The sequence below is a fragment of the Carassius auratus genome, chromosome 20, assembly GCF_003368295.1.
Source record: "Carassius auratus strain Wakin chromosome 20, ASM336829v1, whole genome shotgun sequence".
Classification (NCBI taxonomy): domain Eukaryota; kingdom Metazoa; phylum Chordata; class Actinopteri; order Cypriniformes; family Cyprinidae; genus Carassius; species Carassius auratus.
Window position 1 is genome coordinate 1,632,349 of NC_039262.1, and position 60,948 is coordinate 1,693,296.

General features: G+C 36.5%; 1 protein-coding gene across 2 annotated transcripts; it reads left to right on the top strand.

The window, feature by feature from the left end:
* Positions 1-13,177: 13,177 nt before the first annotated feature.
* On the top strand, positions 13,178-57,513 carry LOC113120485 (runt-related transcription factor 2). 2 transcript variants are annotated; one of them, XM_026290315.1, is made up of 8 exons: positions 13,178-13,908; positions 14,099-14,205; positions 29,446-29,693; positions 30,888-31,044; positions 33,890-33,994; positions 46,411-46,584; positions 49,365-49,554; positions 54,639-54,820. In XM_026290315.1, exons 2-8 carry the CDS (start codon positions 14,148-14,150, stop codon positions 54,673-54,675), a joined length of 969 nt encoding a protein of 322 aa, XP_026146100.1. In that variant the 5' UTR covers positions 13,178-13,908; positions 14,099-14,147; the 3' UTR covers positions 54,676-54,820. The 2 variants fall into 2 exon arrangements, with proteins under 2 accessions (XP_026146100.1, XP_026146099.1); XM_026290314.1 differs by having other exon boundaries at positions 13,180-13,908; positions 49,365-49,526; positions 54,639-57,513.
* The last annotated feature ends 3,435 nt before the right edge of the window (positions 57,514-60,948 follow it).

Genomic DNA, 60,948 nt, shown 5'->3' on the forward strand with positions numbered 1-60,948 from the left:
CATGTCCGTTAATATTAAAAACAGACATCAGCGCTGGACAGCATGCTGTTTTTCTTTGGCATGCCTGCGAATGAGGAGAAAAAACAGCAAAAGATGTATTTAAAATTCCTTTTGAAAATGTAAACGGCTTGATTTGTATTTTACACCGTACTTGAAGTTCAAGAGGCCTTGGATATGAGCTGCAGAGATAAAAAAAATAGTTGAAAACCCAACTCTTGAGTAAAGCCCACCCCAAAATAGAATGGTACATTCCAAACCAATATAACAGTGGTAATACACCATCACACGACCACAGTAAATGGTAAAATTATTGTGCGTCCATTCTAAGGCACGCCTAAAAAAGCCCACTGTGTCCACACACACTACCACAAGCATCAGATAGCACTTAAAAAATCCCTCTTCCTAATGTATGACTAAACATGCATTGCCAGTTCCAGCAGGACAGCATGTAGCATGTGAGTTTACTCTGTCACAATGCAGCAGAGCTGCCGTCCCTTCAATAACAGGATATGGTCATGGTTTGCAATGCATAAAATGCACTTAAATGGCATTTTAATGTTTTTCTGCCCACTTCCAATGGCATTTTGGAATTTGAACTTCGTTTACTGTTTCGCCAAGCAAGCGATGCCAGTCCATTCAGCAGAACTCAGATGTGATTAAAAAAGGAAGAGGTTCTTATTACAAGCGATGAGAAAACTCAATTAATACCGCCATTAGATTACTTCCAAGCAAGAGGAAAAGGACCGACCTCAATAGGTCGTGGTTTAATGCTGTTAATCGTCTGCTCTATAGCACGGCCTTGATCTGCATACTTCTGCTGAGGTTCTTGGGAGTGTCTAACCCACAGCAAAACCAGAAATATATCTGCACCACAGTTGGTCTTCGAACCACCCACTTAAAACTTCTTCTAAGGACAAAGAGAACCCAAATGACATACACAAACCAAGCAGAAACGCACACGAATTTTGTGCCAGTACTTCGAGTCATTTTTGTTTTGTTTGTTTGTTTTTGTCTTCTCTCCAGCATTGTCATCTTATAATTATTATTATTATTTTAATTGGGGCATGCATTTGTGAATATGTATAAGCACAGCTATGATTATGGTAGTTGTTATTTTTATTCTTTATTTTCTGACTTATTTTTCTTGTTTCTATCTGTCTATATATCTGTCTCTCTCTCTCTCTCTCTCTCTCTCTCTCTCTCTCTCTCTCTCTGTGTGTGTGTGTGTGTGTGTGTGTATGTAAACATGCCATATTAAAAAATAAAATAAAATACACTTATATGTTTACAAAGATATTTTACTCGATGGCTTCGGTGTAGTTCATGGGTAAATGAATAGATAAAATCTTTTTCCAGTGAATATTCCCTTTCACTCAAGAAAGTTAAAAGTTAAATATGTTGTGAATGCTGTTTTATGTTGTTTTCAAAACCTAATTTAAACAACTGTCAAAGTCTTTTAACCTGGTTTACGCTTTTGGCACACGGAGATGGCACTGCCTTTATGGCTGCCAGTGTGGCCAACACACAAAACAAACAAGAACTCCAGACTGTTTTTGTTACAGCTACCCCTGATCTGGCTGACATAGTAGAATCTTTTGTATTCACAGTTACAGTTTGGAAGTTCTGTTATGTTTGTATTCAAACTCATTTGTACACAAAAATGTACACAGCCATTTTTCTTTTTTCACAAATGCTTAACATTTTGCTCATTGAGTATGTATGTGTATATACAGTATACATGTGTGTGATTTATATTTTTTTTATTTTGCTCAAATAACAATTTATTCCCGTGATGCGTGGCAAATTTTTTAGCATCTATACTCCATCCTTCAGTGTAACATTATCTTTCAGAAATCATTCTGATATGCTGCTCAACAAATGTATTATTACTGTTATAAATGTTAAAAACAGTTGTGCTGCCTAATATTTTTTGTGGAAACTATGGTATATTTTTCAGGCTTCTTTAAGAAAATAGAATGAAAATGGTGTAGAAACTGTTTTTACTCATTTATATACACACATTTATTAACAAAAATTTACAGAAACTACAGTAAGTTACAGAATGAATTAATGAAACGTTTGACGTAGAAAGACTGAAATTGTATTTTCTTGTAAAAAGTCAAAAAAATGTATGCACTCTAACAGTTGATTCACTAATTTTGCAGAACAGTTATTACATTTTTTTAAATAAGTATAATTTCTTGTCATTTGTGGAGGATGCAACCGATATACACTCTGGTGTACGTTAGAGAGAATTTACAGCAGCTGAGTTCACTCCACTGCACGAATGGTAGAATAAAATATGCTTTCCATACGTAACTTTATATATGAAAATAACTTTTGGTGTAATTCTCATCTAGCAGTCACATCTCTTTCTCTAGCAGAAGCAAAACCCTAGTGAGCATGTGTACCGTGTGTGTCATCAGTCAAGCTGATTTCTGATTGGAGTAATTGTGTGTATTTCATTCACTCCTGTCTCCCCAACACCCATTACAGAGTCAAGCGAGCGGTAAGCCAGCAGTCGATGTACTCATAAAACAAAGCTGCAGCAGATTTATTTCATAGACGTGATTAACTGCACAGGAAAACTGAGACTAAATGTTGAAATGAGCATTTTCGAGACTCTGAAGTGAAGAATTGGGCCATAGAGTATTATCGTCACTGTATTTCATAGTAAAAATGTGCTCCATTCAGCAATTCTTCATTAGACTCATGCCAACATTAATTATACCGTCTGTATTTAACTTGAGTAATGTATTATTAGTCTGTGCCATTAAACACACATCCGTAAATTACGGCCAATGATGGTGAGACCATCTTTGAGGTACGGTCTGAAGCCGTGTAGAGGATGTATCAGGAGTCGCCTGCTCCTGATTACTCAGATTTACCAATGACTTAGTGGGTTTACTGAGATACCAGCATCTCTCATCAGCTCTCAGTTCACTTCTGAATACAGCATTCAAACCATATGTGAGGTGAAGATGTAGACAGGGTGTCACTGACTGAGGAATCACCAGTGTTGCTCGAGCATTAGAAGGTAGTCTCTCAGAATAAGACAGTATAAAGCCATGCTTATTTGACCAAGTACCATCCGCTTAGACAGGATGAGATTGTTCGACTGACATGTAAAGTTTCCAGCAGCGATATTTAGGGAAAAGTGAATCTGAAATTGAAAAATATGCTGGTGTGCATTGGGAAAGTGATTGAAATAAATCTTGGTATATTTATTGAGCAAGTAAACAGCTTTGGTTCCCTGCAGGTTAACGGACAGTCACAACAATCCCAATTGGTGTTTTTGCATCCTAGAAGGCCACAAGGACTAAAATAACTGTTTTCTATTTAAATACATTTAAAATTTCATTTATTCAGTGTCACATGATCCTTCAGAAATCATTCTGATGTGCTGTTTTGCTGCTCAAGAATAATTACCTAATGTTGAAAACTGATGTGCTTTTACGAATAGAAAGTTCAAAACTAAATTAGTTTAAACTACTTTTGCAACATTATACATGTTTTTACTTTCTCTTTTGATTAATTTAAAACATTCTTCAGGAATAAGAGTAGAACAGGGTCCATAATTAATTTCATGCAAACAAACAAAAAAGGCTGTGAGAGATAAAAGTACAGTCTGTATCATATCTGTAATTTGTATATGTACCTGGGTGTTGATTTTTACACTCTCAGTTGATGCATTTTAAATGTTCTGCCAGTTTTTTCCTCAATTATCTGCTGTACATCATATTAGAAGGACTGTACTTCCATCACATACTTCATGTACAGAATGTCAAATTAATTGTGCCATCTTTCCTGACTAAAGTCTAGTCTGCTTTGCTTGTTTGTTTGTATGGAGGATATCAGGTTGTGTAAGCCTTTTGAGTTGAGTAACTTGACAGCGACTAGAGCTGGAAAGACAGCATCATATATATCAATCAGAGACTGAAACAAGCTTCCTCCTTCCAGTTTCCTTTCAATCTCTCCATCTCTGTAATTCAGTCTTAGCAACCGCATTACCCGGAGTGTTTACTGATCAATTCGAGATTTGATTTACCACAAAACCAACAAATCTGTACATTCACGTAAATGTTATTAGTGCCACTCAAGTTTGCAGTGAGAGTCTCGTTCGCTTTTATTCGTCCTCGATTAGATTTGGCAATGAGCTAGCTGCGCTAGTCCATTAGCACTGCGTAAACAAAACAAGCACTTCATAGTGTGAGTGCAGCTCTTTCCCAGAAAATAAGCCTGAATTATACAAGTCTTATTGTGGAAGTTTTATTATTTATTTATTTTTTAGATTTTGTGGATGTGGGGGGGGGGGGGGGGGGGGGAGAAATTATAAAAATAAATGAGTGTTTCTTTAACTTGGGTTGATTTTTGTGCAGTTTATAAACTTTTTCTTTTTTTTACATTTAAATATAGATTTTAATTATTTGTGTACAGTAGATTCTATTGTTTGGACACCTTTCAAAAATATGAAAATTCTAATAATATTTTATATATATTAGTATAAAACTAATAATTATAACATTAAAAGTACTATAAACATCTAACAATATTAAACCATTTCCAGATGTATTGTATGAAACTATATAATTGTATGAATTAATGTTTATTAATTGCTTAATTTTTTGTTTATTTTTATTTATTTATTGTTCATTCAGCTGGTTTTATTTTTAGTAAAAGCACAGATAAGTTGTGTAAGGGTCCCCATGACCCAAAAGTTTTACCTTTAATAAAAGTGTAATACAATTTTTTTTTTCGCGCTATACATAATTTCCAATATATTATTTTGTCATGAATAATGTTTAATTGTATTTAAAATAAAATAAAAACATTTTAGCTGTTACACTAGACTTAGCTAGAGAAAACAATTAGCCATTTTATTCCATAAATGTTTAAAATGTCACATAATGCTAGTAAACAAAATACTTCATTTGAAATGTGGTGAAAATGTTTTTTGAATTTTCGTGTACCGTACGTTAAGTATATACAGACCATTGGACATTAATGAACTAGTGAGAATGTGAAATGTTTAACAAGAGTATTTTCTGAAAGGGCCAAAATTGCTCATATATTAAAAGAAACACCCAAAAATGGCACAATTTCCAGCGTTAAACAGATTACGTTAACAAATAAGGTTTTCAAGATATTGCCAAGTACCAATCCAATGAAGTGCATGAAGAATTTATAGCAGAACAGTACAAGTGTTACTGCTCCCTTAACATTTCTACAAACGTCTGTTGAGTATGACCAATTGACTGAGACATGTAATACAATCATGGGGGAAATGAGTATTCTCCAGACTACTGAAGGAGAAATTAAACCAAAAAGAAAACCTGAAGTAATAAATTGTCATGCAAACTGACTATTTTAAAAAGTCAAATGGACCTCATTATGACCACCCAAGAACTAGGTGTCATTTCGTCTTGCTATGGGCCTTACTGAAGATTTTCACAGAAGCGTACGAGTTCTGCCTTATTGACCACACACGTAAGTGTAATCGTAAAACAGGGAAGATATTAAAAGGAGTAAAATAACACATTTCCTTGAAAGGTTAGCAATAATGGACGGTTCTTTTGAAATGGACACTGTATCCGGAGTCTGCAGCCCTCCAAGGTTTGCCCTCGCACTTCCAAAGCAAGCAATCCAAGAATATCAGATCCCAGCTCAAATCTTTCCCAACAAAGAAAGAACCATTTCAACGACATTAAATGTGACATGAGCACAAACTTTAGGGAAAGAAGGAAAGGTGTCCAGGTTCAGGAGTGTTATCTTAATCTCTATCTTAATCTCTTAAGGTCTTACGTAGATTTTTGCTGTTTCTGGTGAGATCCTTCAGCGATAACTCATCTGCATTGTAAAAAATATAGTGAAAAGGTTGTGATATCCATCCATCCATCCATCCATCCATCCATCCTGATAATGTGGCCTGGTAGTATGGTGTGGTTTTTTACTGTGCTTTTTACCATCTTACACAGTATTATCCAGATTACATTTACAGTAGATCACCTTAATACAGTGTTCTACAATCATTGCACTTTGTTTTGGATGAAAGTGTCTGTCAAGTACATAAATGTAAATATATTTTTTAATTTATAATTAGAAGATCATTTAAAAAAAAGTTTTATTTTTACATTTTTTTGTCGACTGGATTTCTAACCAAAATGTAACGTTGTGAAAACATTGAAGGGCTTTAATGAACTGAGACGTAAAGTGTGAAGAAGAAAAAAAAACCTAAAGAGAAATCAGACTTTATGGCACATTTATAATATATCATAATATATCATAATGTTAATATACTATTTTAATTTTACAGTAGATAACGTTTGTAAACATTGGAAATCAGAATGTAATGTTGTGAAATTTTGAAGAGGTTGAAACTAACTATGATGGGTGAAGAGAAATCAGACTAAATATGTCTTTTTAATTCTAATATCGTAAATGCATAATTTTTCTTTTGCAGGCGTGGATTGTAGAACACTTTTAAAACATTGTGCAGAAACAGTACTGGATTGAAACCTAAATGCAATGTTCTTAAAACATTGTGTGCTTGCTGGGACACTGCTGTCTAAATTTGGAAAACGTCCTTCACCCATTGTTTCCCTACCAGTGAAGCCTAGTAATACTAACAGAAAGGTGTAAATTATGCGTGAAACTGTGAACTCTTGAAAAGCTGGGTTTTATTGCAGGAACTATAATATTTTGTGAGACATGAGATGGTCAGATTCAGCATCTTACTTGAGGTAAAGGCAGAAGCTAACCAAACCAAGAAATTCCCCTGAGCTTATTTTTAGCGGAGCTTGGTACGTTTTGCATGCCTAAATAAAAACACAGGCTTTTTTTTCCCTCATCATGCTTTTCTAAATGTCAGGATGAGGAAAAATGCTTGTATTTGAAGTTAAAATTAAGTCTGGGTTAAAGGAAGACATTTGAGGCAAAGGAGAAAAACTCCCAAGGTGTTTAAACTGTCTTGCATGTGGTCATTTGCACAGGGTCAGTTGTTTGAGGATGGTCAGCAAACAGTCGCGCAAATATATATGTTGGATCCAGCCTTAAAGCTTTCACTTCGGAGCCAAATGAGCATCTTATTAAATTTGTGACAGGTTCATAACAAAATAGCCCGAATCCCTAATCCATTTTCTTAAAAGTCACACATTAATATAATACACCATAATGGAATCGAAGCTAATTAACGTTCCAATGAATTCCAGTACTTAAAATCCCAAATCAAGTCATCTGCGATTATCATCAGGTCTTACTCTGCCTTCCTTTTACCCACAGTCCAACACTAGCTGAAGTTGTGTCAGGGTTACAGTTGAATCATGATCTCTCAGGGCGATAAAACCGTCCGTTAGTATCTGAACTCTGAGGATTGAACAGACCACCAGAATAGAGGATTGTTGGCACCGAGGCAGACTCTTTGGTGAGCCCGTTAAATCATCTTTGCCTGGTTCCATCTCAATATAGCAGCAGAGTAAATATTTGAGTAATACTTACTGAAGGTACAGCTCTGGGTTCGGGCCAAAATCACCACTAAGGGCAAAATGACTGAATAGGGAGCATTCAGTATAGCCACCGATCATCACAGAATTCAGCATGTCTGCGTCCCAGGTGTAAACCGAAATAAAATGACGCTGGTCCTGCTTTGGGACCTGAGGGTAACAAACCAATCAGGCAAAGGCTATTCTTTGAGGGTAGCGAGGTGAAGATGGGTGGTGTTCCTCTTACCCTAGATCAATAGTGCTAAAGCTTTCATTTCACACTTTGGCCAATAAATATTATTTGAAACGCTTGATGAAAACTGTAAAAAATGTATTCACCTCAGTGGAAGTTTTTTTTTTTTTTTCTGTGAGTTCTCATTCATTAGCCACTATAAGTAAATAACTAGAAGAATAACAAAAGTGCAGTAGAGGGTAAGAGCCAGATTTACTAAGAGTTTGTGTCTTTTGACATTAAAATAGTAGTGTCAGGATTTACTAAAGACGTGTAGTGCAGAATTAGAACTAAAGACACGGACAGTTATTTTTGTGTCCTGATACTAATTAAATATGCATTTGTAGGAGTTTCTTTAAAGACACAACATTTATGGGAGGAGAATATTAAAATTAATCACGCAACATGATTTACTATCTTTTTCCATGGTCAAATTACTGGTATTTGCTTCATTATTTAAAACCCAAAACCAGGTGGTAGATTGCGTTGGCCTTCAGACCTCATCTAAATTCTGGCACAATGTTTTTTAATTGTTATTTAAAGAGCACGTAAGTAATATTCGCCTATAAGCAGGCGCGCGATCAATTTGTTTATTACACACACAGGGCCATACAGCAACACACAAACATTTTTTTAAATAAAAAATTACATTCCACCATGTAAATAGCGCAACTGGCCTTAAAGGGGATGGGAGATAAGACTCTGATTGGTTAATGGCACGTTACACCCAAAAAACACCCATCAGCCATTTAGACCATGCACCCGGGTGCGCCGACCGTTTATCCGTCATAAAATAGCAAAAGTGGATTCGGACACACCCCGAGTAAACCTGCGCCATGTGCTTTAGACCATGTGCTTAGATCATTAAAATAGGGCCCACAATCTTTTAAATGTTCTGTTTATGTGACATACAGTAGTAAACTTTTAAGTTGTGTGGCAGTAACCCTGTTGTTTTTAGTAGTTCATATCTCCTAAATCTGACTTTATGACTTAAAATTCTGAGAAAAAAAGAAAGTCAGACTTCAAACAAACTCAGGATTGCGAGTTAGAAAGTGCAAGATATAAATTCGTAAATCTGACTTTTTTTCTCATTAATATCTCTCAGTTCTGAGAAAAAAGTCTGAATTGTGAGAAGTCGCAATTACCTTGTTTTATTTTTTATTCAGTGGCAGAAACTGGCTTCCAATTTTTTTTTTTTTTTTTTTTTTTTTTTTGTGTAGCACAATAATTAATTTGTATTTTTTTTTTTACTTTTAGTTTAATGATATCACCTTCACTGAGATTTATTATTTTACATTTTCTATTTATTTATTTTTGGTCCAATATATGCATAACTCATTATTGAAATATTTTAGCAATGGAGGTTAAGCAAAATGTTTACTCATGTACACAAGAATGTTGAATAAGCAAGTTTTGCCCCAGACCACCTCAAACTATTCATTTCATCAACATGTTTCATGACAGATGTGTCTGAACTTCAGCGTCTAATGTCTGCTAATTTTAGGCGCAGAATGTTCATAGCTTTGCAGTTCTGGCATGCATTGCAGCGTAGCATAGTACACTTTTATGAGAGGAATTTTTAGACATATCTATATCAATGTTTACATTTTCTTGATTTGAGACGATGCTTTTTTCATTTTAATAATCTCTGTTGTCAGACTTTGATTCTTGATTTCAGTTCAGGATTTAGAATTGAAATCGACCAAGAGTAAAAGCAGTTTAAAAATATGCAACCAAACACAAAGATCAATACAAAACAGAGATTAGAAAGGCGGCTTGACCCAGCAACTCTGACTCACTACTGAGTCAGACAGAACCAGCTCAAAACATTAAAGCTGAGGATAGAGAGCTTCAGTCAGATTATGGGACTCATTGTTTTACTCCAATCTTAAATGCAGTTCTCATGTGAAGAGGCTGAGCTCTGTCATCCAGTCTCTTTGAGCACACAGAGATGTTGTTGTTCACATTGTTTACTGCACAGTGTAGATCACAGTGACATAAGGCTGATTTCTTTGTCAAAGTGAGCATTTTCAATTATTCAAATTATCTATCTATCTTTCTATATATCTATCTGGCAACTAGAGATAGATTGACTGTAGGTTAATTATTTTTTTATATCAAAATACACAATATATTGACTTCTAAAAGCAAAATAAGTATCTTAAACTTTTCATTTAGAGTTTTATTTTAATAATAATAAATGTTTATTATATTTATGCATCACAGAAATAAAATTGTAATATTTTAAAATTAAGTTATTTGTAATAATAATGAAAAAACAAATGAAATTGTAATAATAATTCACAATATTACTGATTTTAAAGTTAAAAAAGCTGATGTGTGTAAATTGTGCCCCATTAGAAACATTTAAAAATAATAATAATTGTTTTCAGACAGGTTTCCCCAAGCATTATATTGTCTTTTTAAGCCTTTTCATAATAATTACACTCTTGAATGTAAAGGTGCTTGAACGGTTCTTCACAGCGATCTCTTTCTTACCTTTTTATAATTTAAAGATACTTCTTTAGCCACAATTAACCTTTGATGAAACAGAAATGTTAAAGGTTCTTTATGGAACCATTTAGACAAAAAGGTTCTTCTATGGCATCGTGAAGCATCTTTATATTTAAGAGTGTAATTCGCAATTATCTGTATGTTTCATAACATTTTGACTTATTTTGTGATTCTTATGCTTAGAAAGTTCTGTAAATGTCTTTATGCCTTCAGTGGACATGTAAAGCCATTCATAAATCACGAAGAAGGAAAACTGATGTATGTCCATGTACATAGGTAGCTCTTAATGCTCTCCAACAAGTAATTAGACTTGCGAAGGAAACTTTGGAAATCATCTGAAGTTCCCCAGAGACTCTGGCGTTTTGAACTGCTGTGTAGGTAGACTCGTGTTTATCCTGGACGGGATTCTTGATTAAAATGGCAGAGAGTAAGAAATTGCCTGAGTTTGCAGTGGTTAGGCCACCAAACTAAAATATCTTCTTTAGCAGAATAATGTTGTTTCGCTGTTTCTTACTCTTTCGTTCAACAATTTTGATTTAATTTCAGTTCTAGGAGTTATTTTTAATGCATGTTGTACTTGTGAGTGTGCCATTCGATATTAAACATCCCCCTCTGCCCATCCTACGCTGAGGGCGATTTTTATTTTCCTTCCAAGCTGCAACTCCAAAAACAGTCGACCAGACACCACAAGAAAGGCCTTCTAGGTCACTGGAAGATGTAGACTCACGATTGGACAGCAAAAGAAAAATATCTACTTTCATTCAAATTATACCTTACAGACCATACTGAACAATTCACATCAAATATAAACATCCTTTTGGAAATATTACTTCGCATATTGAGTTTCTCTCTCATGGCTGTGCCATGGACTTTCTAGAGGCCGAACAGTATTTCACAAGTCCGTCTCTTCTGAAATATGGCGGATCGTCTTAATATAGTAGATCTGCACCTTCAACGATGCTCATTATTTGTATTTGTAGCTCCTGCCAACAGGAACTGCTTGCAAGTGGTGTTTGTTTCCTATAAAAGCATGTTAATTCAGAGGCGGCCACAGTGTAAACTAGCCTGGCGTTTTACAGATGTAGCCTGTTAAACTAAATCACTGTACCTGCCTGTTCGTTTCGTAAGGCTAAGGGCTGGATATCCAGCCAAGTCTTAACGTGTGTGTGTGTGTGTATATGTATATATATATATGATCTGTGCTGTCGCAAATTTATTTTTAACATTTTGAAAACATTCTGCCTGCCAATTTGCTCCTTCATTATGAGGTATTCATTTGCAGATTTTAAATATCATATCTAAAATTAACAGCCTGGAATTACTTGGTGGGGAATACAGTTTGAAATTTAAAAAAAAATAAAATGACAAATGTAATATTAATTCATACATATTTATTGTAAAATCAGAGGGAGCTGTGATTGATTTTGAAAAAAAAAGTTTGATTTCTTTATTTTAATTACTATTATTCATCCTATTTTTCACCAATAATTGTGAATCAAAAGATTTCTATTTCAAGTAAAAGCTGTTCCTTTGAGATTTCTATTCATCAAAAAATGTATAATGGTTTCCACAAATATTAAACAGTATAAATGTTTTTAATATTAATAATAATATATATTTTTAAGCAGCAGCTAAGCATTTTATAATGATTAAAGGATCATGTGATACTAATGACGAGTAATGATGCTAAAAATGTGGCTTTGTCATGAAAGGGAATAAATCATTTAAAAGTATATTAAAAAAGGAAATATTTCTTTAAATTGTAAAGATATTTCACAAATAAACATTTTTTTTTACTGTATTTTTGATCAAATAAATGCAGCTTTGATGAACATTAAAAAAAAAAAAAAATTCATGAACATTTAATGACATCAGGTGACAATAATAAGGGTTGTTTTGTTAACGAAAAGTAGCACATCGTCACATTTTCATATGCATTCAATTATAAGAGACAATGCTAATATTTAAATTAGTGTAATGCATTGGTGATGTGGGTGTGAAGAGAGAGAAAAATATTTACACAAGAATTTGTAATGAGCTTTGAGCCGCTGGCTATGCCTGGATAATGTTTAATGCCTTTCATAATTAACATAGCAAAAACAAACCATAAATTAAAGCTATTATTCAAACCGTTTCACTTTCTGAAGCATTTAAATATTCAGTTGAAAGTCCTTTAAGGTATAATGTGGTGATTATAGATGTTTCCCCCCAACAAGTACATATGTCACATCATTTTATGAAAGCAATACAATACCATTGTTTTTGAGCTTTCTTTATATGTTTATCATGTAATTTTGTATCTGTACCTTGCCAAGCTACAAGCTTAAACTCCAGATAATACCTTTTAAATTAGTTTGCTACACTGCAAGGGTACTGACATATCTGTATATACTGCATTAAACCTGAACTAGAAATTACCTGCTGTAATTATTTTAATTCAAAAGTTAAAATGCAATGCCGCACATGGAGTTTGTGAATCTTTTTTTGAACTGCTTCACTGAGCTGCAAAACAATGTGACGCATAAACCAGTAATGTCTCATTTTGTCACGTAACACCACTATGTGTTAGTGGAAAAACTACAGTGTTTTGAACAACTGAGCTATTGTTAAGCTATAAGTTTAGCTCCCCATACTGCTGTGCTCTGCAAAAAAGGATTTTCTTCAAAATAACAAGACAAAAAATATACTTAAGTGACTTTAAGTATCTGCCAGTGGGGTAAGAACTTATTTTTTTCTCCTTTTAAGTATAAACTCACTTTATTTAAAGATTTTTTTAAATACATCTTAAATAGGTTCACTTTAATATCTGACACATTCCATACATTCCAGACTTTTGATAGATTCTAACGACAGCATTCTTTGATCTGTTTAAACAAACACCTACAAGCAGGATCACAGAGCCGCCCAGAGCCACTGCCAGGCAAACGTCTGTGCCGTGAGAAACCAGTGAGTCACAGAGCATGATAGTGGTTTGTCACATGCTCTTCTTCACACAGCCGGCTGTCAGGTACCGAATAATGTATTGCCTCTTACAGGAATCCCTCGTTTGGAGAACAGAGAGGCCGACTCATTCGCACACGCATACCGAGATGGATTCACAGTGCCAGGCATATGTTGGGGCTTTATGAGTAAGAAACTGAAAGAAGAGACGCACACCTCCGCGGTGTAAGCAGCTCTCCTCACATCACCTCAGGGTCAGTGGAGACAGGCTGCAGCACGCCGACCGGCCGTGAAAGATGGAGAAGTAGAAAGAGAGCAGGAGGGAGAGAAGCGCAAGAGTGCATATGTGGAGAGGGAGACGCTCTGCATTCACGCCCCCCTCTGAAGCTTCATGACTCACAAGGGGTGAGCAGCAGCATCACACCCACCCCTTCCCTCTCCAGTGCCAGGAAGAGCCGGCGAACCACGCGTCTCCAGAAGGAAAACAGAGAAAGGAAAAAAGTTGGCCCACGCGACTCCAGTGATGTCACGAGCATGTGACCCTGCTTCTCCAGTGACAGTGTACTGAGGGAAAGAAAAAAGATTTTTTAAAGGCTCGTGCCTCTTTGGGTTTGTGTGAAGGCTCCGCTCACCTCCTGAGCAACCACAGAACCGCAGAAAAGTTCGGCTCAGGATTTTTGCACGGCGGCACGTAAATGGTTAAGTGTCGCCGGTCAACTTCAGGATTGAGGACCGCACCAACCAGTAAGTACGCTTCGATCCTCTGCAGCGAGCTTGGCTCCGTGCTGTCCAATAAGGCGACAGATTTTTGCATTTTTTCCTAAACCAAAACTGGTCATTACTTGTGGTCATGAAAATAGTTGATACAAAAACGCATTTCTTCTGGATGTTTTTTCCTTTTTTGCATCTTCCCCTGGCACGCTTTCAACCTAAGAGACGTCAAGGGTCACCGAAAACCGCAGAGAAGCAAAATTTGGGCGACCATGGCATCCAACAGCCTCTTTAGTTCTGTGACCCCATGTCAGCAGAACTTCTTCTGGGGTAAGTGCCCAAGGTTTTCACCCTGTTTTTGACCATGCGGTAGAGTGTATAAGAAGGAACTGCGTTTTGAAAAGCAACAATCATGTGTTGATGTTTACAAACATTCGGCTGGGCCAGCAGACGGAGAGCCTGACCGCGTGCAGGAACCGATGTAGGGAAGATCGGGCGCTGGAGTGTCATTTTCTGGTGTAATGCATGCTTTTTGGGATGTGCGTCAAAATGCAGGGGTGTGAAATCTAATATAAAAGCAACTAAGTGAATGTTTGACATTGACTGTTAGGTTAGTGGGTGTGTACAAGCTAAAAGCCCAGAAGGGTTTCAGTTGAGAAAGCCACGATAAAATCTTCAAAAGTTGAGAGATGTACTATATATTCTTTGCACAATTTATTTAAATTAGAATAGAGTGTTCATAGCTTTTATATGCATCTTTCTCAGACTATATATATAGTGTGTGTGTTTTTTTTTATTATATTAATTTTTTAAATTCTTTTTATAATTTAATGTTTGTTGACAATTTACCTTCTGTGCAGAAATACTATATATACTGTATATATATCTGAAGAATGTCTGACATTTTATAAAAATAACTAACAGGCAAGCACAAATCCATACTGTGCATAAAAAAAATGACTTTCTCATGTCATGAAGGAAAAGTAAGAGAGGCCATTCATTCTGATGTATGGGTTTTGCCGAATCCTCCAAGAGAAATGTTGTAAAGCCGTTTGCAAGTCTGAAAGTCTGCTTTCCAAACACAGCTGTGCGAGGCCTGTTCCCTCAGCACACGTGCTGTTCTCAGCCGTACACAAACCCGAGAGCTACTTGCAGCAATCAGTGCCTTCTATTAGCAAGTTAACCTCCGACCCTCAGCATGCTCCCAGGGATGAGAATGGGACGGGGAAAGCTTAACGCCTGTTGTAGGGCAGCATGTCTTGATTGTGGTTTGTGCAGATACTGTATGTGCATATGCATAGTAAAAGCCCACCCGAGACCCTCACTTTAAGTTTCTGTTTGGTTTTATTACGAGAGGTGCAGTAGATGCTTGGCTTAATGATTAATGTTTTCAGTGATTTGCTATATATAGAGAGAGAGTTTTAAAATAGCCATGTTTTGATTGAAAGCATTGTTACATTTGGTGGATAACTGCCTTCTGGTTCCAGATCTGTTATCAGAGACAACCAGTCCTGTTTGATCACTCCAAAAAAAAAAATATCTATGTTTGTTTTTAAAGACTCCAGATATAAAACATGAGTAAATGCTATAGAGTGATTTTATATAATTTAATCTACAGTATGTTTATAATGATGTCAATTTTGTATTTATTTATAATTTAATGAGACTTTGTAATTTCAAATGTAAAATTATTTTTATTTTACTTGCTTGATTTATTTTAATGAGGTCAGAGGAACATATTAGAAAAATATGATGAAAATAAAAGGCAAATTTGAAAGTTACTGATAGTATTTTAAACAAGAGGTCTCTAAAGTTTATATTGTGTGTTATACACATTTTGATCAGTTTGACTTAATGCATTCAACAATTTACATATTTGCAATAATACATTTAATTAATATGTTTGATATGTTTTAACTAATCTAAAATGAGATAATTTTAAACTTCACATTAGTGTGAGTTGATATCAGAACCAGTGAAGAACACGGAGGCAGAAAAGAAACCAGACCTAAACAGACACATTATATTTCATTCAGGCTCCACTATTGAGAGATTTGGATTTAATTAAGTAGAAAACATTCTCTGTAACGCTGCCTAATGGCAGATGGGTGTGGAGTAATTGTCTACATGTGTGGCATGAGACAGACTCGCTAGGTTTCTCCAGGGCATATTTTGTTGCTCATTATCTAAACCGAGCTATACAGAATTGACAATTATCCCATGGTAGCAATTATCATTTAGCGAGAATGTAAGGAAGACATTTAAAAATAAAAAAGCTAAGACTGATGAAAGAAAAGAAGATGTTTAGAGACTCTTAGGACTCAAAGTGCATAAGCATTCTAGAGAATCCAAGAATCTGTAATAATTTGAGAGCAACATCAGACGAGTATTAAAAAGCAGCTTCTGTTGCCTGTGTCGTCTGTTCAGATCCCACCGCCCGCCGTCATTCCTGAGACATCTTAAAAGCAAACCAAACTTACTTTTTCCAACCCAGTGCCAGAGCAGGGAAGCCCTCTCATCAATAGGTAATTGAAGTGAGGGGAAAATCTCTGACCATCTAAAAATACCATCAAAGCCATATTCATGTAGTGCTATTTAATTGTAGCTGGCGAGCAAACGTGTAATTTTGACAGCAGTATTTAAATATTGAATGGTCCTTTGGGTGGATTCATGTACTAATAATCAGGTAGGGCTTTGTGTCTAAATTACATCTTTTATGAAAGGACTTTGAAGTTACAATCTCCTTAATGACTGCTGATTAATTCTTTAACCAAAATAACATCATTTAAAAATCAGTAGCAAATATAATCTATCCCACTTAAACTAAAAAAAAAATACTGGGTTGTTGCAAACCAACTTTGGGTCAAATATGGACTAACCGAACCCTTGGGTTAAGTTTTTAACCCAAAAGTAAGTTAGTCCATAGTATACCCAGAGTTGGGTTGAAACAACCCAGCATTTTTTTAGAGAGTACATTCTCACTAAATAGCTTCAACCATGGGATAATTATGCATACGAAATGCTTCACAAGCACAGACAGTTTTTCTTTCTTTTGGTTTCTGCAGTTTGAACTGAAAAGCGAAAAAGCGAAAAGTCACATGACAGGAAGCAGTGCCTCAACATTGGCCGACTACCATGTCAGTGTTAGAATTGCAGTCTATGCACTTTAAACCCTTATGATTGACTCATTATATTGGTAGAATATTGCATATTTATGTTTTTGAATAATTTTTGAAGCAAACAAAAAAACTTCAAAAAAGAGTTTTTAGTGTGACTTTTTAGTGTGTTTTCAAAAAAAAAAATAGATGTGAAAGTGATGGTTCACCCCTGTCAATATTAACTGCATGACTTGCTTTCTTCTTTGGAACATAAAGGAAGACATTTACAAATATTTTTATCGGTACCATGAAAGTCAATGGGGTCTGATGTTATCTGGACACCAGTATTACTCAAAATGTTTCCTTTTATGTTTAAATAAGTCATACAAGTTTGAAATGATTTGAGGGTGAGTAAATGACAACAGAATTTTCACCAAAATATTATAGCATTGGCTGCTTAGATAAAAGGTGTAAATGTAACATTAATTTCCATTTCAGAAGTCCAAACCACACTTTAAAATGATGTATATTATGAAAAGTGCTACTGTACAGTATATAAATCCTTTTGTATAGCACTTTTCATAATTAGCATTGACTTTACTACACCACTGAAATTAGTCTAAGCTGAAATTATGTGATGACTGTATGTGTCCAAAACGTAAGATTCTCATGAGATAAATAGGTTAATAAATAATGAATTAGACAGATAAATAATAAATAACGTCTGTTAAATTTTGATTAACATGGGTGGGATGTATTATAGTGTCGGACACCAGCCTTTGATCTTCCAGATGAAGCTGGTCTGAACTGATGAATGAGAAAAGGAAGAGGTAATTTGATTACTGCACTTAGTCATACAGCTGAAGAGCATGAAACCAATCTCTTTTGTCATGGTCTCAGCATATGCACAGACTGAGTGCCGGAAATGACAATAGCTGGACATATAGCATCACGATGCAATGGGTACCATCTCTTAATTTGGTTCAGTTACCATCCCACACACCCTTAAGGGTAGAGGTGTTAAATGGATCAGTTGCACACCTGAAGAGTAGTTTGTTGGCACTGGGACGCCAGCCATGGCTGTGGACGCCCACACAAGCCTAATTCTGTAATCTGAGCGGCGCAGTGACACGAACAGGAAGAAGTAAAAAAGGCAAGGGATCACCTTGCGCCTCAGAGCTGATGCAGTAGTATGTCACAGGAGACAAACGGCCAGATCGGACACCACCCATCTGTCGTCTTCATCGCCCTCGTCTTGTTTCCTCCCACACGTTTAAATGCGACAGCTCAATCACACTCCGCACAAAAGACCCTATCGGCTGTAAAAAATAAAATAAAAAATCATTGACATGCCACCTCCGCTTGTGTCCCACACCGGACACAAAGGTTTCTCGGAGGTGTCCCCGCCTACAGCTGCCCACACACACTTTCACAAAGCCGAAATGAAATATGCACGCGGCACAAAGCCCAGAGAGAGGGAAGGAGAGCGCACACCTTGGCACTGCGTTGGGTAATTTCCTTTGATGTCACGTTAACAGTGTCCTGGGAAATCCTCGCATGGGGCTGGGTTCCTCTTTTCAGCTCTCCACTCACTTTTACTCAACACGTATTCAGACGGGATAAAGAGAGAAAGCCCTTTAAAGCCTTCAGAGCAGCACTTTGAACTTCAGTCAAACAGAACAGGCCTTTACACTCCAACATGTCCTCCTGAGTTTTATTTTAGATGCTCTTGAATGTTCTTTGAATAGTAAGGGTAAATATGTACGGGCAGTGAATACTAGGAACTTCAAAGCTGTAACGTGTAATTACAGCACATTAGTTGATTTGTTGGTGGCGTGCATGTCTCAGTGTTGTTTTGATGTGTATGTGGGAAATGGAATGTCTGTTCTCTTAGGCAAGAGAATGGCAAAAACACTGATTTAACTAGAATCTTCCCAGACAATTTAAAGCATATTGTAATGTGTTTTTTTGTTTTGTTTTTTAACATCAGCTCTGTTCCAAAAGCTAGTGAGCTGCTGTCAACTGGCTACAAAGAGGATATCCTAAGCATCGAACTTTACAAGTGGCTTATTTGTAATGAGTTTCTGTGATAGAAAGTCATAGGATGTCATGTCGTTCAAAAGTTTGGGGTTGGTTCGATTTTTTTTATGTTTTTGAAAGGAGTCTCTTGTACTTACCAAGGTTGCATTTATTTGATCAAAAATACAGTAAAACTGTAATAACTGTAATAGTTTTCTATTTAAATATATTTTAAAATGTAATATATTCTTGTGATGCATAGCTGAATTTTCAGCATCATTACTCTTCAGTGTCACATGATCCTTCAGAAATCATTCTCATATGCTGATTTGCTGCTTAAGAAACATTTGTGCAGCAGTTGTGCTGCTTAATATTTTTCTGGAAAATTATTTCATGGGATTGGTCTCACTCTTCACCAAATACAGCAACTTGCAGAAAAATTTTAATGTTGCAAAAACAATCTGTGCACAGAGCAGCATGCAACATTTGGTCAAATGTTTCCATCGTAGTTTGTCTTCAAAAAAAAAAAAATAGTTTGGATGTCTTTGGTGTTTTTATACAAGATTTTTATGCAGTATCCCAAAATGTGCACATAAATATGGGATGGAAACCGGGCTATTGTCTTAGTGACAACAGAAACTCTCTGTGAGAAAATGCACTTCAAAGAAAGAATGATGGGATTTAACTGACAGCAGAATTCTCAGGCCAGTGTTTTTCTTCTTAATGTCATTTTTTTCTTTAGAAGAAAGGCAATATTGTCTGGGAAGATTATACTTGACATACATAAATGCATTTTCTTTAGTCATATTTTGGTCTGTCACTCGTTATGTGCCAAATTTCTAATTAATCAAAACTTAAAAAGCAATAAACTGTGGGAACAGTGTATTTGAAGAGGTAATTGCAGTTAGTACAAAAAAAAATTAAAAAGAAAGAAACTGTCAAAGAGTGTGAAAACATGAAGATCTCACCAAATATTACAGCTTATAAAGATGCCTTTGATCTTACTGTTTTTCCTCACTGGCATCATGTTGCTTTGCAATTTCACAATTTTCTCTTAATCAAAAAGGATTGAGAAACAAGGGGCCGGAAGACTCTGTGTGGAAACAAAGCAGCCTGTACTCATCTGATTTCAAATAGTCCTTAAAACAATCCCACATATATGTGAACACGCTCTAGCCACATGTTCATACCAACCTACACTTGACCGCTGGTATACACACTCAGCCCACACACTGCCCATGACCTTCCCCTTCAGGGACAGTGGAATTTATCTCATTGGTAAACAGCAACCAAATGGCCACTGGGACACTCCTCAGGGCTTCAGAATTACAGTACGGTTAACCCAAGTCTAGGTGGTGTGCCATCATGCTATGTGTGCATTTCTTTTTGTGTTTGGGTCTATGTGCCATGGAAATATGTTTCTGACATTAAATAAAAAAAAAAATTAAATGTTAACTCATGTAATGTTTATCTCACAAATCACAAATCTGTCTATTTTTCAGAATTGTAAGATTTAAACTCAGAATACCAAAATATTAACTCATTAACTAATTGCAAGCTTGAAGTTCACAAATTGTTGCGAAAACTTACAATTTTTGTTTTATTCTGTGGTGAAAACATAAAACAGAATTATACATGATTTAGAAAAAGTCAATTCCTACATGTTAACTCACAACTTGCAAATTTATAACAAGCAATTTGTACATTTATACCTTGCAATTTCAACATATAAAATCACAATTCTGAGAAGAAAATCGTAATTTGTGGAATATAAATTCGCAATTGCAAGAAAAAGTGTTCTGTTTTTTTTTTTTTCAGGCTTAGACGTTATATAGAGTATAGTAAAGTATGTATTTCTATTTTTTTCCCACAATGTTTAGCTAATGTTATCAATCAAATATGGCAAAAAAAAAAAAAACCTGCAAACATTAATGTTTTGTTTTTGCTGTTATCTCTGTCTCTAAACCAATCAGAACAGACTTGAACATGTTAGGTTGAGAAGCATTGATTTATAGTTCCTCGAGGGGAAGTTCATAGGAGGCTACTGTTTTTAAAGTACAGAAAGTTTTCACTGTATTCTGTTTTGTGTGATTTATTTCCATTCGATTGGTGAAATTGGTGTCTTATAAAGATCTGACAGTCTGGCCCTGAAGCCAGTTTCACAATAAACATGTATAATTACTGTAATTGGATAGCCTCCGGGGTTTTTAATCAGCAAAGTAACTTATGTTGATTTAATTAGACTTAGATGTGTTGCACATTTAGATCAAGATCTTGATGTCTAGAGGAGATCTTCACAAGGATTCTTACATTTTTCCTCCAGTCACAGTATCTTTATGTAGAAAAAAAAATCTGATTGTAAAGCAAAGATTATTGGAGTACATTTTTACTATTTCATGATTTATTTATTAAATATGAAATATAAAATCTAAAATGTTATCTTTTTCATTAATAATAATAAATAAATGATCATTAGGTGTAGGGAATAAATACTGCATTTCAAAAAGTCACAATTTTGCATTCTGTAAGGCTTAGCAAATTCTTATAGTTCAGACGTTTTATTGTTGTTTAACCCCTCTAGTTTAGGAGTTAAATAAAAAGAGGAACACAACGCAGTGTATTTGAGACATCTGAGATCCCTGCAGTTAAATGCCAAAGAGTCATTTTGTTCAATTCTGAAAATGTCTAGATTGCACTGGTATGTCGCAGGCAAAACCACAGGCATATCTCTCCTAAAGTGCAGCGATTACCAATAATATAAATTCTCCCAATGGGATTCGGGAAGTCAGTCAAATGTTCCTTCATGAACTGAATTTCTTCTGAGTTTGGTTCAACACCCTAAATTAGATATCATTTGGATTTCAAAATGTGGCGCACATTTTGGCTGCTGCAGAAAAATTGCTCCAACTTTTGCATGAAGCAAAGACTTTTGCTTTTCCTTTAGTTTCAGTGTAGCATTCATGAAAAGAGCTGCAAATGTCATTAAACATTTCAATTTATTGGAACATGATCACTTGTGTATCATATTCAGGGGTGCCTCGAGAATATCCGCATGTCATTTTTGTGCAGACAAGAGAATTAATATTTTGGTGAAGCCATCAGTGAAATCAATCCTATAAAGCATTCTGAAATGGTCAGTAAAGACATAAAAGTATACATCGTTCAAATGTTTTGGGACTTTTTTAAAGTGCCCATGGTAATGAAAGGTTCATATTTTGGTTTTGGGAGTCCCCATAACATGATGACATGCATGCAAGATAAAAAAAACAAAACACTCTCATTATTTTATAATTTGCATTTATTTTTACCTTACTTGCTCAATGACTCCCAAACGATTCATTCAACGATTATTTTTTCCAAACTCCTCCTATGCGTGACACTAATCTGTGGTGATTGGTCCAATTGTCTTCATTTTCAATTCATCATGCCTATAATGCATGATAAAGCAGTGCTGCTTTGTGTACAGCGTTACCGGGGAAACAACTACACATTTTTACCGCTCCAGAAGCAGCACTTAGTGGCAAAGAATGAATTTGCATTTTCATTCAGACCAATGTTGACGTCAACATGAAACAGCTTGGGTATCATTTTAAAAATGAATTGTTTCAATGATTCAGAGTTGACTCTTGTTTTAAGAGAGACAATACTGTAACTTTATACACAGTGCACTTTCGGTTTTAAAACTTTGCATGATGTTTTTAATCACTTAGAGATTTATTACACACTGCATGAAAGGTCAAAAATCCTTTCTTAAATTTTATATATATTTTTTTTTCAGCGAGGACACATTAAATTGATCCGAAGTGACACGAGAACTTTTTATCTTGCTGTGGATATAAAAAGAGATGCGTGTTGGGAACCCATTACTTTTTGGCCATTTAAACACATCCAGTGAACTTCCAGTGCTGAGGATGAATATAATCTTTGCAGGCTGGAGTCAGTTCCGAAAGAAAATATTCCCAAACCCTAAAGTCATTGCGGCAGCATCATTACCCTATACTTGCAGTAGCATTTTCTCTCAATTACCTCCCTGCTATCACATTTCGCTTGTTGCAGTAACCATCACGAGAGTCAGAGACTGGGAAGACTAAACTTTTTTTTTTTTTTTACTTAGGTTTTTTAGGTTGTGTTACCATTTTCCTTTAAGCACCGGGAATGACCAACTCTAGTTGAAATGTCTTGAAAGAATAGAAAGCTGGACAGGTTTGCTCCCCATGAGAATGATTCGATTTTGAGCAAACAATGGCAGCCTTATTTTTATGTAAAAGAAATATCAGACCAGTAGCCAAGCAAATCACCTGGTTCCATGGACTTTTGACGTGCTGGAATAATTCATTTAATCCACTGCTGTGCACATATGGCCAGGTTATATTTTGCTGCTTTCCTAAGGTTTACCTTCAAGAGAAAGCAACTCTTTGCAGCTGCTGTAATATCCCGACTTTCTCTTTTTTCCTTTCAGCCAGACTTTTTCTATTTTAAACACCTGAGCATGAGCCCTCCTGCATCCAAACAGTGAAATAAAGCCAGAGCTGTACAGCAGCGAAGTGATAGGCGATAGTCCTCTTGCGAGTTGCTTTCTGGATCCCTGCCTGTTTGGGTTGTCCTCCAGATACTCAATCCATCAGTAGTCCATATTATACATCCAATAAATCATCCTCAATCTACTCCGGGATGAGGTGAAATCCCCCCACATAAATCTGCTATTAGTTTTACCTTGCACACAAAATAGAACTAACTGACTGTGGATACATGAGAACGGCATAATAACTATAAATATTTTTCAACTAACCAGGTCGTTTCAGAGAGGAAGTAGAGCCGTGCAATCCACAGCGGAAGGTGAAAGTGTGAAGTGGAATTCTCAAGGTTAATCTGGTCCAAAATAAGCACACTCTTGTACAGAAGTGATACCCGACCCTCGTCCAGGAGTGCCTGGTGTGAGGGTCTGCTATAGACTGATCCCTTGATTATTCCTCAGACTCTGCTGAATAAATCACTAATCCACACTCGCTCAGTTACACCGCAGATATCAGTTGGAAATGCAACCCCTAATCTATGCATGTAAAGTGCAGACCCCTTTTGTAGGGTGAATGTTTTATTTTCATGTACTTATTGTGAGGTTTTGGATAATAAAAATATAGAAACTGTGCCCAAAAGGCAGTATTTTACCTCTTAAGCAATACTACATTGAGCTTAATAAACAAGAAGTCAGAATTGACTAATTTGCATTACACAGTTAATTATTAATTTTTTTTTTTTTTTTTTATTGCAAGCAGAATTAACCATTGTGCCTCTCTTAGCAACACACAGTTATGGCATTTCTGAATGAACCAGTGTTTCAGTTCGACCAAAACACTGGTTCATTCAGTAGCAAAACTAGTGACAGTTTTTATGAGTGACCCATTGGATCATTGGATTGACCAATTTGTTTAAAACACTGATTCATTCAGGAGCACAACTAGTAAACATCTTTATAAGTGAGCCGTTGAATCATTCAGTCAATCGATTAATTCAGACTACTGATTCATGTAGTATCAAAACTATGGAACATCTTTATGGGTAAGCCACTGAATCATTCGATCAACTGACACTATTATTTAACACCCAAAAAAAGCATGTCTTAAAGCAGGAGGTAATTTGCGCTGCTCTTGGTAGATTGGTAATTATAAAAATAAAATGTCTACCTGTGTTCTTTACTGTGTGCATTGTCAGTAAATCACCTGCAGAATTTCCCCCTCCCTTCAGTGCTTTTAAGAAATTGCGCTCTAATGCTATTTTGCCCTGTTTAGTAAATCTGGCCCTAAAAACCTTGAATACTTTTTATCTTTAATAAATCTATATTTATATACATCTATATGTGATGTTAAATGTATAAATGATAGTAGTTATGTTTTTGTCGATATTTTCGTAACATGATTGGACAGCTTACTTTTGCTACGGTTACCTCATTATGCAAAGAGGTTTGCAAGCAGTAGGTAATAATACACACGAACTAGATTCATAGATACATGCTATTTATCTTGTCCTTAATATTACAAAAAAATATATATATTTCTATCCACTACCAAATGCTGGTTGTAAAGTAGCCTCGTCAAAATATTACAGTGAAACGTTTTTCAACTCGCATTATTCGTGCGGGGGAAGTGAACTGATACAGAATTAGTCGCACACTAACACAGTACTTGAAGTCAAGGAAAACGATAAATCTCCAAACCATCACCATGGCAATGGCCCTCGAGCTCCTATACTTGACTTCAATGTTACGGGTATTTTAATGGGAGCCTTTGTCACATATTACCAGTCTTTTTATTCCCCCCTCACAAGCCGCAAAAGTTCCTTTTCTGTTCCTATTTTTATGTACAAGTGATCTCAATTAAGGACCTCCATGAAGGCTAGAGGCGGCAGACAGTCATGCCAATGAGAGCAAAAAGGAAATTGTCTTTGTAGCCTGCCACCCCCCCCCCCCCCCCCCCCCCAAACCAGCCCCCACATCTCCATCACCACCACCACCACAGGCCCCCCACTCCACTTTCCAAAACGAACACAGCACGCTTCCAAAAAACCATCGTGTTCCTGAAATTTGTGACCATAACATGGGTCCAATTTGCTCTCCGAGCCAGTTCTTGTGCCTCTCTGGCAACCCAAAGTCCTGAAGGTCTCGTCTGCAGTGATGATGTCACTAACCAGTCAATGACAAAACGGCAATTATGGGCTCAGATTAAATCTGGGGGTTGAAAGGATGTCGAGAAGGTCTTCCTGATGAGGTAAGGCTGTGAATTCTGCGTACGAATCATCACAATCCCGCTCGCTCGCGCGCATGTTCTTCTGAAGCGTGCCAAGGATGGAAAGTAGCTATTTAAAATTGGAAGCCTTCATAGCCCCATCAAATTGCTCCCCACATAAAGCCATAATTAAGTGTCTCAAAAAATGCACCACTGTGAAATGGAGCCCTGATCCAGGGACTTAAGTGGCTGTACTTTTCCTCTCAACCGACGAAAGAATGCGGGACGAGAAAGAAGTGGAGAAAAACACTCATGTAGCACGTTACATAATCCCAGGGCTGTATGAATCTGAATTGGAGTCATTTGGATATCATTAAAGCCCTGGAGCTCAGTGTCTCTTAGTGTTTACATTACCAGTCAACAATGGTTTCTTTGTGCCGTGTCATCACTTATAATTCGCCGTGAGGGGGGAGAAGTGTTGCTTGCTCATTTTTTTGCGTGACTACTTGTCTGGTTGTGTTGAAACTGGCCTCTTTCAGCACACGGGCAGTTTTTGACGAGCTCCCCGCGCTGGATTACGCTGTCAACCTCGTTAGGAGCTCGGCCTATCACACCATCAGCAGATAAGGGTTCAGTTACGTTCGGCTTATCACATCATCAGCGTTTGAGCTGGTTGGAATCCAGCACGAGTGTCTGGTGACAAACCGCCCAGAATAGTGCACGGTAATCCGGGGTTCTTGCTCGGTGGACGTCTTCTAACCCCTCGTCTCTGTAGCACATCATAGCCAGCTGTGTGGGCTCCTCTTGGCTCATTAGGAGATCAAACGAGATGCCCGAAAAGAAGTGGGCAGAGCTCTCGAGGCACAGTGAGCCACTCGAATCACGTACGTTCGCTGCTCCACGCTGATATTGCTGGCAGATGGCGGCCATACTGTACCAGCAAAGTGGATTCAGATGTGACAAATGCTCTTTGATATCTCATTGTGTATATGATTTAACACGCCTCTCTGTTTGGACATGTCGACAGTCGCTTTATTTCTCTCATTAAGTTTTAATTGCTTCACCGATAACTGTGAATCTCGCGTGCATCTGATTGAGCACACGCATCTGTGAGGAATTATTTGCATAAATCATCTCTTTTTGCATTAGGTTTAGTTTATTGTCCAAACAAATCAGTGATCGAGACAAATCAGGAAAAACTGTTGGAGTAGCACACATGGTCTTTTTTAATATCGTCGTAACTCTGATTTATCTTTTTATGAATTGGAAATTGATCTTTAATAACATTGGCCAATCTTGAACACATTTTCGGTGCTCGGGGCAAATGGAGATGGAGCGTAATTCAATCGCAACTTGTATAACTCAAACTGTTTTTTCTCTCTCCTAACAATGTGCCAGATGCATGTCAGTGCTTCCTGAAGCTTTTTCTATCCCTCCCACGTACAAGATACTCAAAACGTACCCATGAGACCACCGCCACCCCCACTCATGCCACCCTGCAAGACTTTCATACAATATATGTGAGCAATACCTAGCTACTTCAGCCTGTTTTTGAAGTTATGAATCTGTATTCCTGAACAAGCCGTTCTTGTTATTTTGTTAGTTTTGCAGTTGTTTTTGTTTGATTTGATTGTTTTTCATAGCAAATATCTAATGGTGTCAGTTGTGAATATCATGCTTTTTCTTTGTTCTTTCACATTTTCACTTCTCTGTTCTTCAGGAACACGTTTAATGCTTATGCTTTTCCCTACCACTGAAATATTGAGATATATGTTAAAAAGCCGAAGTTGGTCCCAAGTCAAACATTTGGCAAAACTTTGATTGACTATTGTCACTAATTATACAAGTTTCTTGCACAGATCTGCCAAGAATAATTAGATACTTTTTTTTATATCCTATTTGTTTTATTGGCTGTGTCTGTGCTCCCATCAAAATTATGGACCTGTTATTCGGATCATTTTTTTAATTGTGTGAAACATATTGCAACACTTCTGACTTGGGTTAATCACTATACGTGAGCCTGTTGAGTCAGAGGGACAGATTGCCATCTACAGTATCACTGAGAGATGGAGAGTTAGCGTTATTAAATGACACATGCTTTAGTTGCACTGCTAGAACATTGAAGGCAGTGTATGGATACTCAGTTCAGAGAGTCAAAAGAAAATTTGCTCGAAGGGTATTAAAACGGCAGCCTGTTTAGTCTGTGGTAGAGATGTGCATAGTATACTATGATTCTGAAAATATTCTGTCATTATGGCTCACTCAAATTATCCCAGCATGTTGCTCTGTGAGTCACACTTTCTCAGACAGAGATATGAGCAGTTTTCAGTTTAACTCCACTTAAGTTTCTTCAAATGAAAGACATTCTATATAAGAGGGTTTTTTTTTTTTTTTTTTTTTTTTTTTTTTACAAATTGTTAGGAAAGTTTTACATGTATTCTTTCTGCAATAAATATAATAGATAAATCTAAATATGTGTTGGCAAAAACTTTTTTTTATATTTTAAAATATTGTAAAAAAAAATCATAGAATGTGACACCTTACTCCTAATAGTGTGACAACATATTCCCAGCTGTTGAGGCATTTTGTCAAAAAAAAAAAAAAATTAAAATAAATCTTGTTCTATAATAGCTTTTTTGTAGTCAACACTTTAAGGCATGCTCATGTACAGAATTGTATGTAGAAATATTAAAATGTGTATTTTGGAATTTACAGATAAATAGATAAAATCTGCATTGCATGATATCTGAAAACACACACACAATATTGTGTTGTTCACGTTGTGGTTTAATATCTGCGCATGCATATTCCATTGCCATTGTGCATAGAGAAAAGTGCCTAGACTAATTTAATAATGTCCTTTCTGTGACCGATTTCAAGGAAAACATAAAAATGATATATTTTCTCATAATGCAGTAATTGAATCTATTCAGGACCACAATAGGCAATTTATACTGTTTCCATTCGCATATTATAAGTGATAACAGCCATGCAGTTTTAAACGTTCACAGGCAAAGTTAAAGACTAAAGATGTAAATGCTCACTGTACTGTAGCTGCAGAATGACTTTAGTTCACGTGTTTGAGTGGCAACAGTGTAATGACTGCATGATGCTGGAACTGTATGAACCACAAAAAAGAGAAATCCCTGTCTTCAAAGACCAACCACATTGGAAGCAACAAACATTGCGCCTCCTGCGATCTTTCCATCCTTTAAAGCCTAATTTGATCCCGATTACGGAAAACGTAATTGAACCTACACACCAGAAACAAAATATCACCTTATATTTATTATTATCGATAACATATTGTTTATATGTAATGAAATCCGACCGACTGTAAGTCTTTATCCGGACTGGAAGCGAGTGCGTGCCAGCGCGCTCTAGAGCCGCTGGAAACACCTACGTTTAGTGAATTATTTTTTAGACTGTTTGTCTGATCTGCTATGGTATGTTATATCGATAAAAATATTTTCGGAGTGCTGGCCGAATCGTACAAAATTTCCTTGTAGCGGTGAATTAAGCGCCTTTTAATACAGGAAACGTAGTTAATGACGACTGCGCGCAAAGCGCCAATTGAAGTCTGCTTGAGTGTGTGTAACCCTCAGCACTTCCCAAACTCATCAGACTGCAGCGCTGAGCGCACGGAGAGGGACTGACGGCGCTCCGTACACGCAAACAGGGGACATACGTTAGTCTTTGGTTAATTTCGACTGTTGTGATGCGCATTCCCGTAGATCCCAGCGCCGGCCGGAGGTTCAGTCCGCCGGTGTCGGTGAAGATGAATGATGTGAACCCGAGCGCAGGACAGCAGCAGCAGGACAGCGCGGTGGTGCCAAGACTCCGCGCGCAAGAGAACCGCTCCATGGCCGAGATCATCGCCGACCACCCCGCAGAACTGGTGCGGACCGACAGTCCGAACTTTCTCTGCTCGGTGTTGCCTTCTCATTGGAGATGTAATAAAACGCTACCAGTTGCATTTAAGGTGAGAGCTTGTTTTTAAATCGGCATTTTGGAAAATTAATACATTCATTTATTAAAGTAGGCTAATATGTGTAACAATTACACTATAACGGAAAGTGCTTAAACGATTGTTGTGTGTTAGTTTTTATATCAGCATAACTTTCTCCAGTGGAAAATATGACGTTTGTGCATGTCGTATTGTCTAAGACGTTTTAACACACTGCTGACAGCACTGACAAATAGAGAAGTTCAATATAATATTCTAAACATATTTAAACAACAATAATGATAATATATAATTTAGCAAAATATGCAAAGTGTTGCTTACATTTTGTTAAATGTAATATGTTCTGGGGATATAGACTGAATATTTGTATTGCCATTATTGTTGTTGTTTAAAGTAAAATATCTATCCATAACGACCCATCAGTTTTAAATTATGCAAAAATCCCCCATATAATTTCATGAATTTCGGTCAGTTTTGCTGAATGTGTGACTGAATTGAGCCTTTGTACTATTTATACTAGAGTAAGAGTGTGTGAACAGATTTCTTTTCTTTCTTAATAGCACTAGACTTTACTGGAACAAAGTTTAATTCAAAAAGAAATAATGGAATTGCTCTGGCATTATTCACTGTTTTTGATGTGTAATTCTGGCCTGCGGCAGAATCTTGTGTTTATGGTCAGGCCTGTGCAGGTGTGGTTAGCTGTTAGGTAATTTGCCAGATTAGTAGCTAGATTAGTAATGATGAAATAGAATTGCAAGATCATATGCAATCACATCGCCTTAGGTGCAATATGCATGTGACTGATGTACCGAATGTAGTAATAAATCTGATGTAACCTACATTTTTTAACCTTATTATGTTTAATAAGGATAATGATAAATAGACACGCCCACATCAATTTCATAATTTTTCTAGGCACTCACACGGCACCTTTTTAGACTGATTCAATTTTTATATTCAAAACTTTAATACATCGTTTTTTATTATATTTTAATGATAACGTATTATATTATTAAGGATTATAATTAATTCATATATTTCTTTCCACATTAAATCTGCATAAATATGCACATTTATTCAGTTATTTGCATAAATCTTGCTTAGAATAATTTGAACTCTAAAGAACTGTCTGAAGAAACTGCTGAACAGAGCGTCTTGCATAGACGCACATGCTCAGTGTAAAACATTGCATCACTGTTTTCTCCGCAGGTGGTGGCCCTGGGAGAGGTTTCTGATGGGACGGTGGTCACAGTAATGGCTGGGAATGATGAGAATTATTCAGCTGAGCTCAGGAATGCCTCAGGTGTTATGAAGAACCAGGTGGCCCGCTTCAACGACCTGCGCTTTGTGGGCCGAAGCGGAAGAGGTGAGTTCATATTTTATCAGTTTTTCGGTTTCAGTTTTAAATCCCTTAACATGCAGGTTACAATGAGAAATGTGTTCATATCCAGAAAATGAAACCTTCATTGCTTGTTTACATGTGGTTGTGAAATCCAATCAAACATTTGGCCACACCTTTTTTTTAATTATTACTGCTTTCATTTTAGAGTATTAACAGCTACCGAAAAATGAAATAACCAAAAATGGAAATATGGGTATCATACATGTTAATCATATCATCCTGGAATGCTTTTTAAACAGTTTTGAAGGATTTTACATGGATGCTGGACACTATTTGATGCTTTTCAGTCACTATCTAGTCTCAGCCATTACAAATGTATTGAATTATTTTTTACATTAAAATGCGTAATTTACTGTAGGTATAATTCCAAATAATTGGGCCATTTTTTCCCAGTCATCTCAATGGCTAAATGTGTCCCAATTTAATTGAATGCAGTACACAAATTATATTTAGAAATGATTAATATTTACCCACAAAATTATTTTAAAATATTTTAGCTTAGGCACATCATTTACATTATTATTTTTTTTTTTTTATCCTTTAAAACAATTTCATTCAAGCATGCCCAAACTTTTGACTGCTAGTGCAACTAACAATACACTTCATGCCAGTTTATGTGTGTTTACACAGGCTTACCCTATTGCAGACTGTATTATCACACCATGCGTTTTTTTATTAAGCTTAATAATTTTGTGTTTACTGTATCTACACTTGCACAATGTCATGTGGAGAAATCCTCCAAGGAGATTTTGTAGCAGAGGCATGCGGTCACACAGGGACACATGACATTCTTAGAATAATTATAGTCAGTCTGTATACTGAGCTATCAGTTACGAGCCAACACCGTTGTGAAACCACATCACCAAATTGCCGGTAAGAATGCACTCATTAAATTACAGGTCTCTGTGCATTCTGTACTAAGGTTTCTCAAACCATTGACGGAAACGTAGCTGTCTGCATAACAGTCTTCAGTGTGTTTGCGTATTGTTCAGATTATTATTCTTTTTAAATCTTGAAATGTTACATTTTGTGCCTTTAGAATCTCTGCACAAAATTGTAAAAGTAATGATGCTTCCTGAACACATTACCTTTCTGTAATTGGTCAATAAGACAGATTGCCACACCTCCAAATTCACACCATTGGTTGAGCCAAATTGAGAGTCACAGGCTTCATTCGAAATCAGATGCTTCTTTACTATTTTGTAGGCAAAAAACTGTATCTGAAAATAGTATGTCTGAATTTACAGTATACATTAAGGATGCGAGAGAATAGACAACTTGTCGATTAAATGCAAGTTTACAATGGAAATACTAGTCGACTTATTAAAATGTATAAGTAAAAAAAAAACAAAAAACATTATTTTGCAAAGTGGATATCTGGATCAGAAAACAAATTTATTTAATTTCACCTCAGACATTGCATTCCTGCGTAGTCTTCGTGTCACTCTCCACAGGCTTAGAGAAATATTCGCTAGGAAGAAGAAGAGCAAGGTGTGGAAGTGTGTTTACCGTTTTAAAGGGGGAAACATTATGAATGAAGGGGAACTGACTGCTAACATTTTTTCATGTTATAGCCATAAAGTTTCTAATAAAATAGTGTTTATTTGCGTAGCGCTGGGGTAATATGGTGACCACTGTCTTTCCGCTTGTCCAAAAGCGCCACCTACTGGCAGAGAGTAAATTTACTTTTTCATTCATCCCGTCTGCTGCTTTTGTTCTGTAAATTATAATGGTTTGATTAAAAGATAAGAACAGTTCGGATAGTAAGGTATCTGCAATTGTTTGACTGTTTGATTCATTGTTTAAGTATTTCAAATGGATGACATACACTCAATGTTCTTGACTGTCTTCTGAGGGTTTCTTACTTTTAGCTTAGTTGACTTGTCAGTTACAAAATGTCTATTTAAACCTCAATTAAATTAGTTGTAGCACACATCCGTAGTGTTCATAAAACAGTAGTTAAAAAAGTAGCAAGGTGACTTACTACTTCCGTCGAGATCCTGAAGTGCACATATATATATATATATATATACATTACTTTGATTACTTATTCAAAAGAAGTACCTACTCACAGAGTATGTGATATAGGATGCAGTCGGATGCATATTGTTGTCTCTGCATGGGGAAAAATATATTAACATATAAAGGGTTTACATTTAGTTTAAAAATGTTGCTTATAGCTTGTACACTCCATAAAAAGGTGAAATAACAACGGGAATCTTTTGGTTCTTTTGATTCGTAAAGCTTCATGAGTTTTGACACTTGAGGTTTCTTTGATTTTCAGAAGATTCCAGGACACAATGACACGCTATATATTGAATTTCCTATATGTGCAAATTATTTTTACATTATGAGAGCCATTTGGTCATATTTAATTATATTTTATGATCCCAAGTCTTATAAAGTCAGTGTCAGCAGATGTGCTGAGATTCCACGCGTCTTGCCAGCTGTTTCCACCCACTACTTCCTGTCTCCAGCAAACCAGGGGCATTCATGAGTAGGAACCATTGGAGCGTCATGTTAATCCCTTGTTCCTCTGTGTTAAACCACCAGCACAAATTGTCTGGAAACAGTGTTTAGGGAAGTGAGCTGTCTAGATTGCTGATGCCTCACAGTGTAGCGTTGCCAAATTTCCCAGCAGGGCACTGATCTTCATTCTGAGAAGATTCAAATTAAACAAAATACTAGTATGCCGAAATCATTATCGCTTATACTACCATCTTTAAATGTCCCCTGAATTATAAGCTCAAAGTGCTCAGTCTTGCTTTGACAGTGAGTAAAGCCCTTTAATGTTTTTGTGTTTGCACAGGGAAGAGCTTCACCCTGACGATTACAGTATTCACAAACCCACCGCAAGTGGCCACTTACCACAGAGCCATTAAGGTCACGGTGGACGGACCGCGGGAGCCCAGGAGTGAGTATACCTTATATTACATACTGCTGTGACTAACCACATCCATGAGGCCTGTCATCACGTTCACCTCTCTGTTGGGCCGCAATCGCACCTCATCAAAGGCTTGCGGTCGTTCGGTGCATGTGCTAGTGATTGATTTATTTATTTTTTGATTTCTGCCTCAATCTGATGTCATGAAATCATTGCCCGAAGTAATTCTTTCTGGGTTGGCAGATTGATGACTTTGAACAGATTGGAGGTTTTGGGATTGCTGTTACCATATAGAAGTATAAGTATAGCAGTAATTTTTCAGTTTTATGTTTAAAAATATGGATAAAAGTTCCACAATCCCTTCCATGGCTTATGTGGAATTCATTGGATATATATACTATAATTTTCAAGTGAAATGGGATATTCAGTGGAATCATTGAATATTTTTGGAAAGTTGTGAACTTGTATGTGACGAGAGGGGAAAAACTTGATGTAGCATGTGCTCTCCAATTCATGAACGAATCACTGGTTCCTTTCCTTTTTAATTAATTAATCAGTTGAATCATTTGCTGAATGATTCTTAATCAAACACTGGAGTCATCAGACTGAATCATTCAGATGACTCCTTTCCTCACTGAATCGTTTGTCTGATTCGCTCACTGAACTGCAGGTTATCGTGTCCTGTATAAAGTCGAGAGCCATTAATGTGATGTGACTTAAGGCAGCATTAAAATCTAAATTGACCATATTTTACAGGTATTAATATTTTTTTTATATGAATGATTAATCCGTGTGTGTAATTCCAATAGTTCTTTAAATACAGTATTAAAGATTAAATATTTATTAAAGACAATATTTAATATTATTTAAACGTTTTTGATTCTTATTAATATTTAAATAAGTAATAGGTAAATTAGTAATAGTAGTAGTATAAATAATTTTAGTAGTATAAGATAAATAATAAAGAATTAATAAATGTTTGGATTTTTCTAAATATTTTATATAGTGTTTTATTCAATGAAACTTTTCTCATAATATTCCAACTAAATGTGTAATATGTCAAAAATGAATGTTTTATAATAATAATAGTATTATTATTACTTTTTTTAATATGTAAAAAATTTATTAAATTGTACTTTTTCCATTTTTATATGATGTACATAAATATATATATGTATATGTATATATAATAATATTATTATTATTATTATTAATTTATTTTTTTATATAAAATTCCATTACTTAGGAGTGGCCCACTGCGAAAACAAAATCCTGCTTTGAGTTGTGCACAACACCATGAATGTGCACTGACAAAATAAATAGAGTTCATTATGATTTCAGTTTAACTATAGAGAACTGACACTTTTCCAGGATGTTTCATGGTAGCCGGCTGGTCTGTCAGTGTTATCTTTACAAGCTGTCTGTCTGGGCATTAGCTTAGTGTCTACACAGAGGTTCTACAGCGGTAACATTGTGCTTGCATCAGCTTGTTTTAATGGCACTTATAAAAGAGTGAAAAAATCTACTACATCTCTCAGTGCCAACCTGGTCTGGCGAGCAGCTGTTTTACTTTATTATGAAAAAATATATACTTTCGTCTTGGCGTAGAAATCAAGCCTATCACATCCCTAACAACATTTCTGCCTCTCTTATTCTCTCTGACTTTCAGACCATTCTCAATGAACACATATGGTACTAGTATTTAGAGGCACTTAGACACAACGGCTGTATATGGTCTTGATTTTTGATTGTATTACAATGGCCTCTAGCCACTACAGGCCTCGTCTTTGATGTTGAAGACTTCCTCTATTCTTGCCTTATCTATAAGTGAGGTTTTGAAAGGCTTGCAGGCCGTGTTATTGTGCGTAGGAACAGATGAAAGGGTCTACGTACCGGAGGTCTTTTATGGACGGCTTTTTTCGAACTGCTAATTTGATATTGTAAAGCTCCTGTCTCAGCTGTGTCTTAAACATTCTTCTGCTTTTAATACACTGTCAGATTGCAATTAAGAATGCCACATCTGTGATACACCAAATGATTATTGCATATATTGTGTAATATTGGTTGAGTATTGGTGTAGTATTTTTAAAAAGAAGAAAATGTATTCAGTTTGCAATTAAAATTTTTCAAATACTGTGCTGTATTACCACCACACGACGTCATCTTGTTGAAGGTAATTTCAGAATGTGATGTCCATTTATCATTAAAAATATTTGAATATGCACTATATTAAATAGGCAATTTGTATTATTTTCATTGAAAATTTTGTAATGTTTTCTATTATTAATTAATGTTTCATTTAATATTTAAGCATTAAATCATATTGAAATAATAATTATTAATTATTATTAATTGTGCACAACTAGATCATTAATATGCACAAAATACATTTATTTTGACTTCAAGTTGTTTATAAAATATTGTTATTATTAATCCAGCAGTTAAAAGTCATCACACTGGAAAGTTCAAGTGCAATGCATTGTGGGATTCAGTATTAAATGCAGTGCGTTATGGCTGTAGACTGAAATTGCATACTAACATACAACCTACTATTACTTTTGCTGCAATATATATATATATATATATATATATATATATATAACTACTCTATAGTTGGTAATATTTTTAATTTTTACATTTATATTTTCCAGTTTCATTATAAATTGTAATTTTTTTTTTTAAGAATATCAAAATATTTCCTATAGTTTGTAGTACTTAAAGTTTAATTTAAATAAAATGAGAAATGATGCCTTGGCAGCTAGTGTAAATAAATACGTTTTAATCAAATTTAATGTTTATTTTAATGAACCATAAATAACTTTATGAATACCTACTACATTTACAAGAAAAGTAAATAGGTACTGTGTGAAATATTGTGTCCCATAATGCAGTGATCTTGACCTTCCCTTTCCAGCCACAATTGTTAACATAACTGCTAACTGGACGCCACTTTCCTGAACATGCAACATGATGGGGACCTGATGTGACCACATGAGAACAATGTAGCGGTGAAGTGAAGTTTTGTACGTTCTTTTCTCAAATATACAGTAATAGGTAATATGAAAGTCTTGAAGCAACTACAGGAACATTCATTCTGAACGCCAATGGCAGTTAAAACAAGTCTCAAAGCATGGCATCAATTAAGCAAAGACCGGGGAGAAATAAATAAATCCAAAAATAAATGAACCTGGTCAAACCTCACCTACGCTCGGAGCACATGCAGATGTCCATGCGTTTGCTGACACTGATCGTTATGGGACTAATCACTGGTGCCCTCTTTATAATTTCACATTTTTCTCCATGATTTTATCGAAGAATGCCTTATTTACAATTCTGCCTCATTAGACCTCAAATTGGTGTTAATGAGCAAGTAATTAGGAAAGAGGCCCATCTTGCACGTTCAGACAATGCCTACAGTGTGCTGTCAGCCAAACACCTGAGGGAACATCTCTATGCGTTTATATATTTTGAGAATCATAGAAATAAGTGTAATGTGTTTTTGCACATAAAATTCTGAGTATTTCAGTCAAAATATCCTCATTATGTCCAGTACAGGGGGCTGTAATGTTCATTTGGGTGGTGTTTTTTCTCGTCTACCACACAGGCCTCATTCTGAGGCTGATATCCAGTACAGGAAGTGTATTAATGTGTTTGTGTATTTAATAGATCTTGATGGGTGCCATATGAACTGTGAATCAATAGGGCCAGGAAAGCACTAGTCTTTGAATGTGACAGACGTCTCTCAGTGAGTTTCTTCTTGATTGGCTCACACGTGGCTCGTTCTGGTAGCCAGAAGTGCTCAGCAAGTCCACACACCTGTTTTTTATTGAAGTTGTATCATAACAGTGCAGCACTGCTGTCTTAACATTTGAATTGAATTATAGAGAGGGTTTTTCGTGTGTAAAGGTTATTGCAAGAAAGTAAGTCATGGATATGCTGTAGCTAGTTGTTGCTAAATGGCTGCAATTCTATAAGCTGCATTACTAAAAATAAAATATTTGGGGCAGTTTAAGATATTGTAGATTTAGTCCGAGAGCTCTCAGTCCCTCCATTGATGCTGTGTGTTTGGTATACTGTCCATGTCCAGAAAGGTAAGAAAAACATCATCAAAGTAGTCCATGCGACATCAGAGGGTCAGTTAGAATTTTTTGAAGCATCGTAAATACATTTTGGTCCAAAAAGAGCAAAAACTACAACTTTATTCAGCATTGTCTTCTTTTCCGTGTCTGTTGTGAAAGAGTTAAAAAAAAAAAGCAGTTTGTAAGATCCGGTTCGCGAACGAATCATTCGATGTTACCGGATCTTTTTGAACCAGTTCACCAAATCGAACTGAATCGTTTTAAACAGTTCGCGTTTCCAATAAGCATTAATCCACAAATGACTTGAGCTGTTAACTTTTTTAATGTGGCTGACACTCTCTCTGAGTTCAAACAAACCAATATCCCGGAGTAATTCATTTACTCAAACAGCACACTGACTGAACTGATGTGAAGAGAGAACTGAAGATGAACACCGAGTCGTATTTATTTGTGCTGTTGCTTTTAGAGCCTATTATTTTTATTAGAAAGTATAGTTTTTCCATAAACATAGCACATACAGAACTGTACCGAAACTGTGACTCTAAAACAAACGGAACCATGAAAAAGTTGAACCATGGCACTCCTATTAATTACATAAATAATTTACCTTTTAATATCATACTAAAATGTAGAGCATATGTCCATTTCTCATAAACGCATGAAACATTTAATTTAAAAAAATGCAATAATATTCTTAATGCCACTCTTCATAAAAAGTAAAAATTTCAGCATGTCTTCCTCATACAGATGACGAAAAAAAGGAATCACGTCATGTGACTTAAGACTAGCATTTTGTTGGCTCCTTTAATCTGTGCAGTATTAATTCTAACAGTTTAGTGTTAGTGGTAAGAAAATGAAATAAATGATCTGTAATGATTTAATAATGAGGTTTTTTTGTTTTTTGTTTTTTTTTTAAGATGCCTGCTTGCAGTTTGCTGCTGCTTCCATGAAGAGTGTGTGTGTCTATGTGTGTGTGTCTGAGCCTTAATAGCACTCATTAAGCGTCATTTGATCTAATAGTCGGGGTGGGGTTGGTTAAACTAACATACGGGGGCCCTGTGTAATTATGAATTCAGTGGTAGACTGTCACCCTGCTTAACACCTTTAGGAAGCGCTCTATGCAACTTTGTCTCTCCGAAGCTCAATCACAGCAGTCGAACGGCACGACCGTTAGAAGTCGCAAAGACCACAAGTACTGTAAATCTGCTCAAAATCCCCTTTCAAGCAGATTTGCTTGAAGCAAAAATCTAAATCTGACACGAGTCTCATTGTTTTGACAATCTCACACATCAACAAGTTTAAAGGGGATGATAATTTAGCCCTAGCAATAACAGCGGCTGATATTACAGTAAAAAAAAAAATGGCAGCTTTGGCGCGTCGTAGGGTACTCCTTTCAAAGCAGACCACACAAGACTGATAGACATTGTTTAAGCTTACAATGAATGAAGTAAAAAGAAGTGGGTTTCGCTTAGCAGAGGCGTCACTTTGGGGCGAGTTAAGTTTACAATGGGAACTGCTCACATAAAACCAACCAAAACAAGAGCAGAGAAGGAGAGAAAACCAGAACCGCAGGCTCGATCCGTTCAGGCTGCGTGTGAAGGTGCCAACCGCCGAGGTCGTGGACTCAGGCTGTGTGTGTTTGCGTCTGGCTTGGATAGTTGCTGCATACATTGGTGCTGCATCATTAGAAGTTGAGGAATACTGATGGCGCCCGGTTTCGAGTCACACTGCATTCATATCCGCATGGAGGTGATGAAGAAGTGTGCCTGCGGTTTGAAAAGGGCCGAGGGCCTTTTGCGTTTGTGTGTGTGTGTCTCTGTGCCCCTTCTTTGCTTGGCTTGCCTCCTAAATGCTGAAATGTAAAGACCACACAGACACCTGGCAGTACTCCACAACAGCCTGGCTTTTTCCTCCCACTTTCCTTTTTTCTCCTTCCCCCTCTCCCTCTTTCTCTCTGATTTTCTTTTCCAGTTTATTCCGTTCTTCCTCTGACTTTCTCAAAAACCCCGTTGATGATGGCCGGTGATGAATTTCCATAATTTCCGGGCTGCCGTATATGCTTTGCCCGGACGTCTATTCGATGTGAAAGATCTGCAAGATGTCTCTAAAATATTCCCTGTCAGATGTTAGAATGACATTCAGCAGATGTTTCTGTGACATTTACGGTAGGCTCACCCACAGGTAGTTATGTCATATACCAATGTCTGTTTGAGGTGAAATGCCATTATTGATGGAGACAGATAGTGAAGATATTTTGGGTTATATTAGCTTTCTCTAAAATGTGCATTCTATTGAAATATTGCAGTTGACACGGAAAGCACTTGTTAAAGGGTTAGTTCACCCAAAAATTTGAATTTGCCCATAATTGACTCATCTTAGGCATCATAGGTCTATATGACTTTCTTCTTTCAGACGAATCCATTCGGCGTTATATTAAAAAATCTTTTTAAGCTGTTTCATGGCAGTCAGTGTTGCAGTGCTTCAGTCCAAGAGAAGTGAAATAAAAAGTGCCCATCCATAGAAAAAAGTGTCTCACATGGCTCCAGTGGGTGAACAAAGGTCTCCTGTAGCGAATCAATGCTTTTTTGTAAGAAAAATATCCATATTCAAAACATAATGAGAAAGAAGCATTGACAAAGAACCCTTTAATGAGAAAGAAGCATTTCCACAGGAAGGGTTTTACAGCTTTGATTACTTGCTGTATTTTTATGTTACTGCTTTTAATTATTTTTATCATAAAGACATTACCGTTCAAAATTTGGAATAATTAAAGGGATAGTTGACTCAAAAATTACTCAACCTCCAAACCCATAAGACCTTCATTCATCTTTAGAACACAAATCCAGATATTTTTCATGCATTCCGAGAGCTCTCTGACCAGACAGCAAGGATCCTAACAGGATCAAAGCTCAGAAACGTAGTAAGGACATCGTTAAAATAATCCATGTGTCATCAGTGGTTCAACCACTGTGTTTTTTGTGTGCAAAAAAGTAAAATACCATGACTTTATTCAACAATTTGTCTCCTCCATGTCACCCTGTAGCACCATTTTGGAGAGTAACACATACACAACATTTGCAACGTATGTACGTGGATACACTGTTTACATTCAGATCAAAGTGTAAACAACATAAACAGCATATCCACGTGCTGTGCTGCAGACACAGAACAGCATATGTTGTTTACATAGGGCTGGGTAAAAAATATCGATATCATTTTATAGAACGATATCGATTCCAGTGTTGCCAAGTCCACAGAACTGGGCTACTTTAACTCTAGCTGCGGGTTGTTTTTCATATCGGGTTGAAGCAACCCCAATAACGTGATATTTACCCCCTGAAATGCTAATTTTACCTGGGCAACCCACCAAAAAGACGTGTATTTTATCCCCCAGAATGCAATTTTTATAATAGACGGTCATTTTGTGAAATATATAATTACAATTAATTAACATTACCAATTAACATATTTCAAATGATTTCTAAAGGATCGTGTGACACTGAAGCCACAGTTGCACAGACACTAAGTGTGGCTTCAATTCAGCAGTTCCTGTGTTTATTTCTCATCGCAATCAGAATTCCTTATTGGACCGTTAATGTTTATTTAGATCTCCTTACACAAACAGCTTCTCATGCTGTGTGTCGAATATTCCAAAAAACCTCAGATCATATATTTCACACTCGTTAATTTATTTTCACCCATTGTTTACCATACAGTCTAACCCCATCATCAAAGGAAGCCTGAAAACAGGAATTACTTCATTATAATTATCTTTGCTCTGTGATTCTCAACCTGAGATAAGATCTGTGTCAGCTGGAGGCTTTTCCACATCCCACAAGGCCATTTAAACATCTGGAATGAATGTGTTAGCGCTTCCGCTCTGTGATTGGACATGGAAGTGCTAGCTATCAAAAATCTCACTCCACTGGCTGGGGGATGACAGGAATTTTTGGGACTTTCCCTCCAGCAGTGATTTCATCTGGTTTCCTGGCTCTCTTAAATACCTATCCGCATACAGATGATGTCCCTGTGCTCATTCCTTTACTCTCTGTCACTAAGATAGTTTAAGACCCTTAAAGTCATGAAGCCTGCATTTCAGCAGGGGTACAGTATCTTCTAAAAAAATTTGGGTTGCATGGATGTCTGTGGTCCAACCCACTTATATTTCACTTATCATGAATTTAATTAAAACGGCAATAAAACTACTAAATACAAATATCATTTACTATCTGTAAGTCTTAAAAAATTTAATCAATTTTTGTGATTACTTTATATATTAAAAAATTATTATTATTTTATCTAAAGCACTTTGCAATAGCATTGTGTATAAAATGTGCTATATAAATATAAATAAATATACTATATAAATAAACTTCTAAGCCACATTGGAGAAAAAAGATTTTTAATAGGATAGTTCACCCAAAAATTAAAATTGTCACTATTTACTCACTCTCAAGTTGTTCCAAAACTGTATGAATTTATCATCTATCATAATTGTCATAGCTTTCCATCATGCGTAACTATGAATAGTCTTTATATTTAAGTGTTTTCCCCTAGTTTTTATTATTAAAAAAAACTGAGAGTAGACATGGGAATAGGTGGAAGAATCAAATGCAAGAAATATTGCAAATCAAACACAAAACCACTAGGCCACAGCTCCAGCCAACATTTTCTCAAAAGCATACAGAAAAGATATATACATACATCATAATTGTCACAGTGTGAGAGAGACCATTATTTAGCTATTAACTGTATTTGATCAGAGGTTCTTCATTGCCCGGAGGCAACCTGTCGAACTCAACAGTTCAAAGGTGCTTGTGATCTTTCTAACACTCATTCCTGGATTGTATTTTATCCAAACCGTTGAGATTGAACCTAAAACCTTTGTGTTAGCAGCCCAGATTGTTAACCACTTGGCTGCCCTCACCCCCAAGAGATCCTTCTTGGGCGAGCAAATGTAACCAGACACATTATCCAAACTGAGGTGGCTACATATTCCTCACAGACAGAATCAAAAACAAGCCACTTAACATTCCAGAATTCTTGCTGAGAATTCCCATTGATTTGCGAATATATCTCTGGTGTTCCTATTACCTGTATGTGGTCTTATTGTAACTTCTGCTCCAGTGATTCTCAACACCCCCAGAAATATGTAAATATCACCCCATGCAAATCTGTCTTTAGGGAGGCTGGATCAGTACACATGCACATTGAAGACTCTAAATTTACTGGTGATCAGAGTCCGCTGTCTCACTGAGCACAGAACATTGTTTCATATGAATCACCGTGAAATTAAGTCGCACAAAGCACATCTTTGTCCGTTTTATTTCCCCGGCAGGATTTATGTTAGTATCACTGTCTGGATTCAGCTTGTCACCAAAAATTATAGTTTGGCTTTTTATAGTAGATAAATTGGCTTTGTGTGAAAAGGTATGGTTTGCTCAAGCGCTGCACTTCCTAGGAGGTTGAGTTATGCTTGCTTTTAGCTTTTACATATGTCACATTGCTCTCGAGTTCAAAGGTAGACTGCAATGCAACAATGTCCTGAAATTACACTCAGAGGCAAGCTAATGATTTTTCCATTAGCTGTAATGTTTTCATTGTGATGAAATACTATATTATTTTGTCTGTGTCATTTCTCATGCTTCTACAGAAGACATGCACGATATTAAAGATGAAGTGTGTAGTTTCTGAAAGATTTGGTGCACCAAATGGAAATAATGAATCCATGTGTTTAAACTGGTTTCTTAAACACCTTTCTGCCATTGGACGGTAAAATATGCTAGAAAATGTGATTTTCTAGCTTAGTATTTATGTCTTGTTGTCTAAATATCGAAACATTCTTAAATTAAGATGCATTTACTTGAGTAGCAAAGTTACTTAAAATATTAAAGGAATAGTTCAAAAATTAAATTCTGTGAAAATGTACTCGCTCTCAGTTCATCTGTGATCTAGATGAGTTTGTTTCTTCATGGGAACAGATTTGGAGAAATTAAGCATTACATCACTTACTCATCAGTGGATCCTCTGTAGTGAATGGGTGCCGTCAGTGTCCGAACAGCTGATAAAAAACTTCACAATAATCCACATGACTTCAGGCCATAAGTTAACGTCTGTTTTCTGAAAATCTATCAAATTAAGTGAGTTTATATATGTAACAATGTTCGTAAGTTGGGAAGAAAGCGGCGGGAACCGGCGGACATTTAAATAAAACTTTAATAATAAAATAAACACAAAACAGAGCGACAGCCCCTCACGGACGAGTGGTCCAGGTGTCGTTCATTCTCATTAACTCCACCGGCCTCACTCTCGTCACAATATATAAACAACAGCAACAAAAAAGATTGGTCAGTGGATTACACAGTTAAAAAAAAAATCTTGTTTTTTGCATGAAAGTTTTCAACATGTTTAGGTAATTCCAGTATTTATTTATTTTTTTATGAAAATTGTAATTTGTTGTTTCAAACCTGTATGAATTTCCATTGTTGAACACAAAAGAAGATATTTTTAAGAATGTTGGTAACCAAACAGTTGACGGACGCCATTGACTTCCATAGTTTTTCCATATCATATATCAATTCAATGGCTACCGTAAATGGTTCAGGAACCCATGTTATTCACTTACCTTTTTTGTGTTTACAAAAAAAAAGAATTTCATACAGGTGTGGAACAACTTGAGGGTTAATTTTTGGGTGATCTATCACTTTAAGTAAGTGTCTTGACATAAAAATGTTTATAAATGTGTAATGAAAAACAAGACAAAAATACTAAGTACTACTTTTTTTCTTTTCTTTTTTCTTTTTGTGAAGAATTGAGAGTGAAATAACCTCAAACTCTAACTGAAATAACTCACTGCAGACACTAAACGTTAAGAGAAATCACATAATCACAGATTTGTAAAGGTGCTGACAGATAAGCTCAGATTTTTAGGGGAGGCTGAGATGAACGATTCCTTCTCTAAATAGAGTCTTGCAGCACCTATGATTTACTTAAAGCTGTCTTTACATATTAAGATACTAAAAAATGACACCTTAAATACTGATTCATACAGTAGTTCATATTCTAGACATTCTAAAGTGCTTTAACGATTTGATTAAGAAACTTTTCTGAGAGTCTGCTGCTTCTCTTTGTTCTTCTGGCTCAGGCCGGTTAGTCAAGATATAGAGGTAACGTGTTCTGTCTGTGCCAATTGGAGCGCTGCCAACTCCAGCGGGAGTTTTTCTCTTTCTCCTGTTTGATATTTACTTTACAGCCTTCACAGAAAAAAACACTGCAGTCTGAGGGAGACACTGGGCCATTTTAATGTGGAAAAAGGGGCTAGTTGTGTATTGGGCCGCACTGCTGTCTTATCCCTCCTCTAATTTACCGAGAATAGACTTGAGGCTATGGACTCTTAAACGCTCTTGTTATAGCGTTCCAGAAAGGTGCTGGCCAGTGTCATCATGCGTCCTACACAGAGGAGGCACATGCGGTCTTGTATTATATGGGTTTGGTCTTGTCTGGGAAGGTTGAGTGTTCAGTGTGTGCCAACAAAATGTTATTATATGCCAAACATAGCACTTCATTGTCAAAGCCAAATCCCCACCCTGATGGGACAGATTAATAGATATTTTAAGGATATAGAATATGTAATATTTAAAACTTTTTTTGTGGAAATGAAATTAGATTCGGTTTGATTCCATATGGCAAAGTCACAGTAGATTGTGGCTTGAAAGACTCAAATGTCATGGGGCATAATGAAAGCCCTTATAAAGAGGGGAAATGGAACACCTGTCTCATAGTCAAACCTATGCCATACATACACATCATAGACTGGCTAACATTTTCATGCTAGGAGATACAATCAATTTTTAAAACCCACTATATACCTTTTACAGAAAATTATGTGTTTTAATATATGTGTGTTGGGGGGGTTATGTTACAGTATAAAAATTATATATAATCTTAGGCCGATGGATGGATATATATACTTTCTAAGAATATAAGTTCTGTATTAATATTTGGACATTTAACACTTACATAATATATTACAATTATTGTTGACCATGGATACATTTAGGGTGCAAATGTGGTATGATGTAGTAATATTGAATTACTCCGGGATATGCTTCAGAATCCAAACAATCCTAGAAAGAGGACAGAGGGTTTGGGGAATGGATGGATGTGTATCATATTTAACTGTTTAAGTTTTATGTATTTGGCACACATTTACCTCAATCCAGTAGTTTATGAGTCTTTTTGAATGATTCGAAAGAACTGACTCATAAGAATCATTTGCTCATGAATCACACAACATTTTGCTTGTTTTTACATGGAGCCCTTTTTTGAGATTTTTTTTTAATTAAAGGCAGTATATGTTGATTGCAGGGCACAGGCCGAAGTTGGATGACTCGCCGAAGGCTGGACTGTTCTCGGACCGTCTCAGTGAACTGGAGCGCATCCGGCAGACCACCATGCGGGTTACTGTGCCAACACAAACGCCACGGCCCTCGCTTAGCAGTCCCAACTCCTTCACACCTCAGGGGCAGACTCAGATTACAGGTATGGGATTGCATATAGATCAATAGCCTTGCTTATAAGTATTTACAAAGATAGATAGAAAAAAGAGAAGTGGGTTGAAGAATGGATGGATCTTTTAGCCGCCACAACTCCTCACACTCTCTATATACACAATTTTAAAGTAAAGTGAAAAGTGAAGTGAAAGTGACATTCAGCCAAGTATGGTGACCCATACTCAGAATTCATGCTCTGCATTTAACCCATGCGAAATGTACACACACAGAGCAGTGAACACACACACACACACACTGTGAGCACACACCCGGAGCAGTGGGCAGCCATTTATGCTGCAGCACCCGGGGAGCAGTTGGGGGTTCAATGCCATCCTCAAGGGCACCGAAGTCGTGATATTGAAGGTGGAGAGAGAGCTGTTCATGCACTCCCCCCACCTACAATTCCGTCCGGCCCGTGACTCGAACTCACAACCCTTCGATTGGGAGTCCATCGCTCTAACCATTAGGCCTTGACTTCCCAACTTTAGCCTCTTGATGTTGTTGTAATTAATCAGTTTCCCAGGCAATGCTAATTTACTAACATGCATGTTTCTTATGTTCCTGTTTTATTGATATAATCTGCACATTTGCAAATCCACATGAATAAAGTAAATTATCCTTTAAGTCGCCACTAACCTGTCAGTCAGAATTGTTGTTTCTGTTAAGAACAACGATTACGTTTAGTCATCCTCCCAAGCATTTCAGCATATCTGGTGTCTGTCACTGTTACAGTAATGTCTATTCGTCTCAGCAAAAAGTGGTTTATCTGAGCTGAAATCGCACACTGCAACATGATGGACAAGTGGAAACCGAGTGTGGACAGCCTAGGGCAGTGCGTTGTGTCACTGTGAGAGAACAGGATATCACCTGTCCTTAATTACTGCTCTGAGAGCGCATGTCCTGTACTCTGGCTCCTGTTACTGTACCGTGTGCAAGCCAAGTGACTCAATCTGAGAAGGAATGAACCGTATTTTGTTGACTTTAGCGATTATTTGCCTGCTTTAAAACTGATACTTGGCATGACAGAAAGCTTGAATTATGAAGCATGAAATATGTCATCTCAGACAAACATTTGAGAATGCCTTCATTTAAATGCTTTGCTCAAGGGATCACATTGTATTTGCTTACCACACAAAGACTTTATATGAGACATACATATATAAATAGAACAGTTGAATTGTCAGTTTTAATTAAGTTAATGACAGGTTATACTGATTAATTAACATATGTGACCCCGGACCTCAAAACCATAAGTCATAGGTTTTTCGAAATTAGATTTATACATAATTTAACGGCTGAATGAATAAGCTTTCCATTGATGTATGGTTTGTTAGGATAGGACAATATTTGGTATAATATACCAAAATTACGATATAACTATTTGAAATTGTAATATAGTTACAGTAGGAAATTTACAAAATATCTTCATGGAACATGATCTTTACTTAATATCCTAATGATTTTTGGCATAAAAGAAAAGCCTATAATTTTGACCCATATGATGGGTCTAGAGATGCGATGACCCGCGTTTGGCGTGTATGCCCCATAATACTAATCTTGTTGCTCGTTATAATAGCATACGTTTTTTGTAAAGATGCGAATGAAAACAACTCACCTGTCGAGTAAAACACAAGATAGATCAGCAATTCTGATCAGCAATTCTGTCTAGTTGAAGTTTGTCGCGAAGCTCTCTCCGATATTGATCCTCACTCTTTCTCTCTTGTCCCAAACTCTTCTTGGTTCGTTTGGTTGGCCCGTATGCTTACGTTTACAGGAGCTGTCCTTGTCAACAGAACCAGCGGCAGACTGTAAACAGTAATTATGTTCCATAAATAAGTAACACAATCGACGTGGCAAAAAGACGTGGCAGATTCAGACGGGATTAAAATCACCAAGTATGTCTGCGAAACGCAGATTTCTCTAACGACCCCCTGTAAAACTAGTCCCGTCCGAATAGGGCTTAAGTCACACCTGAGTATAAGTCGCATCAGTCCAAAAAGACATCATGACGAGGAAAAAAAACATATATAAGTCACACTGAACTATATTTTGCATTTATTTAGAACCAAGAACCAAGAGTTCACATTACCATCTACAACTGAGAGAGGGCGCTGAGCAGCATAGAGCGCCCTCTCGCAGCTGTAGACGGTAATGTGAACTCTTAGTTCATTTCTCTTGGTTCATGTGAAATTAATTTTGATAAATAAGTCGCACCTGACTATAAAAAGCAGGACCAGCCAAACTATGAAAAAAAGTGTGACTTATAGTCCGGAAAACATGGTATATATATCGCTGCACTGATGCAGACACAATGCTCCTGGAACGCACTGACGGACCGCAACCGCATGAACGCTGGAATCCGTTAACATGTGTGCGTAAAAAAATACGAAACGCATACGCACAGCAGACGGATTATGTATTAAACAGGCGTAAGGTTGTTTGCACCTTGTGCAATGTGAAATTAGTTTACAGCTTTCTCAAGCACTTTGTGATGCATTTTGGAAACAAGAGATGAGCCCCTGGTCTAATGCACCACCTGGCTTGAGAAACCCGTTCTAAAAGACTTACTTTTAGTCATTATTTTATTTGGGTAGCACACATATTCTGAATGCCTTTGGCAGAATTCAAATGTGTGTGTATGTATGTATGTATATACTGTCATATATCATATAGGTTTGAACCAACATGCAAGTAAATGTTGACAGAGTTTGCATCTTTGGGTGGACTATGCCTTTAACTACTTTGCTTTCTTTTCTTTTGTACTTTTAGATCCACGCCAGGCTCAGTCTTCCCCACCTTGGTCATATGACCAGACGTACCCATCTTACCTGAGTCCCATGGCCTCCCCGTCTGTGCACTCCACAACCCCGCTCTCATCCAGCCGGGCCACAGGGCTGCCCTCCATCAGCGATGTGCCCAGACGCCTCCCAGGTAACCTCCAGCCTCAGCCCTACAGCAGGTGCGCCCCCTACCCCTTGCGTCAGACACTGCAGTGGGCAGCGGGGAGGTCACATGTTTTATGGTGGTTTTGCACATTTAGAAAGATGGGGATTTGTGTGAATACTGCAGCTTTGTTTATACAACTTTTGAATGATATTTGAAAATCATAAGGTGAATTTTCTACTGAGAGATATTTACAGTTTTTAAATTAAATCTCAAATCTAATTTTTTAAATAACTTTTTCTCATAAAATGAACTTTACCAAATTTCATCATTTAAATGGCACTGAGTTTGGTGATTGAGCTGAATTTGAACCTCATTTGCAGATAAAGAATCACAGTAACTATTAATGTTATTGTTAAATTAATGTTATATATTCATGCTGCACAACCATTTCAACATTTTTTTTATGTGCCACCAAGCAGAATTGCAAAAAATTTAAATAATAACAAATTTCAAACAGGTTTCTAAAAAACTACCTTTTTTAAAAAGAAAATGCACACTTTAATTTTAACCAGCTTGTTTTTAATTTAAATTCTGCAATAAAAGATAATAGATTATGCTAATGTATTCTATACAAGCTCTTGACAAAAGTGTACAAAAGTGCTCCAAATATTTTTGGGAATTTGCTCCTTATGTGTTGGATGACTGTTCAGTCAGATTTTTTTGGGAGGGCTATTTTCTGAAATGATAATTTTTCTGTAATGGTTTGTCAGTCATATTTAACAAACCATAGCATTACATTTCAGTGTCATAATTCATTAGAAACAGTCTCAAATTTGCTCGATTTTTATTAGCTAATAGTGCTATACATGTAAACGGAGACTGTTTTTAAAATTGGACTGCACCATGCGAGTATTTTTAAAATTCGTGGGGGAGAGAAAAAAAGGTTTCCTTTGCTCCTCTTTCCATGGCTTTGATCCTGCATAGTATATTGTTAATAACAGACCAAGACATAATAACAGGCCAGTGGCGGGCAAATAAAGCCGCTTTATAGCGTTACGCTTCCCAGAGAACCTTTTGGGGTGTGGAAGGCCACTCGGTTGCCCGACTTGCACCCCATAAGCTAATTTGTCCTTGTGTGCCCTGCAACACACCCAGAAATGTCACCTTTAAAGAATAAATGTAGACAGACTAGTTTCCATTTCCAAACACCTGTTTGATTCAGTGCCAAGTAAGTGTTTTCATTCTCTCTCTTTTACTGCCATACTACACCCTCATCCATTCCTGAGAACCAGGAGAGGCTTAAAGTGATTAAACAAGAATCTCCCTCACCTGAGTGCTGGCTGTCAGCTTCTGGACGCCTGCCACCCGCCTGTCGTGTTTAATTAGTTTAGGTATATCATCTTTTCATTTGATCCCAGCGCATGAGCTTTTGTTAATAATAGGTTTTGTGTGAGATAAGGACACAGCTCTTTGATGTCTCCTCCAAATTAACTGTAAGAGTAACAAAGCAAATATGCATTGTTGTTGTCTATTGCAGATACAAAACTCTTCAGAGTATTAGTCTTTGCAACATTTTGTTTTGCGGTAGTGGTAATATACTTCTGTTCTCAAGGGGGCGATAGAGATACCTCAATGTTTGTGCTATTAAACTTGGATTATTGTTATTCAGATCTTGTCAGCTTTAAAGGTAAAATGTGTAATTTATTTCTGTAAGCAAGCAAATTTGCGAAAATAACTTATTCAAACATTTCCGGGGGAAAAATTTATTCTCTTCAAACTGCTCCTCTGCCATAACAGTATTAGACCTGAAAGAGAAAACTATTTGTAAATCACAACTATAGCAGCACTTGACAGAAAAAAACTTTTTGCTCAGTGTTATTTTAGTCTTATGTATTGTCATAGGTTTTCTTTATATTTTGTATTAACTGTTTTGTATTTATATTGTCATTTAGCATGTCCTATTTAATATTTAATTTAAATTTTTAATATAAATGTTTAGTTTAATGTGCTTTGTCATTTATTAGTTTAGTTTAGAAAATATTTCTAAGTAGTTCTAATAATTCTATATAATTAAATATTTATTGTAAACATCTAAATAAATTCTAAATATATAAAAACATTTTTTTTTATATAGTTTTAGCTTTAGCAATACTGGTTGCAATATGAATTATAAGTCTGATTCATTTCCCCCAAAAAAGTGAAATTGAGTTTGAAGCATATGTGTTTATGTACTTGCCTGCCAAATTTAGAAAGTTATAGGTTTAGCTTTAGCATTGTAGCATACAAAAGAGTAAAAACTACTGCACTGTGTTGCATGGTGACATCATTCCTCATGTAGACATGACTTAAACTTCTAAATTAGCCATAATTGTTTGGTTCACCTGCATCAAATCAGTCTTGCCAAATAAATCATTAGTTTTACAGACATAGCATCTGTTCTCAAGACCAGCGCCATCTCGTCTATGGATTTTTGGTGACTAGCAGAGAATGTATGTAAATAACTTTTTTGCTTTTATCATTCAGTCTCTTATTCAGAGCACAGGCACTCTGTATAGCCCGGGGTGAGAGAACCATTATCGTCAGATGCTCAAACCAAAGATTTTAAATATGAGAGAAAAGGGGATGGGTGTGGAGGGAAAGGGAAACTAGCGATAGCGACAAGCTGTGCCTCCACAAATCACCCACATTTAACCATGCCACCCAGTCGGCCCGCAGACATGGTGACAAGAAAGACGCCGTGTGATTTATGAAAACAGCTCCGCGCCAGGGAGGCGAGGCTGTTTCTTTTTGTTCCTCTACCCCTTGGCACTAGCGCTAGCTACAGACCATTAGTGGTTTCTGATTTTTGGAGGGGAATAAAGAATATGTTAAGGACAGAAGGGCAAATGGACAGTTTTTGCCTGGGTTTATAATGCTGAAGATACCAGGAGCCCACAAAAGTGCAGACGTCTGTCTCTCTCACTACAATGCTGCTTTGCGCCCCTCCTAAACGTTTCCAAATGTGTGACCGATTATGCATCCTAGTTGTGTTTTATGTGCGGCAACCAATGCAGATGCACACACACACTTTTGTATGCACAGGAACAATTTAAACATGCACACAGCATACAGAGGCATATAAATACCCCGGAGACACAAATGAACTGAGACATATAACCGCACACATGAATACACATACACATGAACTTGTCTTTGACAAAGAGGAAAAACCACAATGAAGTGAAGCCAACTAATCGATATACTGTCCTCCTCTGCATGTCTCTAAATTAAAGTTAATTGTGTTTTTTTTAATAGTTACATTCTGTAATTTAAATCTGTTTTTCTTTTTTTATTAATTTAGTTTAAAATGCACTGGATTTGTGAAATTTTGATGTTGAAATTTTATATTTTATACATATTTTATAAGAAATTAATACATTTGTTCAGAAAGTATCAAATTAAATTGATCAAAAGTGGCAGTTATACATTTATAATGTTAAAAAATATTTATTTTTTAAATAAATGCTTTTAGTTAGAACTTTTGATCATGTGACACTGAAGACTTGGAGTGATGATGCTAAAAATTCAGCATTGCCACCACAGGAATAAATTACATTTTAAATTATATCCAAATAGAAAACAGTTTAAATTGTAATAAATATATCAGTTTTTATTGTGTTTTTATTAAAAATAATAATAATAAATTTCACATAATAAAAAAATAACTCTTGGGTCGGTTGCATAAACTGCTTATTCTATCTTAAGTTATTCATATTTTTTTTTTCTTCAAGACTGTTCATAACTCTTTAAATGGTTAGTTCACCCAAAAATGATAATTAGCCCATAAATTACTCACCCTCAAGTCATCCTGGGTGTATGACTTTCTTCTTTGAGATGAATCCAGTCAGAGTTATATTAAAACTTTTCTTTGATCTTTCAAGCTGTTTCATGGCACTCAGTGGGTGTTGCATGCATCAGTCCAAAAGAAATTAAATAAAAAGTGCCTAAAAAAGGTCCAGGGGGTAAACAAAGGCCTCCTGTAGCAAATGGCATGGGAGGCGGATGCACTAACAAGGAGGCTAAATGGCTACAGCCACTAGCGCATCTCTTGAGATCAGGGAGTGAGGTTTACCTGCACAGCACTGCTCGCTGGCCTCCGTTACACTCACCCCCCTAAACCTCACTCCCATCCGGGTCATGGCACCAATGTAACCCCTCTCACCCGGGTCTTCTCCGCCGCTCCTTGCACTCGCTCCGAGCGGGGCTCGAACCCGGGTCTCTGGCATGGGAGGCGGACGCACTAACAAGGAGGCTAAATGGCTACAGCCATTACCTGCACAGCACTACTCGCTGGCCTCCGTTACACCAGTGAGTCTCATGAAAACCATTGTTAACAGGAGCAAAGGAAGCAAGTTTCCTTACTTAGCAAAGAAAAACTAGTCTTCTCTTGGCTTATATCGAAATCCTCTGATATTTTTCTTTACAAATCCTCGTTTTGTACTTCTGATTAGTAACTTTTTTTTATTTTGTTTTCTCCACTGCACTTTCGTGTTTGTCACTTCTGAGTGGCGCATGCGCAAAAAAAAACTTCATTTACAACTGTGAGCGCAAGCTAGATTAAAGTGATTATTATGTTTTAAAAATGTATATTTTTCTGACAAAAACTCATCGTTTCGCTACAAAAGGCCGTTGTTTACCCCCTGGAGTCCTGAGAGATACTTTTTTTTTTTTTGTGGATGGGCACCTTTTATTTAACGTCTTTTGGACTAAAGCATGCCACAACTGCTGAGTGCCATGAAACAGCTTGAAAACACAATTTTAACTCCAACTGGATTCGTCTGAGAGAAGAATGTCATATACACATAGGATGACTTGAAGATGAGTAATTTATGGACTAATTTACATTTTTGGGTGAACTAACCCTTTAAATTTAGTAATAAAAGGAAGATTGGCCTAAGTTGAATCCAAAAAGTAAGACTAATTACCACATGATTTCTAGTTGGTCACACTAGTTTTTAAAACTCAGTTTTAACATAGTGGCTTTATTCATGCACTTAGCTAAACAGTGTTGTAGTTAAATGAAGAGCTTGTTGTCATGATTGTTCATTACTGGAATTTCTGTTTTCAGATTCTTCCATACGTCTATAAAAAGTAACCTCAATCTTTGTTTTTTTGTAGGTTCGACAGATTTGAGTCCTTTTCCTGGCCAGTTTGAGCGTCAGTTCCCCACTTTCTCATCACTCACAGAGAGCCGATTTTCCAGTCCCAGAATGCACTACCCGGCCACCTTCACGTACACGCCCACCCCCGTCACCACCGGTATGTCACTTGGCAGTGCTCACTACCACACCTACCTTCCCCCGCCGTACCCCGGCTCTACCCAGAGCCAAAGTGGACCCTTCCAGAGCAGCAGCACACCTTATCTCTACTACGGCGCCTCCTCGGGCTCCTACCAGTTCTCTATGGTTCCCGGAGGAGACCGATCGCCCACTCGGATGATGCCACCTTGTACTAGCGCATCCACAGGAACCAGCCTGGTCAACCCCAACCTCCCGGTCCAGGCCGATGGAGGTGGGGGGGTGGAGGGAGATGGAAGTCATAGCAACTCCCCCACTCTTCTCAATCCTGCTGGTAGAATGGATGAAGGCGTGTGGCGGCCATATTGAACAGACAATTATATAAACATGGAACCTTCAAACAAACAGCATGGTTTTAAAGCACAAACCTTCCTAGGATGCTCATCCTGTCTCGCTGAACTACATTCCCTCGCTAACATAAGTATTTATGAGCCTGTTGAAAGGGAAGTATTTTTTACATTGGACTTTGTTGTTGTAATACATTATTCTGGACCTTTTGACCTCTGGGATTCATTGTCATAGGATGGATTATTTGGAATTGAAGGAATAGAGATGGATCGAGAATTTCATTATCATTATGTTATTATTTACTTGTCTTGGCATGTTTATAATATATCATTTAAAGCACTGAACAACATCTGCATGACAGTTTGTGATCAAATATCTCTTTTTGTGCTTTTTTAACTTAAGCATTTAAGTTATATGTATTTGACAAAAGTAACTTATAAAGCCGTAGATTGATTAATGTATTTGGAACTTGAGTCATAGAGGGAATATTTTTGTAAAGCATCTATGTTCAAGTTAATGCAACTAATTTAGGGTAATTTAAATTTCTGTGCCTTAATTGATCACACAAAGTTGTACGTTTAAGTCAATTGCGTTTCAAACGAAATAGGGTCTCTGTGTCTAAGTACACTACATTTGTAAGCAGTTAATGTTGCTTGATGCTAAGTGCTTTTTCACTGTTTTAAAGCTTTTAACCAAAGAAACAGACACGGATGCTCGAAAGTGTTTGCCAGTGTGCTACATCAAGCTTTCTTTGAGTAGCGTGCATGTGCTGGGATAATTTATTTAGCTTTTATGTTGCTTAATCAAATGCGGCTGGGAAAGGTTTCCAGTGGGGAATATTGAAGGTTCTGGATGTATCGTACACGGATATTGTTTTCCTGATAACTGGAGCAATTCATATCCTCAAAAAAGAGGGGTAATGCACTCAGTTATAGCACTATATTACCCATTGCAACAATGCAGCAGGAGTAAATCCTTTTTTTATTATTATTATTTTAATAGTATGTAAACATTCAAAGTTTGGGACCAGTAATTCTTTTAGGAAATCAATATTCTGCAAAGATGCATTAAATTGAAAAAAAAAATGACAGTAGAGACATTAACATGGATAAAAAATAATAATAATCTATTTTAAACTTAAAGCTGTTGTTTTTTATTCTTCAAAGAATCCTTGAAAGAGAAATCTATCCGTGTCTACAAAAGATATGAAAATGTTTAAAAAATGTCAACTGTTTTCAATCATTATAAATGTTAGAAACATTAATAATAATAAAAATAATAATAATACATTGTGGAGCAGAAAATCAGCATATTCAAATGATTTCTGAAGGATCATGTGACACTGAAGAATGGAAAAATGATTCTGAAAATACAGCTTTGCATCACATAAAGTACATTTTAAAATATGTTCAGAAAGAAAAATATTGTGATATTTCACAACATTACTGTTTTTTCTCTATCTTGACAAAATTATTGCAGCATACATTTTTCTTTTCTTTTTTTTATTCCAAAAATATTTAAAAAAAAATCTTACTGAGCCCAAACTTTTGAACGGTTGTGTAGATACATTTTATTCCATTGATGTGGTGATACATTGTCAGTTATGTTAATGAAAATCTTCATTATCAGCTTTTATCCTTCGTTCACCAGTCATCAACAGATTGATTTACCCAACTGCAGTCGTCTGACAGAGTTATATTTATTGAGTGCCTTACAGTTGGAACTAAACCGACCTCACCAAACAACCGAAAGCTTTCCTTGAAGCAGTGCTTTTTATACGGCTTGTAAAGCCCATATTTAAGCAATTAAATTAAAATAAACCAAAGCTCTTAGTTTGAGTTGGATGTATTTCTGACCTTCTTTACCTTAACATTGGTCCAGTATTGCATTTCTGGCAGGACTAGTCATGGTTCTTTTTGGCTGCTTTTAATCAGGGCCGTTGCTTGTATTCATCACAGGATCCAAGTCAGCATTCCCTGTTATCCCATCCTGACGGCAAAACGGCTTTAAATCAGGACGTCTACCTATAGATCGAAATAGCTGTGAGTGTGTACGAAATGTTTACAACGTTCAGAGACCATGTTGTATATTACAGGAGGTAAATACACCACCCTAGTTTTGTTGAATTATTATCTCATTTCTCCTTTTGTAAATTAGTAGTATTTATCTGACAGGTTAACTTGTAGCAAATTTGTCTGGTTCTTGCATGCTTTATTTCCTTTGCACAACTGTGTTTAAATTATCTCGCTTTTCTTCCCTGTGAAGCCTGTTCTCTTTTATCCACGGATAGAAAAAGGGTTTAAGGGAAATTATCATGACAACAGTGAAAGAAATTGGCTTTTTTGATTGTTGTATGTTGTTATAATAGTTTTCTTTGTAAGAGAAATAAAAAGAAATTTTTGCAATGATCTCGTCCATCTCGAAAATAGTATTCTATCATAGTTTCCTGGCATTACTTTGTTCCTCTTTAAATATATCATCTCCGTCATTAAACTTTCTCCTCTGTCTCTTTTCCCCTGTTTGACTTTGATTAAAAGTCACATTGGGGCTTTAGGGAAGACTAATGGCCAGAAGTCCATGCACCGGGTTGTTCCATTTACATACAGTTTCACTGCCTTATCAATGAACCTTGAAGATACCTGGACGGAGATGAAAGCTGGGAAGCAGCTCAGGGATTGTGCACTACTGTAGAAGAGAACGCACTGACTTGGACTGAAGTCTGGATCAACATTTGCTTTGGATGGTCCTGGAAGCGCACGGCTGGCCTCAGTGCTGCGTCTGTGTGTCTCTGGTACTGATGTCTGTTAAATTGGGACTGTTACACATTACTTAAAGACATAACAGGCATAATCAGAGTGTGATCCATCTCCATTTAAACCAGGAGCCTTTCTGGGATTTCAATGAATATGAACTGAGTGGGAAAAGCAAGTTTCAGGTTCACACTTTAGATGTTCCGATCTGCATCCAGCAATTAATAAGCAAGAGATGACAAGGTTCTTGAAGGAATAGAAGGAACATTATTTGGAAGGAATAACCCAAAACTGAAAATTTGCTTAAGATGTACTCACCCTCATGCCATCCAAGATGTAGATAAATTTGTTTCTTTATCATAATGGATTTGGAGAAATGTAGCATTACATCACTTACTCATTAATGGATCCTCTGCAGTGAATGGGTGCCGTCAGAATGAGAGTCCAAACAGATGATAAAGTCATCACTATAATCCACACCACTCAAGTAAATCAATTATTGCAGTGTAATAAATAAATACATACATAGATTGATAGTTATTAAGATGTTTTTAACTTTAAAATATTTAGGCAAAAATACTGGTCCTCTATCCATTACAAGACAAAACAGTTCTAAACAAATTTGTGGGTGGATTTTGATTAGAAAGGACAACAGAGGATTATTTTTTTCACTGGAGGAAGAGTTATTACAGATTATGGACTGATATTTTGGCCATAAACAATGGTTTAAAGTAAAACCCGTTTAATGATGGATTTGTTTCTTACAAACACACAGCTTTTCACTTCACAATACATTAATTGATGGACTGGAGTCATGCGGATTTCTTGTGGAGTATCGTGACATTTTTATCAGCTGTTTGGAATCTCATTCTGACGGCACCCATTCACTGCAGTGGATCTATTTGTGAGCAAGTGATGTAATGCTACATTTCTGCAAAACTGTTTTGATAAAGAAACAAACTCATGCACATCTTGAATGGCCTGAGGGTTGCTAAATTCTCAACACATTTTCATTTTTGAGTGTAGTATTCCCTTAATCTGGATGCATAACAAAGAAATTGTTCAGAATGTTTCTTTGTTTTAAATGTTCACAAAAATCTGTTCTGTATATGTCCAAGTTTAAATTAGATTTTAAATCCAAGGTTTTCAGTGTGCTCTCAGACTTTTAGACCCCACTGTGTATTATTAAATACAGCGGAGTGAAATCTGAAGTAATGTTGAGTGTTTGAGAGGGTGCTGTACCTGATACTGTATTGTTCTTGGTCAAGAAAAACTCCCCCAGATTTTTACCTTTAACATCAATCTTTCAATTACTGTCTTGCCAAGTGAAAAAGGAGAGAGACAGTCCACCCACAAACCAGTCAGCACCTCTGTGTCAAACAACCCAAGACAAACGTAACTCTGCAGACAGTCTGTGTTAAGGCACCAAAGACGAGCCATACTACCAGTGTGGCCACCAATACTGCAAAAAAAAAAAAAAAAAAAAAAATCCATGGAAAATGTTAACACATTTAAAACATAGTACATACCTGAAAATGGCAAAGTCACATAAGTTTAATTTTGTTTTTGTTTTTTCCTACACACCATTAACAAATAGTATTAATAACTTGAGCACAAATACAGCTCGATTTAGTGAGGTTTATGCATAAAGCTAAATTAAAAATCAAATGAAAATATTTATTCATAGGAACAGTCCGCCCCAAAACTATTATTATATGATCATCATTTATTCAACATAGTTTATTCAAAAATAAATAAAAAGCAACAAATATACAATTACTTCAATTTCAAGTTCATCAGCTTTGAAACAAATTCTACCCATCTGTATAGCAACTTTAGAGAAGTCAATAGTGTCGTTATTCAAATCAATTGAGTTTTACATTTGATTCATTTTTAATCCATAACTGTCAATGCTATAAAGCTCCTCAAAATGAACACATCTTCAAAAGATGCGTTAACGAGGTCAATAGTGTGATAGTTCATTTCGGTTTCAAACAAAAAGTGTAAGTTTTGTTCTCATCAGGTAGCTTGAGGTTGTTTTAGTCAAACGTTTGGTCAACAAAGTCCTTTAGGTAGCTACTGTTTTTAATGGGATTTAACACCACGAGGAGGTCCAGATACAGTCACATTAGCTCAGCTGCGCCATCTAGTGCTTTAATATCATTGCTGTTTTAATTTAGTTTTTGGGAAGATTGACCCATTACTCAACATGAGTTCTATGCGGTTCTTACAAATTCTTGTTTCACTTCGTTGACATATTAGAGTCAAAGGGTTTAGAGATTTTGGGTATATTTTTCAGCACTCAATATATATCAGAAAATTTAAACATCCAGAAAAAAATAGAAGGAAAAAAACAATTACATCTTAAATTATATATAAACAAACTCCTTTGTCGAAACTTTAAGAATAAAGATTGAAATATAACTGTAACGTTTAGTAAGTGCTATACAGAAGATGCAATTTCTGGCTCAGTACATGAAGAAAATAAACTAATTTTGAGAAAATGGCCTGTGAAGATATGTGATATATTTGAAATACAGATGCAAGATAAAGTGCAATAAAATAAACACTTGCAAGTGTATTTTAGATGTTTTCTTTCCACTAGTCTGAAACAACACATTATGAAACTCTAAAAAGCCCAAAATTGAGTAGTGTATGAAAAAAACTATAGTTTTGCCAATACTGCGTGTTAAGAACCTAAACTTCAGAGCAGTTTTGGTCAAATTACACTCAAATCCGCCAGATGGTAATCAAGGTAGTTGTGGACTGAACGGCTCTGATATCAGTACCATGGACAGCTACCGATGAACAATAGATCTCATTGTTAAATCTATAGGTTTGTGCCAGGAGACTCGAGTTATCTTCCATCTAACCTGTCAAAGGCCGCTCAATACAAGTGAGCGTCTCAGCGAAGATCGACTTGCACATGATGGACAGAGTTCAGCACCATGCCAAAATTTCATGCAAAACGGCCTTTTTCCATTAGATTGAGCCAAACACTAAAATGTGAAATATTTGGAAGGAAACTCCATCTTGAGCCTCAGCCAGTCGCAGAGGAGCAAAGACATGTTTCTCGTCAAAGAAACGGCCCTA

Bases quoted from the DNA above. Each gene is read 5' to 3' on its own strand.
- LOC113120485 (XM_026290314.1), top strand. From the start codon at position 14,148: ATGGCATCCAACAGCCTCTTTAGTTCTGTGACCCCATGTCAGCAGAAC. The intron at 14,206-29,445 runs GTAAGTGCCCAA...GCATTCCCGTAG, and splicing joins TCAGCAGAACTTCTTCTGGG to ATCCCAGCGCCGGCCGGAGG. The intron at 46,585-49,364 runs GTATGGGATTGC...TTGTACTTTTAG, and splicing joins GGGGCAGACTCAGATTACAG to ATCCACGCCAGGCTCAGTCT.